The 72,089-nt window shown below is 38.1% G+C and overlaps 1 protein-coding gene across 1 annotated transcript; it reads left to right on the top strand.

Annotated features, from left to right (window-relative positions):
* The first annotated feature begins 27,209 nt into the window (after positions 1-27,209).
* Positions 27,210-60,843, top strand: PHF6 (PHD finger protein 6). Its single transcript, XM_036740040.1, has 11 exons — positions 27,210-27,412; positions 31,633-31,816; positions 32,005-32,106; positions 43,879-44,012; positions 44,277-44,320; positions 51,388-51,557; positions 51,718-51,861; positions 52,574-52,678; positions 55,059-55,192; positions 57,209-57,338; positions 57,635-60,843. The coding sequence occupies exons 2-10, from the start codon at positions 31,679-31,681 to the stop codon at positions 57,336-57,338; spliced, it is 1,101 nt and encodes a 366-aa protein (XP_036595935.1). The 5' UTR covers positions 27,210-27,412; positions 31,633-31,678; the 3' UTR covers positions 57,635-60,843.
* Positions 60,844-72,089: the final 11,246 nt, after the last annotated feature.

Below are 72,089 nucleotides of genomic sequence, written 5' to 3'. Positions count from 1 at the left end.
AAGTCAAGAATATCAAAGCAATCAATGGGAAAAAAATGTGAAAGAAGGTGGTCTAGAAGTACCAAATCTCAAACTGTATTACAAAGTGATAATCATGAAAATAATCTGGTACTGGCTAAGAAACAGAGTGGTAGATCAGTAGAATAGATTAGGTACATAATACTCAGTAGTAAATGATAAAAGTAATCTAGTGTTTGATAAACCCAAAGATCCAAGCTTTGAGGACAAGAACTCACTATTTGACAAAAACTGCTGGGAAAACTGGAAAACAGTTTGGCAAAAACTAAGTATAGAACAACATCTCACACTATGTACCAAGATAAGGTGAAAATTGATACATGATTTAGATGTAAAGGGTGATATCATAAGCAAATTAGGGGAACAAGGAGAATTTTACCTGTCATATCTATGGATAAGAGAAGAATTTATAACCAAAGAAGATATAGAGTGGATCATGGGATATAAAATAGATAATTTTGATTACATTAGATTAAAAAGGGTTTGCACAGATAAAACCAATGCAACCAAGATTAGAAGAAAGGCAGGAAACTGCACTTAAATTGTACAGTAAATATCTCTGATAAAGGCCTCATTTCTCAAATATATAGAGAACTGAGTCATTATAAGAATATGAGTCATTCATCAATTGATAAATGATCAAAGGATATGAAGACAGATTTCAAATGAAAAAATCAAAGCTATCTATAGAGCAAAAAATGCTCTAAATCACTATTGATTAAAAAAGTACAAATTAAAACAACTCTGAGTTACCATCTATCAAATTGGCTAATTTGACAGAAAAGGAAAATGACAAATGTTAAAGGGGATGTGGAAAAACCACAACACTAATGCACTGTTGGTGGAGTTTTGAACTGATCTGAACCATTCTAGAGAGCAATTTGGGACTATGTCCAAAAGGCTATAAAATCACACATACCTTTTGACCCAGCAATACCACTATTATGTCTATATCCCAAAAAAATCAAAGGAAAAGGACGTTTATATAACAGCTCTTTTTGTGGTGGAAAAGAATTGGAACCTAGGGAATGGCTGAACAAGTGACGGTAATGAAATACTATTGTACTATAAGAAATGATGAGCAGGATGATTTCAGAAGAACCTGGAAAGACGTACAGGAAGTGATGCAAAGTGAAGTGAGCGGAACCAGGAGAACGTTGTATGCAGTAACAGCAATACTGTATGATGAACAACTGTGAATGACTTAGCTATTCTCAGCAATATAATGATCCAAGAAAATTCTAAAGGACTCATGATGAAAAATGCTATCCACCTCCAAAGAAAGAACTGGTGGAGTCTGAATGCTGATCAAAGCACACTATTTTTCATATTTTTGTCTATGTCTTCTTTCACAACATGACCAATATGGAAATATGTTTACATATATAATCTATAGCAATTTGCTTACCATATCAGGGAGTAGGGAGGAAAGAGAGGGAAGGAAAACATTTAGAGCTCAAAATTTTTAAAAATAAATGTTCAAAATTGTTTTTACATGCAAATGGGAAAAATAAAATATCATTTAAAAAATAACGAGCAGCATGGTTTCAGAAAAATCTGGGAAGACTTACATGAACCCATGCAAAGCGAAGTGAGCAGAATCGAAAGAACTCTGTACACAGTAACAGGAATATTGTACAATAATCAATACAATGATCCAAGACAATTCCAAAGGATGTATGGTGAAAAATGCTATTCACCTCCTAAGAAAGAACTGATGGAATCTGAATGCAGATTGAAGTGTCATTATTTTTACTTTATTTTTCTTGCTTTCTGTCAACATGGCCAATATGGAAATATGTTTTGCATGTATAATTGGTATCACATTTCTTGTTTTTATAATGGAGAGGAGATGGTAGAAAGGGGGGAGAGAATTTGGAACTCAAAAATTTTTAAATAAATGTATAATAATAATAATAATAGATTTAAATATATGTGTATGTGCTTACAACCAAAATAACTTACCCCACAAAGCTGAGTTTAATCCCACTGGAGGGAAAACGGACTTTTCATGGAATAGAGGCAGGGGTACATTGTTAAGTATTTAACAACTGACTTTCCAAGGGGAAAAAAATTTATTTACAACACACTTTTAAGTTTAATCTGCATTATTAACATTTTCCTATAACTTTCTTAAGTCTAGACAATCACCAAAACAATAAATCAAGCCTTGATTTGTAGCATTTGTAGATTTTTGAGGTATAAATGCTCACACTGAAAGTTTAACAATAGCCTATTGAGAGCCAGTTTGAGCTGGCTCCAGCACAGTACTGTATTATCACCTAAATTTGTGTCATTTGAAATGCAATCTATGCTCTTATCTAAGGCATAAAGGTCAAATGTCAGAGGCCTTAACCAGACCCCTGAAGCATTCCACTAGAAATCTCCTTCCACAGTGACAATGAACCATTAATATAGGTCCACCTCTTCAACTCAACTCTCAATTTTGTCTACAAGAATAGAAGACTTTCTCAAATATTTTACTAAAACCTAGGCAAGCTATATATCTACAGCATTTCCCTGATATACCAGCTTAAATGGTTTATTTTTGTTTTGTTTTGTTTTAAATGAGAGCTGTGTTTTCATTGGTGTAGAAAGCTCCCAATGGGACATTCCCCTACCTATGCAGGTCAATGCCTTCTTGAGAACTCAGTCTTAAAGAGTTACTTCAAGCCCAGAGAGATTAAATGATTTACCCAGAGTCATCCCAGGAATATGTATCAGAGGCAGATCTTGGAACCCAGGTGTTCCTGACTCTGAGGGCAGTTCTCTATCCATTATGCCAAGAAGCCTGTCATCAGTTTAGTAACCCTATCAAAAAAAAGGTAATGAAGTTAATTTGACATGACCTGGTTTTTTTATTGATTTTTTTCTGTCGGCAAAAATCCACCTTCTCTTCCTCTTACCCCACACCATTAAAAAAATATATATTGCACAAGTTTTTGGACTTTTTCTATGTATTAGTCAGTTGGACTGATTTTTTCCCTCTAAAAAATGTTGCTTTTATACGGGATGACTCTCTGGGAGGGAGAGGAGGAGGGATACTTGGGAAAACTATGATGATAAAAGAAATTTAAAAATCAACAAAAACTTATTTAAAAAAAAGAAAAAAAAACATAACTCCTATCATAAGCATGCATAATAAAGCAAAATAAATCTCCTCTTTGGCAATATTTAAAAAATGTCTCATTCTGCACTCTGAGTCTTTCACCTCTCTATCAGGAGATGGGTAGCATGTTTCACCATTAGTTTTCTGGAATAGTGATTAGTCATTATGCTGATCAGAGTTCCTAAGTCTTTCAAAATTGTTTATCTTTACAAAATTATCATCATATAAATTGTTCTCCTGATTCTGCTCATTGTATTCTATATCAGTTCCCATAATTCTTCCCATGTTTCTCTGAAATGACCCCCTCCATCATTTCTTATACCGCAGTGGTATTCCATCACATTCATATACCATAATGTTCAGCCATTTCACAATTGATGAGTACCCCCTCAGTTTCCAATTCTTTGCCACCACAAAAAAAGGCTATAAATATTCTGTACATCCTTATTTAAAGTTTATTTTGCTTAGGACTAATCCCTCCCTTAATCTAGCCTCCCTCTAATTCCTCCTTCTTTCTCCCTTCCCCTATTTCTCTGTTTATTGAAGTGTATTTCTGTACCCAACTTTGAGTGAGTATATTTGTCCTTCCTTTGACCACTTCAGATGAGAGTGTGGTTCAAGTGTCATTACTTCCTCCATGCCTTCCTCCTTGTTTGTATAGACTTCTACTTGCATACACCAATTATTTTCACTAACCTTCCTCTCCCTTTCTTCCACTAATATAGTCTTCTTTCCCTCCCTTTCTTTTAAGATCATGGAAATATAATCAAACCATTCTGAGTCCTTCTATCTAATGAGACTACCTCTATTACCCCTGATAGTCATAGGGTTCAGAGGGAATACATGTATCATCTCCCCATATTAGAATGTAAATAATTGGGGCAGCTAGGTGGCCCAGTGAATAGAGTACCGGCCCTGGAATCAGGAGGACCTGAGTTCAAATCCGGCCTCATATACTTGACACACTAGCTGTGTGACCTTGGGCAAGTCAATTAACCCCAATTGCCCTGTCTTCCCCCCTTCGAAAAAAACAAAACAAACAAAAAAAGAGAATGTAAACAATTTATCCTTATTTAATCCCTTTTTCAAGTTTGCCTTTCTTTGTTTCTCTTGTCTTCTGTGTTTGCACTTGAGAGCTGCTATGAAACTCTGGTCTTTTCATCAGAAATTCTTGTAAGTCCTGTATATTATTAAAGGTCCATGTTTCCCTTGTAAGAGCATACTCAGTTTTTCCAGATAAACTACTCTTGGCTGTGAACCTAAATCCTTTGCCTCCTGGAATATCATACTCCAAGGTCTCCACTCCTTTCTAGTAGTACTGCTAAAGCATGTATGAGCCTGATTGTGTCTCCTCAATACTTGAATTCTTTCTTTCTGGCTCCTTGCTGTATTTTTTCTTTGATCTGGAAGTTCTGGATTCTGGCTTTGATGGTCCTGGGAGTTTTCCTCTGGGGGCTTCTTTCAGGCAGTGACCACTGGATTCTTTCTATTTCTACTTTGCCTTCTGGTTCTAAGAAATCTGGGGAGTTTTCTTTTAAGATTTATTGAATTGGATGTAGAGGGGTTTTTTTGGTTATGGTTTTCAGGTAGTTCAATGATTCTTAAATTTTTTTCTCCTCTACTTTCCAGGTCAGTTGTTTTGCTATGAGATACCTTACATTTTCTTTCAATTTTTTAGCCTTTTGACTTTGTTTTAATATTTCTTATTATCTCAGGGATTCATTAGCTTCTATTAGGTCCATTCTAATTTTCAGGGAGACTGTTACTTAGGCAAGGTTTTTGTACCTCGAGCAAAGTTAATTTCCCTTCTAATTCTTTCTTCAATATCTCTCATTTCTTTTCCAATTTTATCCTCTAGTGCTCTCATTTCATTCAACTCTTGCTTCATCTCTTCCATGAATTCTGGTTGGACTTGTTCCCAAGTTGTTATTTTTTCTTTGAGGTTTTGCTTGTAGATATTCTGAAGCCATTTCCTTCTGGGATCATGTCTTTAGTGTCCCCATCTTCATAATAGCTTTTTATAATGGGATTCTCTTTTTTTTGGTTTTCTAGTCCATTTCCTGACTGCAAACTTTATATTAGGTCCAAGCTCTGGGCATGTCTGGATGGAATGTATGGATTGGTCCTGCTGTTACTTTCTTGGGGTATTGAATGCTGTGTTATTTTCAGGATCTCAGGGACAACTCAAGCCAGGGACCTGCAAGTTCTCAGTACTCCCACAATGTCTGATCCAGGGCAAAGTCTTATCACTGCCCCCTTGGTCTTAGCTCTGCATTTGGTTCTAAGCATAGATTTTTGGGTTTGCCCATTTGGAATTTCAGTAGACTGTTTCTAGGCTCAACCACTATCAGCCAGCTAGAAAGTTCTGCTGGTTCAATGATAGAACTCAAGCTCCCTTTGGTCTGGGATTCCTGCCTTGATTGTTTTCTCTTCAGGTTTCAAGTTGGGCTAGAGGCTGAACCTGAGGTTCTGCTTTGCTCCTGAGGTTCAAGTTACATTTTGCTGCTTGCTTCTGAACTTGCTCCTTGCTTGCCACATAGCTTAGGATTTGTGACTGATCCTCACCCTATTACATCATCCCGAAGTGAAGGTTCCCTCCTCAGTCTTCCCTAGATCAGTGACAAAGGACTGGGTAGCAAGTAATAGAGCTGCCAATTGACACCTCTTCCTGCATCCTACAAAAGTTTAGACTGGAGGGCAGAGCCAAGATGGCAGCTGGAAAGTAAGGACTAGCGTGAGCTCCCCGCCGAGTCCCTCCAAAAACCTATACAAAATGGCTCTGAACCAATCCTAGAACTGCAGAACCCACAAAATAGCAGAGGGAAGCAGGGCTCCAGTCCAGGACAGCCTGGATGGTCTCTGGGTGAGGTCTATCCCGCACGGAGCTGGGAGCGGAGGGGAGTGGAGTGGAGCAGAGCCCGGAGTGGAGCAGAGCCCAGAGTGGGCAGCACAGACCAACCAGACCAGGAGCCAGGCGGAGCGTGCCCTAGCGCCCTGAATCAGTGAACTGCAGCAGTTACCAGACTTCTCAACCCACAAACACCAAAAACAACAGAGAAGGTTAGTGGGAAAAGCTGCAAGAGTGGAAGGAGTTCATGGTTCGGCTACTGCCCTGGGGGCAGCAGGGGGAGGTGCAGCTACAGACCTAGAGCTGCAGTTGCTTCCAGCCCCAGGCCCACCTGGTGGGAGGAATTAAGTGGAGGATCAGAGCAGGAGTGAAGAGGCTGCTGAAGATCTAAGTCCAGTTGGGGTTGGGGGTTCTTGGGGAAGGAGGAGTGCTGGTGTGGCAGAGCTGGCACATCCCCCCAAGCTTGGAACATAGTTCTCTTAACTCTACAAGCAGTCATACCCCACTGAAAAACTCAAGGGTCAAGTTAGTTGGCTGGGAACATGGCCAGGCAGCAAAAATGCACCCAGATTCAGTCTCAGACTTTGGAATCTTTCTTTGGTGACAAAGAAGACCAAAACATACAGCCAGAAGAAGTCAACAAAGTCAAAGAGCCTACAACAAAAGCCTCCAAGAAAAACATGAACTGGTCTCAGGCCATGGAAGAGCTCAAAAAGGATTTGGAAAAGCAAGTTAGAGAAGTAGAGGAAAAATTGAGAAGAGAAATGAGAAGGATGCGAGAAAACCATGAAAAACAAGTCAATGACTTGCTAAAGGAGACCCAAAAAAATACTGAAAAATACACTAAAGAAAACAACACCTTAAAAAATAGACTAACTCAAATGGCAAAAGAGCTCCAAAAAGCCAATGAGGAGAAGAATGCCTTGAAAGGCAGAATTAGTCAAACGGAAAAGGAGGTCCAAAAGACCACTGAAGAAAATACTACCTTAAAAATTAGATTGGAGCAAGTGGAAGCTAGTGACTTGATGAGAAATCAAGATAATATAAAGCAGAACCAAAGGAATGAAAAAATGGAAGACAATGTAAAATATCTCATTAGAAAAACCACTGACCTGGAAAATAGATCCAGGAGAGATAATTTAAAAATTATTGGACTACCTGAAAGCCATGATCAAAAAAAGAGCCTAGATAGCATCTTTCAAGAAATTATCAAGGAGAACTGCCCTGATATTCTAGAGCCACAGGGCAAAATAAAAATTGAAAGAATCCACCGATCGCCTCCTCAAATAGATCCCCCAAAAGAAATCTCCTAGGAATATTGTTGCCAAATTCCAGAGCTCCCAGATCAAGGAGAAAATACTGCAAGCAGCCAGAAAGAAACAATTTGAGTATTGTGGAAACCCAATCAGAATAATCCAAGATCTGGCAGCTTCTACATTAAGAGATCAAAGGGCTTGGAATGCAATATTCCGGAGGTCAATGGAGCTAGGATTAAAACCTAGAATCACCTACCCAGCAAAACTGAGTATCATGTTCCAAGGCAAAATATGGAGTTTCAATAAAATAGAGGACTTTCAAGCTTTCTCAGTGAAAAGACCAGAACTGAATAGAAAATTTGACTTTCAAACACAAGAATCAAAAGAAGCATGAAAAGGTAATCAAGAAACGGAAATTGCAAGGGACTTACTAAAGTTGAACTGTTTTGTTTACATTCCTACATGGAAAGATGATGAGTATGATTCATGAGACCTCAGTATTAGGGTAGTTGAAGGGAATATGCATATATATATATATATGTATATATATATGTTTATGTATATATATATAAGTGAATGTGTATGTATGTATATATCTATGTGTATATGTATGTACGTGTATGTATGTGTGTGTATATATATATGTGTGTGTTTATATATATATATGTAAAAGAGAAGGAGCAGACACAGGGTGAGTTGAAGATGAAGGGAAGATATCTAAAAGAAATAAAATGAAATTAGGGGATGAGAGAGCAACATACTGAGAGAGGGAGATAGGGAGAGATAGAATGGGGTGGATTATCTCGCATAAAGGTGGCAAGAGGAAGCAGTTCTATGGGAGGAGGGGAGAGGGCAGGTGAGGGAGGAATGAGTGAACTTTGCTCTCATCAGATTTGGCCTGAAGGGAAATACCATACATACTCAGTTGGGTATCTTACCCCACAGGAAAGAAGAGGGAGGAAGATAAAAAAAAAAATAAAAGGGGGGGGGATGATGGAGGGGAGGGCAGATGGGGGTGGAGGTAATCAAAACAAACACTTTGGAAAGGGGACAGGGTCAAGGGAGAAAATTCAATAAAGCGGGATGGGTTGGGAAGGAGCAAAATGTAGTTAGCCTTTCACAACATGAGTATTGTGGAAGGGTTATACATAATAATACATGTGTGGCCTAGATTGAATTGCTCGGCTTCTTAGGGAGGGTGGCTGGGAAGGGAAGAGGGAAGAGAATTTGAAACTCAAAGTTTTAAAATCAGATGTTCAAAAACAAAAAAAGTTTTTGTATGCAACTAAAAAATAAGATACACAGGCAATGGGGCGTAGAAATTTATCTTGCCCTACAAGAAAGGAAGGGAAAAGGGGATGAGAGGGGAGGGGGGTGATAGAGGGGAGGGCTGACTGGGGAACAGGGCAACCAGAATATAAGCCATCTTGGAGTGGGGGGGAGGGTAGAAATGGGGAGAAAATTTGTAATTCAAACTGTTGTGAAAATCAATGCTGAAAACCAAATATGTTAAATAAATAAATTTAAATTAAAAAAAAAAGTATGTAACAAGTTCAACCCATTGTTTTCAAAATTCTCCTGCCTGTTTATGCTTTCTTCTAAACTGCTTTCTGTATTCTTTTTGAATAAAAAAAAGTTCCATTGGTCAAAAAAAAAAACTAACCAAAAAACCAACCTTTTTGTTGTACTTCGCTTCCTCCCCTAGCTCAGCTCATTCTGAACTGCTATACTAGTAACCATAAAATATTAAAGTTCTAAAGTAAATCTCCTAATAAAGGTGGAGACACACACAGAGGGACAGAGATAGAGCATTTATTGAACATTTTGTGTCAGACACTGTGCTAGGCACTAGAGATACAATTGTACACAAGCAAATAAGGCAGGCACTGCCCGCAAGGATTTCACATACTAATGTGAGAAGACAACACCAAAAGGGAAGCTGTAAAGGAGAGGTGGGGTACTCATATGATGGGAGTTGTGGAGATTGCCTGGAAATGCCTGGTTCCAGCAAGATAAGGCAAAAATTCTTCTATCTGAATCCAGCCACTCAGGAACCAGAATCCAAGATTTGGGGGTGAAGGGTGGGGAGGAGAGTCAGAAGACAGGAAGGACTTTCATAAGACGAAAATTGTGAAAGGGTTGCCATTTGTATCAGTGGAGGGAGTATCCATACTGTGGAGAACAAGGATCTATTAAAGAACATAATTGTAATTATTTCCATTTCTATTTCCCTTTTTGCCATTTTGCAGGTGACAAAAGCTTAGTTATCCAAGCTTTCACATTTCACTCTCCTATTAACCCCTTGTAACATGACCTCCACTCCACTCACTCAACTGAAACTGTTCTTAAAGGCCATCAGCACCCTGCTCCTTACTATCAAATTTATTGGTGTTTTTTTTCAACTCCCATCTTCCTTGAGCCTTATGTCATATTTGGCGCTGGTGACCCCCTCCTACTGGATATTCTCTTTTCCCTTGAATCCAAAATCACCATACTCTTTTGCTTCTTCCTTATCCTCTTTCTGATCACTTATGGTAGCTGCACCCTTAATATCTGTCATTGACCTTCCTTCTCTATACTCTTCCTTGGCAACTACTTAACACCTCTAAATCTCTAGCATCATCTCCGACCTCTCACTTAAACCTCAGACTCACATTTTCTACTACCTATAGGACAACTCAACATGTTCAAAATTGAGTCTATTCTCTTTCCTCCTAATCCTGCTCTTTCTTCTGACTTCATTAATGCTATTTCTACCTTATCCTCCGATATTTGAAACTTTGATGCCATCTCTGATTATTCCCTTTCCTTCACCTCTTCTCTCCAATCATTTACATGTTACATGAATTCTATGTCCATGACATTGGGTTCTGTTCCCTTCTTTCTATTTCCATTACCTTTGTTGCCTGCACTCTAGTATATCCCTCATTACTAACCCATTGGGATTATTCCTAACAAAACTTCCCACCACTATTTTCCCCCTATTCCAATCCATTCTTCATAACACTACCAGACTAATCTTTCTTGTGCATATATCTCACTGTGTCCGGTCTCTTCTTGAAAATCTTCATTGGCTCCCTATTAACTAAAATATAAAATTAAAACTCCTTTACCTGATATTCAAAGTACTCCAAAATTTGGCACCAGCCTATCTTTTCAGCTTGTTCACATGCTGCCCATTCCATGTAACTAAGAGTTCAGCTAAAATATATTACTCTGTGCTTCCTGAATATGTCCTATACTTTCCCACCTCCATACCTTTGCTCATTCTCTGCCCTCTAACTAATGTATCCTACCCTCCCTTCTTATCCTGAAGCCATCCTTTGAAATTCAGCTCAAATGCAAACTGCTTCACAAAGTTTTCCCTGATAATGGGGCAACTAGGTGGCATAGTGGATAGAGTGCTAGGCCTGAAGTCAGGAAGACTCACCTTCCTAAGTTCAAATCTGGCTTCTGAAACTTACTAGTTGTGTGACCCTGGGCAAGTCATTTAACCCTGTTTGCCTCAGTTTCCTCATCTGTAAAATGAGCTGGAGAAAAAAATGGCAAACCACTCCTGTATCTTTGCCAAGAAAACTCCAAATGGGGTCATGAAGAGTTAGGCAGACTGAAAACAACTGAACAACATTTTCTGTTGAACCTCACATAGAACTAGGTTTGCACCTCCCTAATGCATTTATCCATGTAATGTGTATTACTGACATCTCTGTTTCTGTCTTTGTGCTCCTACTAGACTGTGATCTCCATGGGGATAGGGGCTGTGTCTAGTGATGTACACAATATGGGCTTAATAAATGTGTGTCAAATTGAATTGCTGAATTATCCAAATTTCTCCTATTTTTCATTATTTATGGTAATATACATACATACTAATCTGTTCAGCCACTCCCCAACAATTGGACATGTCCTATGTTTGCAGTTTCATGCAAAAACCACAATTATAAATATCTTTGTCCAGGTAATTATTTTTCTTCCCTCTTGATTTATTTTCTGGGGGTATATTCCCAATAGTCAAATGACAGGCTAAAAATATGTAAATAGTTTTATGACTCTTGTGCTGTCCAATTTCTCTCCGGAAAGACTGCTCCAGTTTGCAAATCCAGCAGCACTGTATAAATATACCTTTCTCAACAATGCTAAGTTTTGGAGTTTTTAAAATTTCTTTTCTTTGGTTACTAGTGAAGCTGAATTTTTTTCAAATATACTTTTAAAGTTTTTGATTCCTTTTTTGTGAACTGTTCAAATACTTTGACCATCTGTCCTACAAAATAATATGTTTAAAGAGCTTTACAAATTGTAAAGAGTTATATGAATGTTAGCCATCATTATTATTTTTATTGTTAAGCATAGACATGTATCAGTTCTCTGTAAATTCTGGATATCAGGCTTTTCTCTGACATATTTACCATGAAAAAAATCCCCAATCAGTTACTTTTCTTTTTATATTATAGTGGTTTTTACTTTTTACAAAATTTTAATATAATTAAATCTATCCATCAAAGGTACCTTTTAAAACTTTTTAAAAGTCATAGGTATAGATGGAAGGCTAGAAATCATTTGGTTGAACTCACTCATTTGATAAATGAGGAAACTGAACCCAGAAAGAAAAGGCAAAATGATTTGCTCATAGCTTGGTTAGGACACCTAGGACTTGAGTCCAGTTTGGGGTGGGGGGATAGTAAAGAGGGGACAGAAGGCAGGGATAACTAGAAGCACGATATGTTTATTAACTGTTTGGATATAGGATGTAGTGGGATTTTAAAACTCTAGTCAGAAATGTATGAAGTAATATGATTTGAATAGTGTATACACGTCATGTAGCAACAATCATAACATCTACAAAGCAACTTAGTTTATAAAGTGCTTTAATACACACAGTATCATAGATTTACAGATAGAAAGAAACTTAAGAGGCCATCTAATCCAATTGCTTCATTTTACAGATGAGGAAATTGAGGCACAAAGCGACAAATGATTTGCTCATAGCCCGATACATAGTAAATAATAAAGGTAACATTTGGCTTGGAAACCAAGTGCTCTGATTCCAAAGCCAGTTCTCTGTCCATTATCGCATAATATAAGTACTACATTACATTTGATTCTCTTCATTCCATAAAGAAAAGGGCAGGAATTATTAACCCTATTTTAGAGATGAGGAAACTGAGGCTCAAGTGGTTGAGTGACTCATCTAAGGTTCCATTGGCAGTAAGTGGTAGAGTTCAGACTAAAAAAACAGGTCATCTAACTCCTAGCCCAGTGTCCTTTCTGTTTTGTGATTGGTTTATGGATACTTCTTTTTTTACTATATCATCATTTCCCAGTAAACCACCAACACTGAACCCTCCAAAGGCACAAAGAAAAATGGTCAAAACCATGCAATAAAGTAACTGTGTCTGACAGTGTGTGCAGCATTCCATACCTGCAGTCCCCCACCTCTGTACAGAGAGGAGGAAAGAGTCTCATCAACTGCTGAACCCAGAATCCTCTGACTCCTTGTCCAGCACCCTTTACACTAGACCACAGTGCCTTCCATTTGTTATTCTCAGGCTGAAGGGGAAGCAAGCACTTTGTTTCAACAGGAGCCTCCCTAAACTTCAGTGGGATCCAGAAACCAAATCAATCATCACCCACGGCAGTCTTGGACAATTTGCCCTTAGGCATGAAACTACTTTTGTAGGTAAAGATGGAGGAAAACCCCATTTGTTCCCACAAAAAGTTTCTTTCCAGTTTGTAACCCAGGCTCCCTTGGATTTTCAGTTTCTTTGGTATAGGTAATCCCTCCCCTGAAGCAGATCACAATCCCTCTGTACTTTACAATTCTGGGCTATAATTTACATCTAAAGAGTATAAAATAACCCAAAGACACTGAAGTCATCCCAAAACAAATGCTTTGATTTTGAAGTCTAGTTTACCTGGTTTAATAAAGAACAACATTTAATTAAAAATGTGGAAGTGGGGCTTTATATGTTTGTGGTAAATTTGTGACCCCTGTGAGTCTGCCTCCCATTCAGACCACACAATTGTGGCTCTCTATGACAAGGAGAGAAGAAAGGACAGAGAAGATTCAGAGCTTGGATCTCTAGGCAACGGGAGAGAATGCGTAGGTCAGGAGAACTAAAAGCCAATTGCTCCCAGTGCTTAACAGGGAGGCTTTAAGAATGAAATTAACAAGCTGTATAAGTAAAAATCTAATAAAGGGGTCCAGACTTGAGTTGGAAAGAAGATAAATAAGAAATGCTTAGAGCAGTGAGGCACCTGCCCTTATGTGGAAGGGCCCTAGGAGGGGAAGGAATTGTCTATCATTAATCCCTATGTATTCAAAGAATCTTTCTTTTTTCTTTTGTGAACCTGAATTCTATAAAACCACTCCACTAGAGTGAGGGCAGTGGGAGGATATTGCAGACAAGGAAGATTTGATGCTATGGCAGCAGCACTCTTTGTGGTAGCAAAAAACAACTGGAAACGAATTGGATAGCCATTGATCAGGGAAAGGCTGTACAAACCGTGATGTGTGCTACATAACCAAAAGATATGGGGAACATGAGGAATTCAGAGGAGGATGAGAAATCTTCTTCCAGAAGGAGAAAAACAAAACCAAGAGAGTACCACACTCAATGATTGTCATGATGTGGAGGACAGTGACATGAAAAAGAATCCTAATGAGCAATAGGTAGAAATGATGGATGGGGAGTGAGGTATATATTAGAAGATGTGGCTCCTGTGTCAGTTGGTTTTGCTTAAATCTGACCCCAAAGTGGGGAAAGCTCAGGAGAATCTTTGTTTTGTTATCAACAATGTCCTTCAGACAGAAATCCAATGTGGTTCAAGGGATATGCAAATTCCGTCATTTTTCTTGCCTAATTCCATATTTTGAACCAAAACAGTTGGACCAATTCATGGATGTTACCACCAGTGACTTACTAGTGTAGCTATTTCCCCTTATCACACCCAAACATGAATTTTTTCCATCTTTTTATTACCATCTTTGTCAAATCGGTGGGTGCAAGATGGAGCCTCAGAGTAGTTTTAACTTGCATTTATCTAATCATTATCAATTTTGAGCACTAAGATAATTTTTGACAATTTGTGGGTTTTTTCCCCCAAATCACAGAATTTTAGAGTTGGAAGTGACCTTAGCATCCATCAATTACCACACATACCTGAGAGTTCCCACTGCTACACATCTGATAAGTGACCATCTTGTCTCTGAGTGAAGACTTCCACTGAGGGGGAATTGACCAGTCTCAAGGCAGTCCACCCCCTTTGGCACAGCTCTAATTGTTAGGAAGCTTTTCCTGACACCAAGTCTACATTTGCTTCTTTTCAACTTCCACCCATAGCTCCTGCTTCTGTCATCTGAGGCCAAACAAAACAAATCTAAACCCTTTTCCACATGATGGCTTTCCAAGCAGTGGAAGACAACAATACTGTCCTTCCTGCTTCTCCTCTTCTCCTGGCTGAACATTCCAGTTACCTTCAGCTGTCTCTTACATGGTATTGATTCAAGGCCCCTCCGCATCTTAATTGACGTCTTCTGTATACTCTTCAGTTCATCAATGTCCTTTCTAAACTATGACACCCAAACCTGAACAAAATGCTCTCCATGTGGTCTGATCAGGGCAGTGCACAGTGGGATTGTCATCTCCTTATTTCCAAAAACTCCCTCAAGAAGTGTACATTAGGGGCAGCTAGGTGGCTCAGTGAGTAGAGCACTGGCCCTGGAGTCAGGAGGACGTGAGTTCAAATCCAGCCTCTGACATTTGATATGCTTACTAGCTGTGTGACCTTGGGTAAGTCACTCAACCCTAATTGCCCTGCTCTCCCCCCTCAAAAAAAATGTATACACTAGCTTTTAGGTCTGCCACATCACACTAGTGACCCATCCTGAGTTTGCAGTCCATTAAAACTTCCAGATCTTTTTCAGATAATTTGCTGCCTTATCATGCCTCCCCCATTTTGTATTTTGTAAGTCCATTTTCGAACCCAAGTATATTTTATATTTGTCACTATTGAACCTCATCCTTTTAGATTTAGCCCCAATGTTACAACCTATCAAGAGCCATTTGATCCTATCTTTTGACAACTTATCTATTATAGAATGGAGTTGAACTTCATAGATTTGTGTCAATTCCCTATAGAGTTTACATGTAATACTTTTATCAGAGATGTATTGTACAAAAATGTTTTCATAGTCTATATCTTTTTTAACTTTTTCTAGCTATATTTATTCCCTTTGTACAAAATATTTTTATTTTTGTAAAATCATAATCTATTTTGTCTTTTCTGATATCTTCTATATCATGGATACTTACAAATTCATCCTGTATTCAGAATTCTGAGAGATATAGCTTTCCATTTCCCTCTCACTTTTTACTAGTGTGATTTTTTTTTTATTCTAGCTCATTTATCCAGTTGGAATTAGGAGGAGAGAATGAGGCTGGAAACTTTGATCAGCTCTGCCTCACCTAAATCCAATTCACACGGAAGTCAAGGCACCCCCCTCATGATGTCATTGGTCTTCTTTGGAGAATGAAGGATGAAGAACAACAACAAATATGATATATGGTGTAAGATGCTACTGGTCTAACCCTGTTTTCCACCAAACTGCTCGCAAGTTTTCCCAGACATCCTTGTTTAGTAAATAGTTATTTCCCTGTTCATCCTTGGAGTTATCAAAGACTAGACTGTTATGTTTCCATCTCTAAATCTTGCTTATATAATCAGTTCCATTGATCAATTTTGCCATATTTCATCCAGTACCCAATAGTTCTGATATCTACTGCTTTATAAGTATGAAATACCAAATACCCTTCATTTTTACTTTTTTGTCTTTATTTCTCAATATGTTATTGACCTTTTGTACATCTGTGTAAATTTTGTCATTACTTTCATTAATTCTTTGAAATAGCCTCTTAGTAATTTCATTGATATAATATTTAATCTATAAATTAATTTGGATAACACCATCATTTTTACTAGATCATCATGAACTAGCCATTTATATTGAATCTCTTTGTTTAGGTCTTTTTAGCTCTTCTTCCAAGTGTTTTTTCCTTCATATACAAAAATGCTGATGATTTTTTTTGTGGATTTATTTTGTATCTGTTATTTGCCAAAGCAAAAAAAAAGCACTTAATTTGAGTGAGCTCTTTAGGATTCTATAAGTGAGCAAGTAGAGATAACTTTTCATCTTCCTTTTCAATTGTCATTCCCTTAATTTCTTTTCCAATAGAATGTATTTTCCTTTTTGACAGGGAATGTTTCATGTTTGTCCTTTAACACCTTGCACAATTCCTGGTATACAGCTGTCACTTAATAAGTGCTTAGTGAAGTGAGTTTAAGTGAATTGAATTGAGTTAATATCATATTGCTATAACTAGCAATTGTAGTGCTGTTTCAAATAATAATGGAAACAATGGACATCCTTCTTTTACTCCTTATTGAGAAATCTTCTAGTGTTTCTTCATTACAAATAATGCTTGTTCTTGGTTTCAGATAAATGCACTTAGTCACTTTAAGGAAAGATCTTTTCAGTTCTGGCTATCTTGTATTTTTTTTACTGTCATTTTATTAATGGTTTTTTCTATGTCATTGTTATCAATATGTGGTTTTTGTTGGGTTTGTCATTTATATGATTTATTATGATAATTGTTTTCCTAATGATAAGCCATCTTTGTATACTATAAATCCAGCTTATTCCTAATGAATATACTTTGGATATACTGCTGCAATATTTTTGTCAGGTTTTTATTTAACAATTTTGCATCAATACTCATGGTCTATGTTTCGTTTCTTGTTTGGGAATCAGAATGGTGTTTTTCTCATTAAAAAGTTTTAAAAGAAAAAAAAAGTTTTAAAAGAAACTTCTTTCTCTATATTTGAAAACAATATGTAATTCAAAGATTTTTTTAAATGTTTATAGAATGAATTGTCCATATACAAACACACATTTATTAGGACTAAGCTCAAAATCAATATGAAACTAGAAGAATAAAGACGAGAAAATCTGGCACAAAATTGAAACGATAACCTAATTCACTTAAACTTTTTATGCCAAAAATGAGAATAGATACAAGAATAAATATTATAATGGATAATTAGCATTTTCAAGGAAGCTTAACTAAGTTATATCAATTTCTACCTGAGTAGACCAAGTACACCAAGGAATCTAGAAATAGCTTAGTCAGAAAACACTTGAACTCTTTGCCAGGTAGAAAGTTATGACAGCCAAGGGCAACATCAGTTTCCAGCATAAACTAATTTGTAAGACAGTACAGAAGAGGGTGGTAGAATATCACAAGTAATATAACATCATAAAATGTCAAGAATTGGTGGAGGGAAAAACAAATTTGCAGAAACCTTAATGGAAGAACTGAACAAAGTCATTCCAAAGGCCTTTAAGGATGAAACTAGAAGAAGCACATCAATCAGATGAAAAGTGTAAAAAATCTGTAACAATTTTTATAACACACCTTTTTTATTCCATTATAGTGGAGCAACACATCACATCCCCCATGTGTTATAGGAGAAAGTAAAAATGGAACTAAAGAAAATGATGGTGGAAAGAACAGCTGAACTAAACCAAGTGCATACCAAGGAGGTATGCAGTTTTGAGGGAATTGAGGAATTGATTTTCAAGGAATCTGAAAGAGGGAAAAATACCAAAGAGGTGACTGAGATAGTATTAATCACTACTGTACCATATGCCTACTCTAACATCTCTACAAATTGTTTTATGGGAATAATCTATATGTGTATCCAGGACATCCTTGACAAAGATATAAGAAGAGAACAAGAAGACTTTCACAAATAATATTCTATAACAGAACACATCTTTACAATCACCCAAATGAATGAAAGACATAGAGTACACAGGAAGCTACTGAGATTATTGGGTGTTTGTCTATAAAAAAGCATTTGATTCAGTAGAACAAAACACCACCTCAGAGACTTGAGGCCAAAGAGATGTCTCCCGTAGATGTGTAAAAATTAACCAAAATTCCTTGAAATACGGAACAACAGAGAGAATTTCATTTGACTCTCTGATTATTAATAAAAAGCAAGGATTATACAGGGAGAAGTATGCTGGCCAAATGTGTTTATCACTATCTTAGAGAATGTACGGTGCAGACTCCAAAGGGAAAAGGAATTTCTTATTGATAGGTCTTCCAGATGCTCCTGTTTGTAAATGACATTTTGGAAGACAATAGACTCTCCTAAATGAGATTTATAATCACTCAGAAGGATGGATGGAGTTCCTACATACAACCTTGACTTGATGTTTCATTATTTATGAGGCCTTTAATCATAATGTGGTTTTTCTATCCATTTCTCTTAATTTTATCTCCTCACTACGGCCTTAAACCTCATGAAATCATGAAGGGAAAGGAAGAGGAAGGGAATAAATATTTATATAATGCTTCCTACATGCAAGGCCCTGTGCTAAGAGCTTCATTTTTATAAATATTATCTCATTTGATCCTCACAACAACCTTGTGAGGGAGATGTAATTATAATCCTCATTTTACGGTTTAGAAAAGTGAGGCACACAAAGGATCACACAGCTAGTAAATATGTCTGAAACTGGATTTGAATTCAGGTCTTCCTGACTCCAGACCCAGTGCTCTAGCCATTGTGCCACCAGATGCCTCTCCAAATGTTTTTTTGATTCAGTTAAAGTATTACAGATTTTAAAAGATTCTGTCCCACCATATTCTTTGAATCTGTATGAGTATAAATTCCTAAGTTTTTTTCTTTTTAACAAATAACTTTTTATGTATGTATATTACCATAATTTTCCCCAGTATTCCTCCCAATCCCCCCTCAAGAGCTAACCCCTATAACAAATAGCAAAATTCCTCTATAATATGGAGTATTTGAATGGGGAATAATATGAGTTAAGACTGGAAAGATATATGAAATCAGATTGTAGAGGACCTTTAATACAAAGCTAAGGATTTTGTATTTTTACAGAAGATTTCTAAGCATTATAGGATGGAGGAGGGAGCAGGGAGGGGTAACCTTGATCATATATATGATTTAGAAATATAAATTTTTCAGTTTTGTGTAGAATGGAATGGATGTGGGAGTGGAAGCAGAGAGACCAAATAGTACTGTTAGAATAATCTAAGAAGCAATGAGGGCCTGAACTAGGACAAAGGCTGTGTGAGTGAACAGAAGGGAACTGAGGTTAGTGAATCCTAGAAAGTTGACAGAATTAGCTATAACATAAGAAACAGGGACATTGTACATGGTGGCAGGTAAGATTGGCAGTAGAAAACAAGCACAGAGTTCCAGACTGGCAGTTAGCATCAAGAATGTATAGCAGCTGGAACATGGGGAACATAGTCATGTTAACTATGGCTTGGAGCCAGGACTACAGAGGGCAAAGCAGAATTTCAGATCCAGAGGAATTAGAATATCAGGCAAAGATTTAGGCCCAAGGTGACAAGCCAGGGTCTTAGTTATCAGGTAAACGGTTGATCATCCTCCATTCTTTGTAATTTCTCAGTATCATTGCTCACACTCCTGATATCACAAATGTCAGAGCTGGACACTCTGTTCAAAGATAACTTTGAAATCATCTAATCCAACTGACTTATTTTACAAAACTGAGTCCCAAAGACCTCTTTCCCTGGTCATAAGAAGGACTATTCTATCTCTAATCCTCACTGAAGCTCATCTTCTTCCTATGCCCTTTATCCCATTTCCTCTGACCTCCTCCTACATTTTACTCCAGCAATCATCCCCTTTATCTCATACATTGTAATATCCCTTTCTCAAATGGTTCTTTACCATCTGTTTACAAACACGTTCAGCTCTCCCAAACCCTGAAGAAGCCCATCTAGTGACATGTTATCTCTCTTTTCTCCCTTATTCCTACATATAAACCTATTAAAAAATATCTACAACCAGTTGCCAGTCTTTTACGTTCAACAGTGTCTACTGTAATTGTTCTCTAATAACTGTTTCACTAATAACCAATTGTCATATTCAGTGGGCTTTTTTCAGTCCTCATCCTTCCTGAAGAATATAACTCAGATTTTGGGGGAGGGGAAAGGTTTTTTTGTACTGTTCGCTCTTTTTAAAATTTTTTAAAATTAAATTGTGTTTTATTTTCAGTTTTTCTCTTCTTCCTCCTCCCCTCATTAAGAAAGAAACACAAATACATATAGTCAAGCAAAACAAATTCCTACATTGGCCATTTACCATCTGTTCTTACTATGTCATCTTAATAAATAACTTGGTTAAAAAGCTCCCTGAATCAATAGCCACATGAAAAATGCTCCAAAATATTATTAGTTGAAGAAATTCGAATTAAAACAATTCTGTGGTTCCACCTCACATTCATCAGATTGGCAAAGATGACAAAAAAAGAAAATGATAATTGTTGGAGGGGCTGTGGGAAGACAGGCACCTTATTGCACTGCTGGTAGAGCTGGGAATTAATCCAGCCATTCTGAATGGCAATTTGGAACTAGGCCCCAAAAGTCACTAAACTATGCATCCCCTTTGATCCAGCTATACTACTGAGACCTATGCTCTTAAAAAAACCCCAAAGAGGTAAGGAACCCATATGTACAAATATATATATATATATATATATATATATATATATATATATATATATATATATATATATATAGTGGCTTTTTTGTTATAGCAACAGGGAAAATGTCCATCATATAGGGATGGCTGCATAAGTTATGATATATGAATTTAATATAATAGTAATGCGACATTAGAAATAATGAAAGAAATTGTTTCAAAGAAAACTAGATAGACTTTATGAACTGATGCAGAGGGAAGTGAACATGACAAGGAGAACAATTTATACAGTAATAACAGCATTGGAAAAAACAACAATTGGGACAAGCTGAATAAACAACCAACCATGATTCCAGAAGAATGAAGATGAAAGCATGCTTCTCACCTCTTGGTGAAGAGATGATGGACATGAGGTACAGAATTGATATAAAATTTTGCACATGGATAATATGTGGATTTATTTTGCTTTACTATCCTTTACATTGTGTTTTCCCCATCATATTAGCGGGAGGACTTGTGAAGGGAGGTAGTTATTGAAAATATCGCCCCCCAAAAAAAATGAAGACAAAAAGAAATAAAAGAGGGTCACTGGAGCATCCTTAAAAATGCACAGAAGGGAACACAAGGAAGTTCAGAGGGAAACAGGAAAGCTCAGGAAATAATATATTAAATGTATATTTATATATTTGTATATATATATTTTAAGGAAGCTGTGCTTAATAGATTCACAGTTTCATATATAAGACTTTTTGTTCTACTTTGTATATTGAAATGTTTGCTTTTGTGCTCATTAAATTTAGAATGAAAATAAAATTAAATTACTTTTTAAAAACTCATGGAGTTAATAGGAAACACCAGTTGGGGGCTTGTGAATGACAGAACTAGAAAACCAGTTTCTCATGATTACCCCACTAGAACCATAAGAGAGAATAGTCTCCACCACTCTAAGTCCTCAACCTTCCAATGCAAGGGTGACTTTTGATGGAGGAGTACAAAGTGGGTATTATACTGTGGGGACTTCATCTGGGGTAATTTGGGAGCCTTTTACATTTCCCCTGGAGAGATTCTCTCTCTCTCGTTCATAGGGAAACACTGGAAAAAATTGGTGGTGGGAAGGTTCCTCTTCTTTGTTTTAGACCAGGGCTGTTGAACCTTAAGTTTTTACTGAGACAACAGACAATATATTTTGATGTGCCATTTTAGTAAGAGTTCAGCGGTAACTGGGCTTCTTTACTAAAGCATTTATGTAAATTTCTATGCTTGTAGGCGGGCCACATAAATCCCACGCTGGCCGCATGGGGCCCTTGGGCCGCATTTTGGACAGCCCTGTTTTAGACTATAATTAATTGAACAGTAAGTTTTCTGATGTTTCCCCTACAAGTCAGAGCAGTTGTAATGAATTTGACAGCTAAGTGGAGGACAGACTGAATGTGGAGAGACTGATGGCAGAGAAACCAACCAACAATCTGTGGTAATAGACCAATAGTCCTGATGAGAGCCTATACCAACATGGTGGCAATGTAAAGATGGAAAGGGGTATATGAGAGATATTAAGAAGGTAAAATCGACAGGACTTGGCAATAAGAGGGATGAGAATGAGGAGTCAAGGATGCCACCCAGGTTTTGAGCCTGGATGATTGAGAAGATGGTGGTGCCCTCAATAGTATTAGGGAAGTTATAAAGAGGCAAAGGTTTTGGGGAAAAGAAAATGAGTTCGTTTTTTGACATGCTGAGTTTAAGATGTCTGTGGGACATCAAGTGTGAGATGTCCAATAAGCAACTGGAGATTCAAGACTGGAGGTCAGCAGAGAGGTTAGGGCTGGACAAGTAGATTTGAGAATCTACATAGAGATAATTAAATCCATGGGAACTGATGAGATCACCAAGTGAAATAGTAGAGATAGAAAAGTCCCATAGTCTTTAGGGTACATTTTATGTAATGTATTTTATGTAATTTCCACTGATAAAAGCATATCAGTTTTGGATGTTGATCTATTTGACAAGGCCAAGCACTTTGGTGGCAAAAACTTTATTTTCAGGGTTTTTAGTAACTGTAGCTGTAGCAACTGCAGGAACAGTCCCCAGGCTGTATTTCCCCAGGGTTTGCTTCCCAGTATGGTGGCTGAGGGCGCTGGGCCGGAAGCATTGTTATTACCAAGGCCCTTGGATGCAGGGTCTCAAGCTGTCTCCATTAGGATCTGAGGGGAGATGGTAGTCAAGATGGTGAGAATGGTAGTCTGAGTTGCCTGGCTCATGCTGCCTCTTCTTCAAGATGCCCTGCTGCTTCAGCTAGGCTATTTTGTTTGAGATGTACGTGTGTGTGTGTGGCAGCTGGTGGGGATGGCTGGCCCCTTCTCCACAGGAATTGCTTCTGCAGATGACAGTTACAAAGACTGGGCTGGAATCTGGACTGGTGGTCTGTGAGGTGCCGCCACTTCTAGAGCTCCTGTTTATTGGTGGCAATTGATCAGCAGTTGTTGCTGGTGCTGAGGAGAAAGGTGGTATGAAGAAGGTAACAGGGTTAGGTCCTGCAGTGAGGGATACAAAGTATCGAAAGAAGAAAGAGCCTGAAAACGCCACAAGTATTTAACACATTCAATAGTATATCATGCATTGTTAAGGGCACCACCAGCCTAGGTTAGCACAATGTGACTACTTTTAGTGGGACCTAAATGATGATAGTTGGGTTTATAAACTTCTAATAGAGCAATGGGAAAACTATTGAATGTGCTGGAGAACAGACAATGAAACTTACCTCCCTCCTCTTTCAAGAGAGAGAGAGAGAGAATTGTTAGCATAGGTTGTGGTATACGTTATAGGATACAGTCTCTGTATTGAATGTTTTTCCTTAATTTTTTTCTTCATCATAAGGAAGGGTTCAGTGGGAGGAGGGAAGATAATTGTGATGTAAAGACAAAAGGCATTAAGAAACTATATTTTAAAAGAGTACTACTATTAATAAGTAACACTTTCCTCAGCATGACGATTTGGAAATTTTGATCACTAGAGTTATGCCTTAAGCATTTAGCTCTAGCCCAATACTTTCTGGATATTTGAACCCTTTGCTTAACCCAAAGAAATTTTTTGTTATGATGGTTGTATCACACTACCAAGTGCTGATAAAGCTTTAGAGAAGAGAAGGGACACCTCTCAATCTGAAGCAAAAGAAACAGGATAAGAAGAGAAATGCTAAGACAGTTATGTTTATGACAGCCCTAGGAAGATAGCCTTGATCTTCTCGGTGTGAGGTATGAGGTAACAGGTTTGGGTCCTGTTGGTGAGGGATAGAAAATGTGGAATGGGACCTTTAAGAAAAAAATAAAACCTCTTGGGAACCAATAAGAAATTAACACATTCAAAATTATATCACGCCTTGTTAGTTACCACCATGCCATGTTAGCACAATGTGACTACTTTTGGTGGCATCTAAATGATGACAATTGGGTTAATAAACATAACTTGAAGTTAAATAGCATTTGATTCAGATCTGAAAACAAAGTGGATTTATTGATCTTCCCCCTCCCCTCAACTCCTACAGCACTAGGTTATACTTCTCTTATGGGATTCTACTGTAGTTTGTAGCGATTTGTATCCCTGTCAGCTACCAAGTAGGCATACACAATAAACACCTGTTTTCGGGGGTTTTGTCTACATCTGAGAATTTACCAATGTAGAAGAACTCTCTGGTGTAGAAGCAACCTCCAGTGATACAGATTGGCAACTCCTTCGAAACTAACAATCTTAGAGAGTTGCCTAGGGCACCAAAAGGCAAAGTGACTTTCCTATGATCATACAGCTTGTATATGACAGAGACAGCTAGACATTGAAGTGGATGGAGCACTGAGCGTGGAGTAAGGAAGACAAGCTCAAATAAACCTCAGAGAGTTATTATTAACTGTGTTACTCTGGACAAGTCACTAAACCTCTGTTTACCTCAGTTAGCTCAACTGGTAAACGGGTAAAGTAACACTATCTACCCCCCAGAATTGTTGTGAGGATAAAATAAGACAGTATTTGTAAAGTGCCTGGTATGTAATAGATGTTTAATCAATGCTTCTTTCCTTCCTTCTGGACTTCAAGTTTGGTTCTCTATGCAATACTGGCTCACACTGCATAACAAAAGAATGAATAAAAGTAGTCAAGCTATAAGCAAACAAAAATTTTATAGAAATCAAAAAGGTGATTCATTGCATAGGTACTATAGCTCTTCAGGCACTCTGCCATCACTACCACAAAATTGGCACATGGGTGAAAACTTGGTGGAAATTGCCACTTAAGGACAGATATTTTGAATCTGTTTTCAAATGTACTGTTTTCAAATGTTTTTCAAAATGTACATAGACATGTTCTAGTCTATGTTTTGAACATACACATGTTCTAGTCTTTTTATTAAAGACTTTGCAGCTTTACTTGCTATACTAGGCCTGCATATAAGAGCTGGTATACCCCAAAACAGTCTTATAATTCAGGTTTGATCTCACTACCAAAAAGCAGAGAGAGAACAGTGTCTGGATAACCCAGAGAGGAAAGAGTATCTAGGAGGAGAAGATGGTCAGCAGTGCCAAATGCTACAAAGAGGTCAAAAAGGATAAAGATTTGAGAAAAGGCCATCATATCTGGCAGTTATGATCACTGGTAATTTAGGAAAGAGAAGTTTCATCTGGTGATGAGGTTAGAAGCCAGATTACAAAGGATGGGGAAGTGAATGAGAGAAGCGGAGGTAAGGAGAGGAGACAGCTAGGAATTTGGCTGTGACAGGGAAGAAAGATATATGCCAATAATTTGAGAGAATGGTAGGGTCAAGTGAGCATTTCTTAAGGATGGGGGAGACCTGAGATTGTTTGTAAGGCTCAAGGAAAGAACCAGTAAAATAGGAAGGCACTGAAGATTAGAGAGAGGGGCAATTTGCTGAAAATTTCTGGAGGGGAGGTAATCAAAAGTATTTAAAGGAATTTGTTGTGTTAAGAGCTGCCTCTTCATCAAAGACTGGAGAAAAGGAGAGGATGGGGGATGATGTCAAAGGGTTTTGAGATATAGAAGAGGGAAGAAGGAAGAGGGAAGAAGCATGATCTAATAATGAATGGCCTGTATTTTCTCCATAAAGTGTAAGGTGAAGTCTTCAACTGGACTGGTGGTAGGAGGTCCGAGGTGAAGATGTTTTCGAATAGCCACAGCACGGAGTGTGATAAAGACCCAATTAGGGAAGAGAAAAAGGATTGCTTTTTTGTAGTAAAGTTCCAGTTAAGATTAGACAACATGAATTTGTAGTGGAACCTGTCAGTAGAGTTGTTTGACTTCTTCCAGCTCTTTTAAGCAGTATGTGTATTTGGATTCTGGAGGTCCGAATTCAAATCCTGACTGTGCCACTTATTACTTAATGTGTGACTTGGCAAGTCACTTAAACTTCAAGCCTGTGTAAAATGAAGTGATTGTTCTAGATGGCCTTCGAGGTTCCTTTCTTATCCAAATCTATGACCCCATGAGTCTCCTTCTTTGCCTCCCAGTTCCCTCCTTTAAAGCTCTCTGAAGGACGGGGGCTGTTTCACTTTTGTTTTTGCATCCCTACCATCCCAGTGACTCGCACATAGTAGGACCTTAATTAATACTTGTTAATCAGCAGATCTCTAGAGTTCTTTCCAGTTCTCAAATCTTAAAATCCTAAACCCCTGTTGCTACTTAATCTAATCTCAGGTACTGTACAACATGATTTAAAGGGTATGGATCTCCTCTTCTGGGAGTTTATTCTTAAACATCAAACTGGAAAATAAAGAAAATATTGAACAGATACACAAGATGATACCAGGGCAAAACCATCCTTGTACTACTAGGAAATCAAACCAACCCCCCAAAACCTCAAAGCCTTTTCCTTCCTGCCATCTTTAGTGACACAAGACATTGTGGGGCTTTCTCTGGCTTGAAGTCTCAACCTGTGGGGCCCCGGGGCTGATCCCTGAAGCAATGGGGCCTACGGGGAGACTGGGCCACCTGGGTTCTGCCCTCAGCTGTGGGATAGCCCGAAGCAAGACGATTTCCCCAGCGGGAGGCGGCCCCAAAAAGGAGGCCCCGCAGAGATGCTGTGTGAGGAGAAGGACAAAATGGAAGAGAAAGTGCTTTGAATTCTAGGGCCCGCCTCCGCCCCACACGGTTTACAGCCCCAACCCTGGCTTTCTTCCCCCACCTCCCGCCGCCAATGAGGACGGGCTAGCTTTCCCTCCCTTTCTCCCCTCTCTTCCCGGGCCCCATCTCAAAGCAACGCCCCCGGGCCCAGGCAAGGCGCCGCGGCGGCAGTCGAGCGGCAGAGAAGGGGGTGCGAGCCCTGCCTCCGCCCGAGCCGCGCCTCCCGCGCATGCGCCGCCGCGCCACTCGGCCCCAGAGGAGGTGCCTCGGCGACCAATCGGGGCTCCCGGCGCGCCGGGAACGTGCCTACGCTACTCGGGGTCGGCTGCGTGCGAGGGGAGGGGGGCGACGTCAGGGTGCTCGGCTCGAGCCCCATCTCTCCTCGAATGAAAGGAAACAACCTCCGGCGGATTCCAACTGCTCCCGAACCGCCGCCGCAGGAGCCCAGCCGCCTGAGCCCGCTCCCGCTCGCTTCCGCGCGCTCCGCCGGCCCTGACTCGGTCCTGGGCCCAGTCGGTGAGTTGCCCGCTCCCCTGCCCCCCGGCCCGCCCGCGCGCCGGCAGTGCCTACCCCGAGGCCCCAAGTCCCGCTCCCGGGAGTTGGAGGAGGAGGAGGACGAGGATGGCGGCCGCCGCCCCTGCCCCTGCTGCGGGGGGACTCTCAGTGGGCTCCACCGCATTGTGCAGGACCCCGGGACCGAGCCTTAGCGGCCTCTTACAGGAGGGGCCCAGCCGGGGGGACTGGGAGCCGAGAAGGGGGCGTTTCGGGGGGTGGGGAGGACGGGTGCCCAGGTAGAGGGCTGCTCGCCCTTTTGGAGGGAGAACCTGGGGGGCTCTGGGCGCTTGGGAAGGGGAGGGTCCTAGTCTGCGGGGAGTGCGCGGGGAGGGGGGGGGTAGGGGGACGTGTGGGGGAGGGGCCAGCGGGGGGGGGAGGAGAGATGAAAAGAAACTATTGGGGGGAAGGTCTAGTTTCATGGGTGAGTCGGGGAGGTCCTGACTTTTGCGAAGAGTTCGGGGATCATCCCAGGTTTTAGGGGAGTTAGAGGGAAGCTAGGGGGAAGGGGGGAACTGGAGTAGGGTCCTGGGGGAGGGGGATCCTTCTGTGAGGGTTCACAGCAAGTCTTCGAGAGTTCCTCGAGGCCCTAATGTGGGGAGAGGTGTCTTTAGTGAAAGGGGCCGCTATCCAGGTAAGTAGCATCGAGTGAAAGGCGCCTGATTTGGGATCCTTGTGCGTTTGAACGTCTCTTTTTGTCCAGGAGTGGACCAGCCGGGCAAAAAATAAGTATCGAACGCCTGCTCTGTGTGAAACATTGTCTCCTCCGAAAAATCACACACGCACACACACACCCCTTTTTGGTGGTCTTACTGCCTCGAGAGTTACTCAGTCATGCATTTGGGGCTGCTGCGGGCTCTCTTTGTATTTCTGGGTTCCTAACTGGAAAATCCTCTCACTTGTCCTCTGAGCAGCTGCAGAAGACAGTAAAGAAAAATCTGATACTAACCAGCCCTCCAAATTCAAAGGCCCTTCCGGTACATTTTATTCATTTAGCACATTTTTTTCGAACCCACAAGTTTTCTCCGAATTCAGCTTCTCCGTAGTTGCAGATCTTACAATCACGTTTACATGTTGCTTTTACCTATCTGCCCTACAGCTTTGTTTTTCATGAGACTTCTAATTCGTCTGGATCCAAAAAATCATATGGTAAAAGTCCAATAAATGTTTGTTGAATTTCACTGAAAATAAAAATTAGACTGAATGTGATTCTCGGGCACTGAATGAACTGATTCTGTGCTCTTGAAGCTGGTGCTGTGCTCCTGAATGCTCTCCTTGATGTTTGGTTTACTTGCGGAACCAGGGTGCTACACAATGACCTAGGGAAATCACAAAAGCATTGATTTGCTACAATCTAACTGATCTAGCTCTTGTGTTCCGGACATTTAAATGATGTTTTGCAGTAAACAGTTGTAAGGCAAACAGTTAAAAGGACATTGAAGAACAAAACTTTTGAGGAAAAAGGCTCAGTTTCAGGGTGAGAGCATCCAACTTTGAGCTTTATATGCACACATACACAAAAGCTTTTTGGACTAAAAATAAATTCCCATCTGGCTATGAACCCCTTAATATAGGTTCTTGGCAAACCCCCAAATCTTCCTAGGTAGAGATCACAAATGTAGTGTTATGAGCTCAAAATCTGTATTTTATGACATATTGCTGGGGAGTCATTGTTTCCTCAATAAACTCCTTTTCAGGTTTTACAAGGTGGCTACAAAAATTTTAATGAAGTCTGTACATACAAGCTTTCAAGTTAGTGTGGAAAATCCCATTTTTTCCATATTTCAGGAAAATAACTTGATTAGTTTGATCCATACTTTGCCTATTTTTCTCCATATGAATCTAAACTAGTTTTGTGCTTTTTTTAATCTATAAATATTTTTATGTCAGTTGAATTTATGCCATCAGTTTATTCTTTCAGACTTTGTAGTCTGTGATACAAAGAGCAGCAGACTACCTAAATTATGAGGAAATTGACCCTTTCATAAGCTTAGAGGATTTAAAGACTAGATACCTTCTTTCAGAATAAAAAGTATTCACTTGTTTCTGGTTCCAGATCTTCTTCCTCGCAACCCAAAATAATTCTTTATTTGTCATAGGCCATTTTATGGCCAATGATGGGAATTTATAGAAACTACTTTAGAAATTAAATTCAACAAAAATGTCTATTATACAGATTGTCTATAATGTAGCATTCTTTCTTTGGGAGGGGAATATGGAGAATACAGGATGGTGGTTTTAGAATGATTGCTTGGGATCAAAAAAAAAATTTAGAATGTGACCATTAGATGGAAAATCTTGGGGTAATTTTTAAATTTTGATGTTTTTCATATTTATCCATGATAGATAATTTAAAGATTTTGGCAACTATACATAAACAGGGTAAAGCAGCTGTACACATACTTGCATGAACAAATGTGCAAATAGTTCTTTGGTTTTTCTTTTTTAGGGTTGATTTCTATCGGTTTCAAAGTATATCATGGTACCATGAATAAAGCATTTTTATCAATCATTAGGAATGCCATTTTAAAAATTGTGGTGACAGTAAGTTAGATTCAAAGCTCTTAAAACAGAAACTATTAGTTCCTTTTAAGTTTTAAATGTAAAGAAAACTACTAATAAATCAAGAAAAGAAAATATGTTTCTTTCTGGCATACTTTAACATTTGATATAATATTTTATATTGATGGGAAATGCTGCAAAGTTTATTAAAGTAAATTTGCCACACACACACCCCCCCCAAAAAATCCAACTGTCTTGTAATCATAGGTGGACAAGTACCCTTCAATAAAAGATAAGATATAGTGATGGTGATTATTTTAAAAACAAAATTCTTGAATGAAGTTACGTAGGATATGCTATATATTCAGAAAGCTGTGGACCCTGAACTGTTTAGTTAAATGTAAAATTTTACATTCTGTTGGATTTGAAATTGTAAAAAATTAATGTAATTGAAAGTCAAGACTTATCTTGAATGCTTTCTGCACAATGAAGTTGTGGCTCTAAATGGGATATTTTTCCCCTCTTTCCTTTGTTTCTAAGTATGCCATTTACTATCATTATTTTCCTTTAATTAAAATTAAGGTTCATTTGGAAAATTTTTCCACTTATTACTGTTGAAGTTTCTTCATTTAGGTCACTGTCATATTTTATCCCTAAGGCCTACCTAATTAACAATAAAGCTGTGAGTCACTGAAAGAGATTACAGTATTAATGTTTAAATCAGCAAGTTCTAAAATCCTAAATTTTTTTAGTGTGGTATTATTAACTTAAATTGTCCTTTACCATAGAAAAAGAAATACAGTGGAGTAAAAGTACTTCACAAAATAAACATTCAAGATATTTCTTTAGAATTGAAAATTTGAGTTATTAACAAAATAATTGCAGGAAAGTTGTTATGATTAGCAACCATGTAATAATCATAGCATAATGAGGGCCCTTTTTGGGAAAAGGAGTAATGAGATGTTTACCATTAATCTCTTTTTCACAGTATGATCATAAGTGAAGGCTCTGCTGGTCTCTCTGCCTTTAAATTATAGATCTGTATCCTTGTACCATTTCACGTCACACCTTTTAAAAATAGTTTCTAATTAATGTTACTGTGACTTGCTTCCTTATCTCTGAAAGCCTATATAAAGAAAAGATAAATTTATTTCACTTTCATTGTTTTATTGAGACATGAAGCTTAACTGTCTTCTGACTATTGTGAGTATAGAATGTTAGTCAATTATACTTTTTTTGGTTGTCATTGTATACTATGACCTGTAATTCTTTTTTTCCCTCCAGGAGCACCTAAATTTGCTTTTTAAAAAAATTACTATTTCTGTCAAAAGACACTGACTTTTTTTTATATCATATACATATAGGTCAAGTAGAGATGTTGTACACATAATTATAATATTTTCCCTTTTCCTTTGGGCTAAGTGATAGGTCCTCTTCCAGATTTTAAGATTCTAGAATTGTAGTTCAGGAGCTATTTCTATAAACTTTATCTGCGAGGTGTTCATTTGTGGTGCTCTTTGATTGTGGTCGCATCTTGTGCTTCAATATGAATTTATGTATATATTAGACAGATTTCTCAAAATGAGCGTCTTTTTTAATTATATGGCAAATACAAAAGAATTTAGACAAGGGGGCAATTTTAAGATGAAATGAACAGTTGTTGCCTTTTTTATTCTCTGTAGCATTTTTTGAGACTTAAAGTGGCATTCTAAAGGCAATTTAAAAATCATGTCAAGCTCAGTTGGACAGAAAAAAGGGTCTACAAGACAGCGCAAATGTGGCTTTTGTAAATCTAATAGAGACAAAGAATGTGGACAGTTATTGATATCTGAAAACCAGAAGGTGGCAGCACATCACAAATGTATGGTAAGTACAGTAAAAACACAAAAAGAAGTCATTCATTAGACTAGGAAAATATTAATTAGTGTTAAAATCGCAACTAACTCATATATGACTGACAACACACTGTTTTGATTAGAAATGTTCCCGTGTTGGGTTTTACTGTAATGTCTTGATAAAAGCTTTTAAAATGTTGTCTTTTGTATAACTTATAGCTTTTTTCGTCTGCATTGGTGACCTCACACTCTGATAATGAGAGTCTTGGTGGATTTTCTATTGAAGATGTTCAAAAGGAAATAAAAAGAGGCACTAAGCTGGTAAGTCAGTATGGACTGCCAAAGGTGAAATTTACTCATTTCATCATGTATGAAATTATTTGCTTGTTATGGTGTACCCTTTAAAAATTTAGCCTTTTTGTGGGCCATTGAAACCCAAGGTATGATAAATAACATAGACCAAATGTGGTGCAAAAGAGCTTTGAATATATATTTATATGTACATATGTTTATATATGTATATATGGCTTATTCAGATGTGTATAGTGTTCCTGTTTTCACAGAAAGAATAAGAATTTGGGGATAGACTAAGTATAATTAAAATTAGCCGATTAGTTAGTTTGGTGTAACGTGCAAAATTTTTTACACTAAACAAGTGGTCCGTCTGTGATTTCTTTTTCCCCATCATGAAATGCTGGTATATTTTGATCTCATAAAATTATTGTGACCAATGCAAATGAGAAAGATAATATAATTTTACTAAGAAGATGTTTATCATTGAATAAAAAACTTAATTTTCTGGCGATAGAGGATATCAAGTAATATTTGTGAAGTTAGCTATTTGAGATTTGAATAACTTCTGGGGAACTTTGTGGAAATTTCACTGGAGCCATACTAGTATAATAAACTAGCAGTTCTGCCATCTGTAAGATGACTGGGAAGTTGCTGTTGCCCATTGTTGTAGGAAAGTAGTGTTATCTCATTTAAAATTTCTGAAATGATGAAACGTTTCTAAGTCATTTCTCTTGTAATCTTGAAAATTTTACTCAAAAAATCTTTCTCACATTTGAGTATTTCTTGGTTTAGTCTCTTTATTAAAATAGGTTTTTGAAAGTAAAATGATTGATTGAATGTGCCTTTCCAGTGTCCCTCTCTAGTCCATCTTACACACAGCTGCCAAATTGGTGTTCCTGAAGCTCCCATCTGCCCATGGCACTCCCCTGCTCCAGAAGCTTCAGTGGTTTCCTGTTGCCTTTAGGATAAAACACCAGATCCTCTGACATTTAAAGCCCTTCATGGGCTGGCTCCAGCCTTCCTTTCCAGCCTGATTTCACATTACTCCCCCTTACACACCCTGGGTTCCAACCAGACTGGCCTGTTGCTATTTCCTGTACATGACATTCCATCTTCCCCACTCTGGTGCCTTTGCACAGGCTGGTCCTCCTTTTTGGAATGCTTCTCCCCCTTGGCCTTTTGGGATCCTTGGCTCCCTTCGGGGCTTACATCCAGTGCCACCTCTTACCCAAGGCCTTTCTGAGTCTCCCTAGTTGTTATCTCCCACCCTGTGACATTGCCTTACATTCATTTATCTGTACATGTTTTGTTCTCCAGTAGAATGTGAGCTCCTTGAGGGCAGTTTCATCTTGTTCTTTGTATCTTCGTTCTTTTCTGCTCATTGAATTATTGAAGGCACTTCTCTAGCTTACTGTCATATCACTGTTTTAAAGACAGAGTTAGCTCCAAAGAAGAGTGGTCTAGTTTGTCATCTAAGATCTGTTTCAGAATCTAAACAAATAGGCAGGCAATGAAATGGTGATGGGAGGAGGGAGATAATCATGATGTTGATCAGACAGGTATTTTGATGAGGCACGAAAAATACCATATCGAGGGATTAGGAAAAAGCAATTTTAGGAAATGTAGTCAAAGAAAGTTACTTTTGGTGGAGAGAAGGGTGGTAGGTCTTTTCTCCTTAGTCCCTCCTGTTAGGATCAGAATACAAATACTAATAGTCCTAAGTATTCAAAAAGCAAAACGTTTTCTATAATCTGATTTCATTTTTGAAAATAGAGAACGTTAAAAGACTTAAGTTTCTCTCATGCCCCTCTGAACTTTAGAGATCGTTGGAAAGTCCCATATTTAGGTTTTTTTTTTTTAAAATGACCTTCACTACAAGTTAGCTTAAAGAAAGGGAAGGTTTGCTGAAATATAGCAGCACTCTTTATCCTTTAGTCACATTCAGCTACAGTACAGCAGTGCTGTTTACTTGAACTCGTTTGAACCTTGAATGACATTACCTCTGTGTGTCTTTGTTACCACTGTACATGTTACTGAAATGTGAACATAAATACTGACTTGGGATGACTTACTCTCCATTGGCAGGACTAAGAAGCCACAACTTTATTTTAACTTCAGGAACCCTTAAGTCACTGCAGTAGGCATTGTATTCCTATTGTTAATTGAGGCACCACATATTTCACTTAAGATAAGTTTGATGAGAATTTTAGCTACTTGGGCCTCTCTTTGTGAAGGGTACATAAGAGGATCTTAAAGACAACATAGCCACAGTCTTGTAAATGGTGTGAATCAGTATAAGGGTCTTGACATTATACCATAAAAAATTATTGGTGGAAGGGAGGCTCCTAGTGGAGTGGGCCATAAAATCATTTTTTAAATCTCTTTATCTTTTCATGAGATAAGAGGAAAAAAATCAAACTTAGCTTCTTGACTTTGGGGATGTGGTGTCACAGGCTAAGGAAAACCTTGTTCTGTACGTTCTTCAAGAGGTCTGGGTTCTAATATTAGCTCAGTTCCTGACTCACTTTGTAACCTTGTATAAGTCATTGAACTTCTAAGTTTTAGGGGTAAATTGAGGATAATATTAACCATGTCACACTCTCCTACTCAATAAACTTCAGGGGCTCCCTGTTCCCTCCAGGAGGAAATATAAAATCCTCTTGTTTTTTAAAGCTCTTCATTACCTGGCCTTTTCCTCTCTTTCCAGTCTTTATTCCCTTCCACGTACCCTGCAGTCTGGTGACACTGGTCTCTTTGCTGTTCCTTGCACAATAACACACTCCATTTCCTGACTCCCAGCATGTTGCTTATGCCTGCCAACTCTCTCGTTCCTCATCTCTGCCTCCTGGCTTCCTTCAAGTCTCAGCTAAAATCACACCTTCCACAAGACCTCCTTTAATGCTAGCGCCTTTGCTCTGAGATTATTTCTAATTTATCATGAAAATATTTTTTGTACATAGTTTTCATGTTGTCTTCCTCCATTAGACTGTGAGCTCCTTGGGAGCAGGGACTATCTGCCTTTCTTTGTATTTCCAGTGCTTAGTGCAGTACCTAGCACACAGTAAGTGCTTAATAAATGTTTGTTGACTGACTGACCACTGCCTACTAAACAAGTATATTCCTGTGGAGATGAAACACTGCTTGTACTTTCAGACTTAACTAATATATTAATTAAATTTACTGGCCTGAAAAAAACCAAGTATATTGTGATGCTGAATAATTTGGTGCTGCATAAAAGGCAAAGTATTACCTTTTAAAGGCTATTCTGGTCTTTATATCTTCTTGATTCTACTCCTACAATATCTCTGGCATTCACCCATTTCTCTCCACTTACACAGCCACCACCGTAGCCCAGGCCTTCATCTCCTCTCGTCTAGACTGTTAAAATAGTCTCCTGCCTCTAAGCTCTTCCCTCTTTAATCCATTCTCCACAAAAATGATATTCCTGAAGCAAAGGCCTGATTGCCCCACTCAGAAAACTCCAGTGACTCCCTATTGCCTCCAGGGTCAAATGTGAATTCCTTTGTTTGGCATTTAAAGCCCTTCCAGTCCAGTTCTCCTCTAGCTTTCCAGTCTTATTACTCCTTTTATTCACTCTATAATCCAGCCACTTTCCCTGGATTGTGGAGCCACTGGAGTTTTCTTTGAACACCACACTCAATTTCCCACATATTTCTGTGCCTTTGCCTAGGTATCCCCCTTGCCCAGGATGCATTCCCTCCTCACCTCTGCCTCTTAGAATCTCTCACTAGCTTCCTTCAAAGCTCAACTCAAATAACACCTCCTAAGGCCTTTCTTGATTTCTACCTATTCCCCCCTCTAGCTGCTAATCCCTCCTATCTCAGTTACCTGGTATTTACTGAATTGTACTTGTTTCCTCTGAGTGAATGGAAGCTTCTTAAGGGCAGGGACTATTTGGTTTTTGTCTTTGCAACTTTAGACCCTAACAGTGTCTGGCATTAGTAGGTACTTAATAAATGCTTGTTGGTTGATTTTTATATCTTACCACTAGTAGCTACTGGATATCACTGAGAATACTGTTGAGCCTATGTGTGGTAAGAATAAAATATTGCTCACACACACACACACACACACACACCACCCCTTCCCATAGTAACTAGATAGAATAGTCATTTCTCAAGCATCTTTTATAATAAGGAACCAGGGGATAGCCCAGACAAATAAAATCCACATATAATTTAAAGTCTCTTTACTTCCACCAAACCTTGAAGTGCTAGCAAGTAGCAAAATTGACAAACTACAGTTGCTTTATCTTCAGTGAGCAATAAAAAGGCCAAAATCAGTCAGAAGGACAGAGCATCTGTGTAATTGATCCACTGGATAAACAGTGGCTTCCTCTCCCCCAGCCCCCCAAGTTGACTTTTTTTGTGTGTGAGACATTTCACCGTGTGAGCATGTCTATTGTCAGCACAGCAGGCTGCCTGTTCATCTGTGTTTCTAGGCGCATGGGTGCCAGTTGAAAGCAATTACCTCTGGAAAAGAACAAAGGCTTTTGAGCTTAGCTGCTTTCTAAAATGGCCTGCACCTGGTATTGCTCAGGCACCTTTGGGAAAGGAAAAAGATAGATGGGTACCCAGAGTGGAGAAAGTGGCTGGAGCTTAAGAGGAGCAGAGCTCCTGACTTGCATCTGCCCCTTAAGAATGGATGGCCCCATAATAACTTCCCTTCCTTCTCAGCTGCTGATATTTGGGATGTCCTCATTTTCCTTCTTTGTTATTCCAAACCCTGCTTCTTAGGATTATAGATTTATAGCTGGAAGGGACCTTAGAGTTCACCTAGCCAACCCCCTTATTTTCCAGATGACAGGTTAAATTGCTTCATTGTGGTCACAAAAGTAGTAAGTGGCAGAAGCCAAATTTGAATACTGGTCCTCTGACTCCAAATCCAGCTCTCCTTCCAGTACACTGTGGTATCTGGTACAGGTTGGGGTCTTCGGGACAAGCAAAGGGGAAAGAATAAATGATGAGGCAAGGTTTCTCTACTCTGCCTTCTTGTTCTGAAGCGCCAATGTCACTGGCAGAGCCTAGGGGTGATCTCTTAGGGAGCAACCATAGAGTAAAAAGATTGCTAGACTAGGATTTGACAGGCCTTGCTTTTAGCCCCATCTCAGTCACTGTGTGGCCTTGTGAAAATTGTCTCACTTCTGAAGGCCTCAGTTTCCTGATCTATATGAAATGAGGGGTTTGGACTAGATCGGGGGTTCTGAACTTTTGTATGTGTCATGGACCCCTTTGGCAGTCTTCTGAAGCCTAGAGACTCCTCAGAAGGTTTTTAAATGCATGAAATAAAACACATAGGATAACAAAGGGAACCAATTATATTGAAACATAGTTACCAAGATATTAATAAAACAAGTTCATAGAGTCCAAGTTAACCTGTAGACTAGGTGATTTCCTAAGGTCCTTTCTAGAGCTAGGATTCTTTCTCATGACTGTTACTTAATATCCCCAGCTTCCCTAGGGAACCCTCTGAATTTGTTAGTATCTTGAAAATGTAGGTGATCTTTTGTCTATTCAAAGATATACATCACCTCAGTATACCTCTGACAGTAGAAAGCAAACGGGCCAATCCCCAAGGCCCTCAGAATAAAAAGTGCTGGTAGAGTTAGTCCAAGATAGATTTACAGCAGGAACCCCACTTCTTTACTGTATTCTCCCCTTCCACACTGCCCCATCTGAGGGGTCTGACCCAGGCCATGGATTCTGCCAGCAGTTATTTGGAGCTGGAGATAAGGGAAGAAGGGAATAAGAATTTATTAATTGCCTACTATGTGCCAGGCACTGTGCTTAGTAGCTTATTAATATTATCTCATTTGATCCTCATAACAACCCTGGGGAGGTCAGTGGTGTTATCATGCCCATAGGTAAGTGGCTTGCCCAGGGTCTTCCTGACTCCAGACCCAGTGCTCTGGCCACTTAGCTGCCTCAGGATAGTGCCTCATCTTACTGCCTAGGAGAAGGGGGCAAGGGGAGATGGGTGGTCAAATAAAGTCACTGAGTTCCTGAAAAATAAAAATGGTGAGCTGTTATCATTATCTTTCTGCAAGGGCTTATTAGGGATGAAAAATATGTTTTTGAACCACACTGGCTGGAGAGCTCCTGGGCAATTAATTTAACCTCTCAGTGTTCAGGAGAACTCTGAGGCTCAAAGTTACCCATATGTTGTTATTGGTATCACTGAAAGCATTTTCCACACCAGACGTTGCACATACAAGTGAAATCACAGGTCCAGACTTCTTCAAAATATATTAGATGCTCTCAGATAAGTGGACTTCGTGAGCTAGTCTGGGAACCTTACCTTACCTTACCAACATTGTTTTGCTGGGGAAATTCATTCTAAGTTCCAAACAATGGACTTAGAAACTTTCAGAATGCAACTTGTTGGTAAATTGGGCATTCTTCATATTATGCTCTAGCTGTAGTGGCAGTCGCCTAGAAACATTGAATAGGGTTTTTTGCTTAGACGTTGACCCTGGCTAAGAAATGTGGCTTCCAGAGAAAGATAGTAAAACATTCTGTATTAATGCTATCTTTACTTTTTTGAGGTGGTTGGGAAGCAGACCCTGCTTCAGCAGTATGTCGGAAGTACATTTTTCCCTAGATGAAGCTAAGTGATAGGATCATTATTATGTCTGCCTTATATAAATGACAAACCGGTTATCAAGATGAGAAAAAGCACAGAACCTTAGAATCCAAGAATAAAAAAGTAGCTGAGAAGTTGATTCAATTCTGCCCCCTTGCCTCTAGGCATAAATTGGATTGATCAAATCTAGATAAAATTATTGTCTGTGGCATTCTTAAATATTTCTGGGAAGTGAGATTGTTATTTTCCCAAGATAATAATATTCTTCATTATATAGAAGTTTCGTGTTATGTATAACCTAAATAACTTTTTCTCTCTGTAATTTATAGCTGTTTGCTGAGTATTAAGCATCTTCTATGTGCACTGGATTGTGCTGGCCACTAGGATTGCAAAGATGAAACCAGGCATAGGCCCTTTGCTGACAGACCTTAGAGTCTAATTGGGATGAGGGAATGGGGGAAAGGAATAAGACAAACATGCAAATTATGAACACTAGTTAATACATAAGAAGTGCATAAAAGGACAAATAGATTGTCATGAGAGGTTTGAGAAGTGAGCGATCACTTAGAGCTAGAAGTGACCTGGGAAGAATTTATGGAAGAGGTGATACCTGAGATGGGCCTTGAGAGAAAGACGAAATATGGGAGATAGGCCATTCTAGGCATGGACACAGCATGACCAAGTTACAGAGGCAAGAAAGGAAAGAATGAGATGAGGGAACTGATGAGTAGCCTTGTTTGGCTGAAACATAGATTACATGCTGAGGAGTCTGCAATTAAGTCTGGAACGTAGGTTGGGAGTCGTATAATGAGGGACTCTGAATGCCAATATTAGAATAACTAAAGGTTTCGAGCAAAGGTGCGATATGATCAGACCCCCATGTGTTGGGAAGATTATTCTGGCATCTATGTGAAGGATGTGTTGAAGATAGGAGAAGACTAGAGGCAGGAAAACCAATCAGTTGGGGCCACAGTGAGGATGCTTCCTCTTGAAAAGCTAGGATGGAAATTGAGACATAGGGGAAGAGATGAGCTGGGTGGATAGAGTAGTAGTACTGCGCTCTGGTTAACTGAAGGTTCAGCGCAGACCCTTTTGTGTTTTAACCCTGTTGCAAGTTTGAGAAATATTTGTCTGTATTCCTACCCTATAAGTATATTGCAGTGAACTTTTCACCTTTGGTTGGGAATCATGAAGTACCTTGGCCTCATCATTTTTAACATTACATCTCATTGCTATTACTATAGCTTCAGTCATACGAGGTATAGGAAATTGACCTGAATATATCCACTGTATATTCTGGAAATCAGTTTTCCTAGTAATTTTTCCCCTTTTTACCATCAACACCTACAGCTAACTGAAGATTCTGATTAGTCCAAATTTTGCTATAGGTTACTTGCTTGAGAAATTTGAAAGAAAAGCAATGTAAGTGGAAGGAGCAATTGAGGGGGAAAAGACATTTTTGAGAGCCCAGTGTTAGAAACCAAAGCGTTTGATGGTTTCTTCAGCCTTTCCTCATCTAGCTGTCTGTCATTTTGGGAAATACTGCAGCAGTTAGGTGCCATGTAAAGTAAATAACTGAACTCATCCCATGTTCATTCAGTAAGCATTCACCTCCCTTTTTTACACAGAAAGTCATTTAGAAGTCCCTCTGGTCCCTCTTACAAACTCTTTGATTGTTGTTTTGGACTATATATTTTTTAAGTTAACTAACTAGGTCTTTAAAAGTCCATTATAGAGTGAGTTTTTAGGGTAGGCATAATTTATGATCAGTTTACTTAGTTTAAAATATATAGCATCAAATGGAGCTTTTCTTATTTTGATTTTAACATACATTTTTAATGCAGATGTTTTGCTTATCTACTTATGCTAAAAGATACATTACTTTATGATTTCTGAAGATAATTTAGAAGGAATAGCTAGGAAGGCAGAGACAAGAGCTTTGAGAGGTCCAATGAGATTAAAAACTGGGCCATTGATTATTACTGGCTAACTTATTTTTTAAAAATCATAAATATTTTCTAAATTACCTTTTCAAAAAATCTTACAACTCATATGATTACACACTTAAGAGCTTTTGTTGTTTAGTCCTATCTGACTATTATGTGGCCCCTTTTAGAGTTTTCTTGGCAAAGATACTGGAGTAGTTTGCCATTCCCTTCTCTAGCTCATTTTACAGATGAGGAAACTGAGGATAAATGACTTGCCTGAGGTCACACACATAGTAAGTGACCAACCTAGGATGTGAACCTAGGGTATCTGACTCTTGGAATCTCATAGATAATTTTCACATGAAATTGATGACTTTTAGTTTTCAGTTATTTTGCTTAATGGAAGTCAACTCAATGGCATTTAGAATCCAAAAATAATAATAATTACCATTTACACTGCACAAATACTTCTTGGGAAGGAAAGTATGTTTCGCCAGGTGGGAGAGGAGGGTATGTCATTGAATATGGGTACGCCTGATGTATTTATTCTTAGACATTGCCATTGCCAGTCAGAGTGTAAAGTAGATTTGGGGCACAGTGAGTAGAGCAGTTGAGGTGGAGCACTGGTTTTTATTAGGTAAGTAGTAAGGGATGAGGACTTTGAATCTCCGGCTAACAAGTTAAGGCCTGATCTTGTCACAAATTACCATCACAACAGCTGAATTCAGACTTTTGAACAGGGTAAATGACTTACTGTCAATACATTTCTACAGATCTCAATAACTCTTCTGTAACACATTTGCAGCTATTTCGGCAGATGTGAATTGAAAATTTAAATTTCTTTTCCTTTGGCTGTTTTGTTTCTTTCAAACAGCTGTGGGTAGGCTGGATAGTTTAGAAAATTGTTGGTATGCTCTCAGTTTCTTCACGCTCTTGAATTGACTGTGGATACTGCATGAAACCAGTGCTCCCGAACGCTGGTTAAATAACATGTCTATGTAGATACATACCAGTCCTTTCAACAAAATCATTATCATCCTCACCCCAGAAGATAAACTGATAGCAAATAAAAGCAACAAAATTTTCCATTCACTTGCTTCAAGTAATTTAAACCATTTAATTGTGGCAAGTTTAGCTGCATAACCATGCCTGAAATCTTTTAGCACATTTTAGACTTTCTCTCTTTGTTATTATTTTCAACAGAGATGAGTACTCAAAAGTATTTGCCATGTTTCACCCATTTTATGTTGCTCTCCCTATTTTTGCATGTCAACAAAATAATTTATTTTTTCAAAATGATTATACCTCAATACATCACATTATTTGTATGGGCAACAGCAGTAGCTCTGCTATTACTGCCTTTGAGCAAGTCATTTATACTCAGTGGGCCTCAGTTTCCCCCTCTCTAAAATGCATCTTTAGACTGGATGACCTTGAAGGTCACTGCTAGCTCTTAATTCTATGATCCTCCAAGACAGCATGACTAGACCAATTCGAATGACTCAGTCACAAGCTGCCTACTGAAGAAACCATCAAGAATTACATTATAGTGGCTTTTTTTCCCTATGGGAATTCCAGAAGTAACACTGAGGTTCCTGTAGTATTTTGGCAAATAGAGCATTTGGCCTAATATAACATTAATATAGTAGCTCCCAAATGTCCAAGATTCACCTATAATAAGGAGTTGTTTTATTATAACATATATTAACACATTAATGTGTTTTAAAATGATAGATTGGATAATAGTTGGAAGATTGGAAAACAAGCTTTACTGAATGCATAATCATCTCTAGTTCACAAGAGTGTCTTAAGGGAATAGTTTTTTGAAATACAATAGCTAACATTTATATAGTGCTTACTATGTGCCAGGCACTGAGCCAAGCACTTTACAATTATCTCATTTGATCTTCACAACCACCCTGGGAGGCACCCATTCTTATTTTACAGTTAAGAAAACTGTGGCAAGCAAAGGTTAAGTGACTTGCCCAGGGTCACACAGCTAATTATTGTCTGAGGGTGGATTTGAACTCAGGTCTTCCTGACTCCAGGTCTAGTGCTTTATCCATTGTGCCACCTAGCTGCCAAATATTAACGGGTACGTTCTTTATATTAGAATTAATGAAAAGGAATGTTACCATCAAAGACAAGGACAAGGGAAGTGTTCACAAGTTCATTTAATGGCTTATAATCTCATCTAGTTAAAAAAATCCTCAGTAAAATAAAACAAAGTTCCAAAATACTTAATTGTAATGAATTTTTTTTACTCTTTAAAAACAACACACTTTTTAAAAAGTAGGGCAGTTAAGAGTTAACTATTCATGGGAGCAGTCGGAAGATGAGGTGTTATTAACCATGTAAACTTATGTGCATTTGACCTTAAGATATGATGTGACCATTAAGTATTGTAGACTGTTGAAATTGAAGAAGTTTCATTATATATGTAGCTAGCTAAACTTCAAATATCTTTGAGGTATTAAATATTAAACCAACTCCCCTACAGCCACCCCTGAAAAATGGATAGCTTACTAGGTTTCCATATCCTTTATGATGTCTTTTTCTGAAAAGTCCCCAACTTTAGTGCTAGTTTTTGCCCAAAGATAGGATTGAGTTTGTGTTCTTCTATGAGAAAAGTTATTTTTATGATAAAGGGTAGTTTTCCTTGCATGTCGTTTTGTGTAGTTTTGTTCATCTGGCGAGGTTCTTCACCTAGGACCTTGGAACTTGTGTAATTTTTAAAAATACTTCGCTAATTGTATTTCAGAGTAATTGGTTTCCTTTGTATAAAATAATCCTATGTATTTTATCTTATACATTTAAAAACATTATTCTGAGGAGAGTTCCATGAACTTTATGAGCCTCCTAAAGGGGTCCATGGCACAAAAAAAGGTTAACTCTTAATCTAAATGAATCCTTGCTTGTAGAACAGTGGGGGGCAGGGGGCGGGGAAGGGTCATAAACCCCTTTTGTAATCATTATTATTCTGGCTACATAGCTTTCTATATGAAGCTTCACAGTAACAGCGTAGACTTTGTCACTTGTTGACCAGAAAGCAGAAAATGACTTTACAATTGACATTAATTGGAAATTATTTCCAGGAGGGAAGGACCAAGAAAGGAAATAACATTGTTAGTTTGAATATTGCATTGACTCACCTGTTTTCCTTTATGGAAATTGATGTGCCTCTAGTTTAATCATGTCATGGTCTAAACAAATTCTTACATACTAATAATATTCATGGGGGGGGTGTTTTTTGTGTGTTTTGCTCTAGATGTGCTCTTTATGCCATTGTCCAGGAGCAACAATTGGCTGTGATGTGAAAACGTGTCGCAGAACATATCATTACCACTGCGCATTGCATGACAAAGCTCAAATACGAGAGAAACCTTCACAAGGAATTTACATGTAATCATTTTTTTATATTTACTCTCTGTAAAGAAATCTCCAAAAATCTGCAAGTCTTCTCTATATAGCCAAACATATCCTCTGGAGGTCCTTTAACTATATGGAATTCACTGCACAGAGGAAAACTGTAGGAATTTTAATACTTAGCTCTTAACCTAACTCTCTCATGGTTGTGAAGAGTACAACATCTTGCTAGTTTTATTAATTGAAAATGAGCTTAATATCATTTGCTTACTTGATAATTTTAACCTCTTCATTTTACAGGGTTTATTGCCGAAAACACAAGAAAACTCCACATAACTCTGAAGGTAAAACTGTCCAACCATTTTCTAGTTTCAAGAAGATGCATTAATTGAGTGAATTGGATTGAACTAATACATATTGTTAAGATATGTTTGAAAATCCTAAATGGAGTTGGAAGAATTAAGTAAAGCGTTAGGATAAATTTAATATACAGAGTGAAATGATGAGAATTCTTGAGTAAACATCTGTCCTAAGGTTCTTGTTGAAGGTGATATGCTATTCTTTAGGAAGAAAGTTTTTGGTGGATGATTTATATGTGCAGGTAAGTGAATTGGTAGATTTTTAAAGTAGTAATTAGGATTACTGTTGACCATAATATTTCAATTATTGTAAAATATGTTGAGATTCAGAAGATCAATAGTTTCTAAGATTGTCAAACCCATTAAGTTAAAAATCACATTATGATACTTTTTTTTTTAAAAAAAGCATTCTAACCAGCGGCATGATCCAGCAGAATATGAGTAAACTTATGGTATATACTGATTTTCCCTTTTAAGTTTATATAAAACTGGATAGTCGGGTTTCTGTGTGCTTAAGCAAATTGCACATGATTTTTGGAAAGCATGGAAAGCAACAGCTTTGATTTATTCTATATTGTCAATATAAAATGCTCTTAAGTTTAATCAGGAATTGTATTTAATTTTATTCTTACCACCTAGATTTTGGGGGTTCCAGACTTGTGATATCATTGGTATGGAGAAACTCCTTTGATTAATGCAGACCAGCAATTTATCTGTAATTTCTAGTCTCAAAGAGTTGCCCACGAGCATCAAGAGGTTTGATAACTTAGCCATGGTCGGTCATATAACAAGTATGTGTCTGAGGCAAGATATGACCCCAGGACTACCTGATTCTATGGTCAGCCCCTTAGCACCACATCACTTTTCCTCCCACAATTTAGGTCAGTGATATAAACAATTGATAGTTCTCTTTCGTAGCCCCAAATACAAATCAAAATGATTTAAGTACTCTTATCTCTTTGGAATTTTTGTCTTTTATAAATGACTTACTGTCCATTTGTGACTATAGTACAACTATGCCAGTTAAATTAGAAGTCTCATTTGATTTAGAATAACTTTAACTTTTATGGATATAAGGAAGTATGTTGACTGGTGACCTAGATGTCCAGAGGTATTGATTATCAAGATTACCAGAATTAACTGTTCCCTGCAAGGTAGATTGTAGGTAAGTGATTGGCACAGAGTACTTTTGTAGCATAAATGAATTTAGATTTATAAACTTTTCTGAATTTTAATTTAAAATGAGAATTGGAATTTAAAACTTTTTGTTATGACTATAGAGAATACCCATTTTTGCTGCTGCTGTGAATTTTATCAGTCTGTTTATTCAAAAACATTGCCTAATAGAGACTGGTTCCTTTTTACCTTGGGGAGGGGGTTATTTCTTGGTTTGCTGGTGTGGGATATTGTCATCATATGATAAAGAAAAGAAGGAACTGTTTTTGTTCTGTTTTACTGTTTTGAGAAAACAAATTTAAGGTCTGAGGAATGATTTTGAATACCTCTCTATGCAGCAGGAATATTTATCCAAGAGTAAAGGAAAGAATGTGTTCAAACTTCCCTGAACAGCCTTTTTTAGTAGGAGAAGTCCTAAGCCATCCTTCTCATCCTCCCCAAAGTCTATCTTATTTCCACGAAAGCAAGAAAAACTGTTTTTAGTTAAATGCTTACTGTATTTTATAGTAAGATTGTTCGGTTTGATACAGCAATAGATATATATATATTTTAGCTAGGTACAGTATAGGCCCAGCCTACCTTGGTTTGGAGAGAAAGACAAGTCACCAGGTTGGCCATAGGGTAATGGATTTTTTCAGTCACAGCAACTCTTGAAGAGAATCCCCTTTATCTTAGAGAAACTTTGATCTGTATTAGCGGAAGGAGTATTCATACTGATGAAATCACAGATCCTTGAGGTAGTGAAATAAGAAGGTAGTCTATATATACTGCAGAAGACAAACACAAAAGAGGAGCTATGGTTAAGTTTATTTTACAAGACTCGGAGGTTAATTTTATTCTCTCTTTGGCCTAAATATAGACCGTACTCCTAAAGTAAGATCTTTGAAAGGAAAAGGGACTAAGGTGAATCCTAAAAATGAACAAGGCTAAGCTGCAGTAAGGTTGATAAAGGTATATCTTGACTTTAGCTTTGTTTCCATGACCATGACACAACATTTGTTTATATGAGAAAACAGAATCTACTTTGTGGTCTGGTTTCCAGGGATCTGTTGCATGAATGAACAAGTATTCTTTATAATAGGAATGCACTAGAGCCTTGTGTGCTAGCTTCATAACCATGTACTCTGTTGGATAGATAGACACTTTGCCAATACTTAAAATGGCTCATGTGTAGGCTATTTCAGCTTATTATATCAGGTCAGTTTGATATGAGATGATGTTAATTTTCCCACTTAATATAATAGAATTTTAAAAGTTAAACCTTGTAATTATATCACCAAGAGTCATGTGTTTAAGAACTTTTTAAAGTAATCTTTTTCTCAGTTACAAAGCTAGAAGAGTGGAAATAGTTTTGAGCTACCATTCTAGAATACTAGTCCTTGACATTTTACGAAGCTAAGCTTAGAAACTAAATGTATGTGACTCACTTGCTTGGTCTCCTGTTAGTTTGTTTTGTCAATACCTGTTCATAGGGACAGCCTGCTATGTAGATGACTTCCAATATGGCCCGTCTTGAAGAAGACATCATTACCTTTCCCCCTTCTCCATTTCTACTCACTGGCCTGTGCAAGCCAGCAAGAAATCAAGGCCTTTCTGGATTGGGCATTGGACAGAGAGCTGGGGGGTGGAGGGGCACAGAGAGAAAACCAGGGAAGAGGGAAACTTAGGCCTGAATGAGATGCCACAGTTAGGGGCCCTGGGTAACGAGGCGTTAGGGAGATAATCATGAAGGACACACTTGTATCTATCAGTTCAGTAAACATTAAGTGCTTACAAGACACTAGTGATACAAAGACCAAAATGTGAGGTCATCCTTACCCGCACTTCACAGTTTCCCCAAAGGCCTACCTAGCCTGTTGTTAGAACTAATACATACCATTGAAAATGAGCAGTGGTAATCAAAAGTATGTACTGTTCCACTAACATTATTTAGATCAAGGTGCTATTCAGGCTAGTTGTATCACTTCTTTTTCTCATCATTTTATGCTTTTTTTGTCTAGAACATTTAAGCATAATCATAGTGGTTTGGGGGCTTTGGGTTTTTGGTTTTTTCTGCCAGTGTTATCCTATTATTTTGGCAATAACTCAATCTTATTGTCAGGTTTCTTTTTAATTAGTGCTTTATTAATATTAAAGTGCTAAAAACCATTGCACATTAATTGAGCAACTACAGAGAACCTGACTCTGTAACGAGTACATTGAACTGTGTCAGTTGTTAGATAGCCACTCTTTTTTCATTTTCTACCACTCACCATAAGAATTACAGGCTTTTACGCTAGTGATTAAAGGGAGATTTAGCACGTCATGAATTTCTCATCTCTGATGGTGAGTGCTGTAATTCCTGTGTTGAGGCAGAAAAAAAAAAGTCACCCATTGTAAAGATACTCTTCTTTAAACTACCCACCCTAAGGATTTGTAGCAGATCATGATCACAAGTTCTACTTTAAACTGTCTTAACTCTAACTCTTCTGTAACACCATTTAAGACCTCCATTACTGACAGTAGCTTTAGAGAATTTCAAAAGTCCCATTTTATCACTACTGATCTCTGTATGGCCTGCATTGAAAAGTAATAGGCAGAATTTAAATTGCATATATGTGATTTTGTAATGTTTTAATAAAGTTAGGACATTTTATATCATCCTAGCAATGTGAGCAACTATGACACACTTGAATCCACTTAGTTAAATTCACCTTCAGTATCACATTAGGTTATTTAGTTATTGCACATACCCACAGAAAAATTGTCAGCCCACTCATTGGGCATTGACAAAATGTAAGGCCACTTGATAAAGGGCCCCCAGTGAAAACTAACATATGCCTTTTTCACTCATTTTCATTTTAAGGAAGCCAGGAATAACAAGACTCAGGGAAATTATTAGGAAGAGATGAAAGTATTGGGTTGGTCCCAGAATTTTCCCTCCTTGCCCATGTAACAAGGCTCAGTTTATTAAGAACTGCAGCAGCGTAAAGAGGCAGTATTTAGGAATTCTGAATTAAATACTGTATAGCCATTTGGACGAATGATTGAATTATCTCTTCTAGTTATCTAAATCTTGTGGAGGTAAATACAGATTCTGTTTGCAGTGTAGCTCCAGAGAGCCAGGCAGACTAGTTCAATAGGAAAAACTATGAGGCTCTATACTGAGCACTAAGAAAAATGTTAGCTGAGACTCAGCAGTCTGACTCAGGGAAGTTAGAGTATGATCTGTATGTCTTTGTGGCCATGCTGAAAGAGGAAAAACTAAGCTTTCCACCCAATTATTTCAATTTTCTCCCCTATTCCCTTTTAACTGTCCTTAATTGTTATAACTGCTATTATTCTGAGTGTCGCTTAAGTCCTAACTCAGATGCTTGCTAGCTAGGCAAGTCATTTTACTAACTCTATGAGCCTCAGTTTCCTCATCTGTAAAATGCATTTGATATTTGCACTACAATTACCTCACGTGACCACTGTGAAAAAAAAAAAGCCCTTTGTAAACCTTCAAGTCTCGGGTGAATGTGAGCTGCTGCATCTGCCCATGACATTTAGAAGTATGTAGGTCATTTCTGCCTGTGTATAGATTTCTTATGGCTTAATTCTCCCATTATTTATTTCCCTTTTATGATTCCCCTCTCTGCATGCTGGAATGTGAAGTGTGAGATCAGTGTTCATTGATTACTAGAGACAGTGCCTTCATGTAAAGGAGCTAGAACACTCACTGCTCTTTGCCAGTGGGAGGAGAGGAAAGGGTGCTGCTTCCTCCCAAACTGCTATTGTCATTGGAATAGTGATGGCGGCAGCAGGAGAAAAGAAGGCCATAAATAAATGGCCATTTGTACTTGGCCTTGTAACCGGTGGTGTCGAGAACAGTTTAGATACTTGTATAACCACCCCTTGTTTGTATGCTTTCCTAGTCACTAGTTAAGAATTTTTACACTGAGCTGGTGATTAGGAATTTGGAGTCTGGCTTCTCTGGAGGGGTACCCTGGGATATGCCAAGCCCTCAGGAATGGGTCTTCTCACAGCAGCTGCTGGGCTAGCTCCTGCCGCTGCTTCAAAAGGCCAAGGCACCCACCCTGCTAGAGTTGTTCAGGTCGTTTCCACTAATAAGAAAGCAGTCATAACTGCTACTACTTTGGGGAGTACTTCTAGTGACCCTTGGAAAATCCGTAGAATTGGTAGCCATGGCTACTGAGGTTTTGCCTGGAGCAACAGTTGCTGAAATGTTTCAGGCCCGAGGAGATCTTTCTTCAATTGATAGGAATCCTACACACAGAAAAGGTAAGTAATGGAAGAATTTGGTTCAAAATTTAAACACAATAATCTTAATATCTCATGTTTCTTACAGTTTAAAAAAACCATACTGCACTGGTCCTTCTTGAACCATGAAACAGATATTGTTAGCTATTGAAAAATATCTGGCAAAAAAAATGTTTTTAAAAAAAAACATCTGAGAGAGGTTGAGATAGTGAAAATATATGCATTTGGAAGATCATTGAGCTTCCTTTGTTTTCTAGAAGGCAAGATGAATTCTTTTGAACTCAATATTTTCATCTGTTTCTGTGAAGAATGAATAGTTACTGCTACAGTAAAGTATAGAAATATAGTCTCTTAGACAAATCCTGTTGTATGTAGCATCTCAGACCTCTCTCTTGACACATAATACCTTTTAAATATTTGGAAAGGAATTAACATCTGCAAGAATAGGGATCACTGCACTTTCTTAGTAAGAAATTAGTCAGTCAAATGGTAAGACAGGAGATTAGCAGTAACCTGTGGAAAAGAAAACAGGAAGGTAAGAAAAAGATTTCAGGAACAGTATTCTCAAATTTTCCTTTTTCTTTATTTCTTTTTTTGATATTTAAATGATCAGCTGCTTAGGTTCTTTTTTTTAAAAAGCATTTTCTATAGGCCAAGTATTAGGCAAGTGAGCATTCAGTTACCATGTTAGTTTTCTGCAAGCATAGTGCTTTGCACATAGTAAGTGGCTGATAAGTGTTTTTGTGTCTATCAAGATTTTTCAGTATAATTTAACATCTAACTTATGCTAGATACATAAATATATGAATGAATAGATATATTTCTTAGCTATCCAAGTCCAAGAAGGGAAATCCAAAATTGTGAAATATTGAAAAACTACCTAGGAAAACAGTCGTTGATTCCTTACCCTATGCCTAATGTGATAAAAGTTACATATGTAATTTTTTTAAGTTTTTCTAATTGGTTAATATGTATAGAGGTCATTGCTAACTGAGATTTTCTACCACTTGTTCCCTTTTCAGAGTGGGTCAGGAATGCATGTAGTATGTAAACAGCTGGCTTGATATGACTGATCAAAAGAGAGCCTTCAAGCTTTAAAAAAAGCAACCTAGTTGGCTAAATTCAGTCACATGACTTCCTTGGCAGACATAAGTTTATTTTATAGATAAAGTAATATCAATACTTATGTTTGCCTCATCTCAATTATGTAGTTCTTTTCATGTAAATTAGTATCTAGGCAAGTATGCAGTTATGATTGAAGGCATCTAATTTCATAAATAAAAAACAATATGAAGTAAAGCTTTCTAGGAACCTAAAATAACTAGAAATTTATATATGATCTTTTTTAAAAAATCTTAACTGGAGTAGAATTTGAAAAATATTCTATATTCAGTTCTATGTTTAAGTCACAAGAGTATAAATGCATATTTTCTATCTAGTATGTCTGGAGGAGGGTGTGGTGAAAGTTCTTTCACATTTGTTAAATGCCTCTGGCATGTTTGATGCTTTTAAATATATCAAAATTAGTCCCTCTCCTAGAAAGTAACTTGCATGCTAAGGAAAAACTTTAACTCTAAGGACAAATAGTCATTATTGCTAGGTTGATTTATATATACTTTTTCTTAAATTTTAAGCCACTGACGTAGAAGAGAGTATCAATGAACATGAACTGGAGCCTTCATCACCCATGGGAAAAAAGAAAAGTCGCAAAGGAAGGCCGAGAAAAATGATTTTAAAGGGGCAATCAGAAGATAATAGATCTACATCCTCTCATGGCACAGATGAAATAGAGAGCAGTTCCTATGTAAGTAGAATGGAAGTACATCCTTATTCATTTCATCACTTTTAATATTATGGTTTATTAATTGAAAAGATGTTCTAATATGAAATAATAAAAGCTTGAGTCACTGACATGGATTTTCTAAAAATTGATATTTTCTTTTGGGGTGGGGGTTAACTTTCAGAGAGAGAGGTCCCCACACAGAAGCAGTCCCAGTGATACCAGGCCTAAATGTGGATTTTGTCATGTAGGTGAAGAAGAGAATGAAGCAAGAGGAAAGCTTCATATATTTAATGCCAAAAAGGCAGCTGCACATTATAAGTGCATGGTAAGAATGGTTTCTTATGTGTGGTTTGTAAATATATCCTTGAAATGTTTAATAAATGTATCTTTTGGCTAAGGGAAAATAATTCTTACTGGAATTAGCACTTTCTATCAAATAAATTGAATTAATTGCTATGAAATTTTATGTTCAGGGGATTCTGATAAAATTTGCAAGTAACTTTTTGGTGAGTTGCCAGATGTAGGAATTTTTCCTATTATGCTTTTTTTCTTTTTTAAACCAGCTATTCTGTAGCATGGAGTCTTGCCGAAATAAAATGGTCTCTAAGCTCATGAGTGTATTTCTCTTTATTTTGCTTAGTCAGAATTTACAGTAATCATTCTCTAGCACCTCTCCCAAAAGTTCTACGGCTTAGTGAGTGTTACAGTGACCAAAGATCATGACTTGGCTCATGGTCATAAATCCTACATTTTTCAAGCTACAAGCAGTATTTATGCTGAGAGTTTTATCATTTAGGCAAGCCTTTCAAGTGTGGAGAAAAGATGAAGCAACATGGCTGTTACCCTCAGACCTAAAAATATTTCCAAATCAAAATATTCCTTATTGCCAAAATGAGCCTTAGTGTTTATGTTCTTGATCTTCCTTTTGGCAGGCCTGCCTGTGAGAATACTGAAATGCTTGTATTTTATACCTCTTCCTTACCCTTCATCAAAAAGAGATTCTGGATCTTAATGTCCTTGGATTTCTCTTTCCCTAGTTGTTCTCTTCTGGCACAGTTCAACTCACAACAACATCAAGAGCAGAATTTGGTGATTTTGATATTAAAACTGTCCTTCAAGAGATTAAGCGTGGAAAAAGAATGGTATGTTCTTTTCTATCCCTCTTTAGATACCAGGAGTGTATTGCTGTTTATCTTTCTGCTGTATATTTAGAACATATTTCAGATTCATCCAGGCATTGAAAAACCTAAAGATGAAGCTGCTGTACTATCATGACAAAGTACATTTTTGTAGATAGACGATATTGACCTGTTTGGAGAATTGATAAGTGGATGGTGTTGACCACTTCTTTTCACCATAAATCCTATACTAAACAGTGTCATTAAAAGAACTGTGACTGATTGATTGCTGGTTATTTTGTGAGCAACAGACATGAACTAACACATTGAGTGATGCAATATCAAGTGTTTCTAACTGTTATTTAAGCAGAAAGGGTTGTTTTTCAGATAGGTAAAACAAGCTTAGTGACCCCTAGTGAGGCATCCTTTGTAAGTACACATATATAGCCTAATTTCTCATATATCCATCTTTACCTTGTCATTATGTTTGGGAAATATGCCTTCACATGTTTTAAAAAATATAATGAATTCCTAATATGCTGGATGTGTTTACTTGCTTACTCTTATCTGTAACTTCTGTATATTTATGAATTACTAGCTCCACTGGTGCTTATACGTACTCTGAATTATAGAAGATACACAAACTTTTTTTCAGACTAATACTTGTCTTTAAAAATGTTGTGGTATTGATGGTTTAGATCAGGGGTTCTTAACCAGGGATCCTTTAACTCTTTTTAAAAATTTTTTGTTTCCTTTGTAATCCTGTGTATTTTATTTTATGCATTTAAAAACATGATTCTGAGAAGGGGGCCATCAGCTTCACCAGGTTGTCTGCCAGGGGGCAGACAACACAAACAAAGTTAAAAACTCCTGCTGTAGATGCTATTTTGAACATGTAGAAAAAGAGAAACTGAAAGACATTAAATGGCCCAGTTGATTTGGGAAGTGGGAGGGGAGGTGGTTTGGATTGGCAATTTCATTGGTGTAGAAAAGTCACTCTACAGATGCTGATTGGTAACATATCTGTAACTTAAAGAATTCTTTGGGACCCTGAGAGCTTGTGCCTTTCCTGTGATGGCACTGCCAGTATCTGTCATTGGCAGGACTTAAACCCAGGTTTCGTTTGACTCCAAGGCTGACTGACCTATCACTTATACCAGGCTGCCCCTGACCAAATAGTAACCTTCCATAAATAAAAGTAGACTTTCTGTGAGAATTATTGACTTATCAACTGATCTTCTGGATTTGAACCTCCTTTATGATGAAGTAGTCTCTTTCTCTATATGATATAGATTAGTATTCTTTTGGACATATAGCATGATACCTTATATTATTTATTTTTCCTGTGTGCCATTGAGTGACATATGTTAAGGGGACGGATCTTCAGAATAACAGTATTCCTAGAAGAAATTAATGCAAACTGGCTTTTTGGTAAATGTTTCATTATCAGAACTGTCAGTGGAGAATTTAAAGTGTTGGTGACATTTATCAAAATGAAATATGGCTTAAAATTGTAGTAATAATAGTAGGGAGAACTGCTCCTAGAATTTTTATTGGTGTAAGAAATTCTCCGGTAAGGACACTCTTCTCTGCCAATGAAGGTCAACACCTTCTCTGCAACTTCCTAGTCAAGTTACCTAGAGCACAGAGCTGCGAAGGGACTTGCCCACAGACAGTGCATATTAGGGACAGGGCTGAAGGGCACAAGGAGGAAGTTGACCTATCCATGGTCAGATCTTTCCACTACGCCACACTGCCTCAACTTCTATTTCTGTTTCATGTCACAGCTAATGGAAATGCATTTGTGCAGCACATGGTTTAAAATGTGCTCCATACTCATTTGTACAAAAAGTGAGATGCCAGCTGTATATTAAAATTACATGTTTGAGTCTGAAAACCATGGCATACTCTTTCTAAAAAGAGCATATGAACCTTTAAATTTTGCCTTTAGCTTGTAGTTTTATTTATTACAAAGTTAGTTTTAATGAACATTAAACTACTGACATCACTCCCAGTTCTCCCACTCTCTTTACAGTTATGTAAGAAAGGATGTTTATTGAATAAGTGTATGTGCTGCTTTTGTGTTCCACATTGACATAGTTTGCCTGTCAGGTAGGGGACCACCCCTAAAGTGATACCTTTGAAAGGAAAAAGGCATATAGATATACATCAGAAAATGACAGTGAATAGAAATAAGACCATACTCTTTTGTTTTATAGAAGCCAATTTTCCAAAAGTATCTAATGACATCTTAAAGTTGAGTAAGTCTGGATTCCTTTAGTTGCGAGTGAGTTCTCCTTTTTTTCCCACATGGTAATTTATTATCTGTATTTGTTTTATGTGTAAACTGTGGAGTGAACTGTCAAGCCTACTCATGGGTACTCCTCTCTGTCCCTGGTAACAGAAGTGTACGCTTTGTAGCCAGCCTGGTGCTACTATCGGATGTGAAATAAAAGCTTGTGTCAAGACTTACCATTACCACTGTGGCGTGCAAGACAAAGCTAAATATATTGAAAATATGTCACGAGGGATTTACAAGTAAGAAACTACAGTTCTTGATTTTTCTTTTAGACATAAACAGTTAATTGTTTCAAAAGAGCACCTCACCTTATGCTACTAGCAGTGTTCCCCATAACTTTACTAGCACAAGTCAGAGGTGGCTGCACAGGCCATTTCTACTCTGGCTCTATATGCCTGGGGAGAGAGTTCCATCTGGGCACAATATTAGCTTGTTTTCTCTGGGTCTACTGACATTGCTGGACCTATGCACTGGTGGTGGGTTTCCATGTTGGAGCAGCATTGCCACCTACCTGTTCCATCAGATTTGTGTGCAACTGCTTTGCCCACAGAGAGAGAAAAGTGGGCATTCATTCATTGCCCTGACTTCTCCCCTGCCCTATCCAAGGTAGAGTTAGCTGTCATCTTTTCATTGACCAAACTGGTTGATGGTTTGCTTCTGAAAAACACTAAGTATGTTCTTACTTGCAAAGGCTTGGCTTATAACTATCCTGTTTATTCAGTAATGACAGCCTAGGTAACAAGATATTCAGATAAGCAGGTTGTTAGGGGTCACCATGCAGGGTCTAATTCTTGCTCACAAAATTGATCTGTTTACATAATGTTAGATGCTAACATGGAAACTTAGAATATACTGGGTATTTTTATTCCTTAGAAGAAGATAATCTCTGTTTATGTAATCTACTAGAATTACTGATGAAAATAAGTGTCCCACCTACATCGGTTCCTCTGGATTGATTGGCCAAACTTATTTCAGTTTGACTTCTAAACTGGGCACTAGGAATTGCGATTTGCCTGTCCCCTCTTTGGTCCTCCATTCAGACTGGGTTTACTTCAGATGCACTCTGAATTCTGTTTTTCACAGAAAATACTTAGATCCCAAAAGAGAACCAAGATACAAGAGGAGTTTTGTAGGACAGGATGAAGGGTGGATGTTATCCAGGTTTAAGTAGGGCAGATGACATTAAGTATCTTAAGAATGAAACAGTGTCTTGAGATAGCTCCTAAGGTGAAACTCTTGTCCTTAATCCATTTTAAGATTTGGAGGGTTTTCTCATTCCCAAGGTACAGTGGGCATGGTTTCTTAGTGGCTATTTTCTATACATACGTACACACACACACACACACACACACACACGCATGCATGCTTGCATGCATCTATATACATATACACACCTATATACACATGTGTGTATATGCATATATGTGTGTGCATGTATATGTGTGTGTATATATAAAATGTTATGTGCATATGTATATTTTTAAAGAAAAAAGTGTTGTAATGAGTTGAACTTGTAAAATCAGATCCTCCCTTTATCTCCTTGAATTATGAGGAAATTTGACTTATGTTTGATTTAACATAAGTAACTTCTAAGTTCTACTCCCTGCAGAGCAGTTTGGTTTGTGGAATCTTTTTTTCCATTTTCCTTCTCTTCTGTCTCCCTACTAAGACTTTATGTTTATGAGCTTATCATATTTGATCATCCCTTATCTTGGGTCATAACCGCAAGAGGGCATTCTGTGAACTGTGTAATAGCACCACCTTGAAGGATTCATATACCTTTTTATGCTCCTTTGTGCAATTGGCCCTAAAGACTTCACTCAGACCATCCCTATACCTTTTTGGGATGGAAGGATATTAATTGGAATGAGTAATCGTCTCATCAGGGGTACATGAGAGGCAGGCCAGATCACCTTAGCAATTATTTTCAATAAGATAATTATTCAAATTAGCTTCAGAACTAATTGCCATACTGATATCTGAAGAATGAAATTAAGTTCTGTCAAATGGTAAACTGCTGAGTATAATGGAAATAGCTCATTTATTACTATCTAAAAGGCATATAAGCACCCCTGGAATTGATGCATCCCATTTATAAGTATACCTACCCTCAACAGTGTAAAAGAGCAGGCCAGTTTCACCCACTTAATACTAACATATCATGGGTTCTCAACAGTAGATTTCACATGTCATCTACCATTTCATCTAACTTTTGTTTCCTGATGAATTTCCCCTTGTTGCTTTCTTTGCTCTAGACTATACTGTAAAAACCATAGTGGAAATGATGAGCGAGATGAAGAAGATGAAGAACGAGAAAGCAAAAGCCGGGGAAAAATAGGAAGTGATCCTAGTGGCTTCCCTCAGCAGCAACTCAATGGAAACTAGGTATGGAAGTTATTCCTGATACAGAGATGCCCGTCATTCAGTGTGTTACTGACATGACTAAATGCAGGTAGATTCAAAAATACTAATGTGTTTAGTTGACAGCATGTTGTTAGAGAACCCCGTAGACCCAAGGAAGTTTCTGTAACCTTAGCTGATTTTGTAACAATTTTAAAAGAGAGCAAGTGAGCCATTTTATCAATAAATGTAGCTGTAATGTCAAATTTGTAAGATACTCTTTTATTTTTCCTGTTTTCTCTATTTTAAATTTACAATTGTTTTCATCATCTTTTGAACAGGTTCAAGGGACAGAGAGTTAGAAAACTGGGAATGAATAAGACATCCATAACTACTATTCTTTTTCACTGTTTTCTAAAATCAGAAAGGGTTAGGAACTTTCTACTGCCTGACGCTATTAGATCCTTCATTGAGCTGCCTGAGATGTTCATGTGTGTGAGCCTTCAATAAGTGGCAGAGTTTTACTTGTTGATATTATGTAGTTTGTAGTCTGCAGTGTCTGGAAAAAAATAGAAACACTCAATGATATGTACAGTGTCAAAAGTTAAGGCAGACATCGAAATGAACTAAGCTCTATTTCTGGACTGAATAAAATTCTAAGATCTGGAATGTGTAAAATGTTTAGTGGATTCAGTATCAAGGAAAAGTTGAAGCCAGTTGTACTTCACATTGCAGACGTGGCCAGGGTGACAGCACAGTTAATTATAAGTTTTGTGATTTCTCTACACGCAAACAATCGAGGCTACAAAGGAAGATGGCCTCTTGTTCTTCCTCTCTTTGCTTGGAAAGCACATGCATAAAAGAATTTTTCTTTACCACAAAGTGTGCTAAATAAAGATTTTTCAGTTTGTTCCAGTTGAAGTTGTTCCCACTTACCAGCATGGACTCCAAGCAACTGGTGAGCTCCAGTGCTTACGCCAAAGGGCTGTGTGTATTTTCTTTTTCTAACTCCCCTTGCCTCCCTGCCTTGCCCATATACCTTTCCTCTTTCCAAAATATACTAAGAGCTTTGGGCAAAAATGGTTGAAGTCTTTATACTAACATATGGAAGCAGCAAATTAAACCTCCTTGAAATTTAGAGGGTCATTATTCACTGAGGAATTTAGCCACCGTGTCTGAAACCCACACCTCTCAAGTGCCCTGTTGTATGGAACACTTCGCATATTGGTCCCAAGTATGAAAGTAGGTCTTGTGTGCTATAGGAATAAAAAAGACTCTTTTCATAAAGCAGCAGTATTTCTTTTGAGTATGTGACCACTATTTTAGAAACCGTATTTAACATTTTTGACTTTTTTGAGTCATTGCTTTGATTTTTTGCCCTACTGTTATCTTGTGTGTGTAGGGCTGGCTCCATGTGCTTCTGATTGGTGGTTCCTTAGATTGGGGTTATTCAGTGGCTAACTGCTCAGTTCTCTTAAAAGAGTATTTTTCCACTGGCCTTTCTAGTGAGTGATAAGGATAGTTTCTTGGATTTACTTATTGAAGCACATGAGTACATTTCTTTCTAATAAAACCAAAAAACCTTTGTGGTCTGCCTGATACTACCATAGCACCTCAGTAGCAAGGTAGGAATTCTGATTTTCTACATTTGAAGCAAATCGACAAGCAAGACACATTGACAACCTGACTGTACATTGAGAAGATTATTCTGCAGCTGATATAAACAGTTCTTTTTTTATGTAACAGGTGAAAACTTACACTGTGCTTAAGATTTTGTTGCTTTTTTACTGTTAGTATTTTAAAGCCACGTTTGTCAAATATATTTTCACGCATATACTTAAAACAAGGGACCCAATTATAGCTATAGTCAAACTTTTTCTTTTTTTCTTTTTTCTTTTTTTTGTTCTAGAAGGATAATGTAGTTTTAGTAGGAGCTTGTCCTGTAGGTTATAAATGTTTCCTTTTTGTTCTAAATATGCCATTGATTTTTTTTGTAAATATGATTTTCAAAATTAAACATGACTTGAATTGCAATGACAGATCTCTAGATAATTGTTTACCAAGGTATGTGACTTTTCCCCTAAAAGATCTGTACTTCAGTTTCTTACAACAGCTTGAAAATGGATTAGTCTAAATCTTGAAATCACTGTGTCTAGATCACTTTTTTATATTGTGTGCCACAGGCATGGCTTACCCATGGAACAGAACACCTTCATTTCTGGACAACTACTGTATTGCTTTGAATTAAGGAAAATGCAAGGTGTTTTGGGTATTATGGCCAGTCTAATATAATTATTGTATAAACAAGGACTTTCAATGCTCTAGGTGTCAATTGCTGGATTTGGTCTTTAGTAAAATTTAAGTGTGTCTGGGTTTCTTCAATCCATTCTGTGCCACTAGCAACCAGAATAGCACTTTACCTTTGGTTGACAGAACAAGTGGCTGGCTACCTATTCTTTCACTGTGGTGTGATGATTTGGCTAAATGATTTTTCACTCGTAATAAGATGTAAACTAAAGTCACATGAAAAATCACTTTGGGTCATAAACCTACAATATTCTGATTCTCTTCATATTTTTGTCATATGCTGAGTCAAAGTGCCTTACAATGTAAAAATTGTACAGTACTTATGTTCCCAATATCATCTTCTGGGTAGTAATTACATTGTGGTGTCAATATTTAGAAAAATGTACCTCAGCAGTGTATTTACTATACATCTCCTATGTCCTTAACTGTACTTTTATTAAGCATGAAAATTATTTGATCAGTATACAGCATCAACATAATTTTAAAAGCAAACGATACTGCCATTACTGTCTTTTATGCGTATTTTAGCTTGGAATTTTAAAGAGTGTCTTTTTTTTTCCTTTTTTTTTTTTTTTTTTTTAAAAACAGTGTAATCTTTGCAAGCATATATTGAAGATTATTCTGGAGCATTTACTGCCTTACCAGAAATGTTAGTAAAGAAAGTTCTTTATAGTAGAAAGATAGACTTGAATTTCTGTACTTTTAATAAGATCTATTTGTTCCTGGAAAAGAAAACAATTTAATGGGTGTGTTTTACTTTCATTTCACAATTTTAAAGACTACAACTGAAAATAATTTATTTCCAAGATCTCTAATAATTTTAAGATTTCAGTCATTTCTTGCTCAGGAGTGCATCCTATTACTAGGCAAGTAATAATATAGATCTTCCATTGAGTCAAACCTTTGTATACATAAATAGATGCACATGAAATAATCATCAGCGAAATATCAATTTTATCTCAAAACAAACTAGAGAGGATCCTGGCGTGGTGCTTTTTGAAAAGCACTGAAGTTTGTTTAGACCACAGCCTGTAGCTTTTGCTCTCACGTACATCTACACTAAATACTAAGACAAGGAATGTGTTATGGGGTTTCAAACAAACAAACAAAAACATTCCTCTCAACTATGTTATGTATATTTTGTTCTTGTTCTGTTGGCTTTTATTTCCAAAATTGTAGTTTGCAGTATTAGTTTCTTTTTATTGGTATTCTTGCATATATTCAATAAATGAGTTAAAACTTTCTTATTGGCATGTGTCTTTTTTATGAGAGCATATGATAAGCTTATGGTTTAGCTCTATGAGCCATTATGTGTTGAATTCCTCTTAGGCTTGCATTATTTTGTGGTGAGATAACCACAGTTTAATAACTGGTTTCTAACCATTTGTGGGAGAGAGGAAAATGCAAAGGTTAAGAATGTAAAGCATCATTGAAAGATTGACTGCTTTTTCTCTATCCTTCAGTATTAGAATCATGTCATTTTGGACCAAATAAAATATTTTTTATTTCTTTCAAAAATTCTGTAAAAGTCCCCCTCCTTCATCTCTCCCCTGCCCCAACCTCCATTATGTCTTGGTCTATTAGTACATGAATTTAGATATACCTGAGTGTGAGTTCATGGGGACATTGCTCTTATAATTTTTATAATGCAGTAAAAATCTGATATTAACCAGGTTCTATGGTGGCTATTAGTCCAATCTTCCCAATGTTAAAAAAGGGGGGGGGGGCTTCACTCTTATCAATTCTAAATTTCCATTGATGCTAGGGCTGGCTTGACACTATGTGTAAAGGTTATGGACAAACAGGTTTTTTTAACCTACGAATGAGCCTACTGTCTAATTACCTGCCTCCTTCAGTGGACTTCTCTCTAGTCACTGATAATGTGCCTGAACTTATTCCTCAATAGTGTATTCTCACCCCATCATGTTTTTCTCATCCCAGTGATCCCAAACCCCACTAGTGGTCATTACATAAGCCCCATATTGTATCACCTACCCACTCCCTTATTCTTATCTCCCTCACTGACCCACTGAATATCTGCCTACCCCCACCACTGAAGCATCTATCTGCTTCATAGTTAGCAAACTTCTTTTCATCTTAAATCTTTTCCTTTCTTACTCCTCTCCTCTTCCAGCACTCAATGAGTTCTCATGCCCTCTTAATGACATAGCATCCCTGGCTATCCTTTCCAGTACCAATTCACTCATACCTATCAACTTACTGGGTTGTTGGTTTTTGTTTTATTTGGGGGTGGGGGTGGGGAGAGGTGTCAGAATACTCCATTGCCACTTTCAGATTCTCCCTCTACCGCCATCACTCAGCAACCTCTCTTCCTTTGAGATTCATTCAATCCATATTTATAACCCAATCAAGTTTCTAGTAGCTGTTACTTACTAAACCCTAGGACACTCTCTTTTCTTCCTCAGTGAGTTCAAGTGCCTTTCCCTCCCCCCAAACTCCTGTCCTCATACTAGGGGACTTCAACATATATAGTGATGCTCTATCAAACATCTTAATTTGCCAGCTATTCAACTTAATCATTTTCCATGACCACTCTTCTGCCTCACCTCAGCTACACACAGAGATGGTCATGCCCTTGATCTTTCCATTGCCCAAAAGTATTTCACTTACATGTTCATGAGCACTGGAATTCCTTTATCTGATCATAATCTGTTATCATTCCATACATATTTCTCTGTATCTTATAGCCCCTATGCTCTTTGTCCTCATCATTACCTCCAGTCCCTGCAACCCTCAATTTTCCCAGGCCATTACCCCTGGCACTGGTTACAATATCATCCCTTTCTTATCAGCCCCTTGGTGACCGTGTTCAACTCTACACTATCCTCTATACTCCCTTGCTCTAAACCTTGACTGATCATGCATTGCTAAGCCTCAGCCTTGGCTTATTCCCTCCAGCTGCCTTTGATTCCATTCCCACACTGCTGAATGGAGATAGAAAAAAATCATGAAACCATGCTGAGTCCACTACAAATTTGCTACATAATCTCAACTGGGACCTCACTGCAGCAAGACAATCCTTCACCTCCCTAGTTCACTATTCTACCCACTACAATGGCTTTACAAGACCTTTTCATCTTTCCTAAAGCCTCCCATGGCACCCCTTCCTTCAGCTAATAACTGATAGTTCATTTTTAAAATCGAGGCTATTCTTTGAGAGCTCCCTCTTCTCCCCTCTTCATCTCACATCACCCAGATGTCTTCTCCCACTCTCCTTCACCTATCTCAAATCTCCTCTGGCCTTTTTCACCTCCCAAACAGATCTACTGTCCTACTCACCACAGTAGCTTTTCCAAACTTTTTCATCCCAAAGAAGCCCCTCTTTATAAACCCTTAACCCAGTTCTATCTCATTTTCCCCAGCAGAGTGCCCCCTCTATCATTCCCACTCATTCATTTTTACTCTCCCTCAGTTACTGGCTGTTTCCCTTCTGACAACAAACATATCCAGTCTCTTTTACCCCTAAAAAAACTATTAATTCAACCATCCCCTCTAGCTTTTGTCCTGTATCTTTCTTCCCTTTCATTGCTAAATTCCTTGAGGAAGCTATCTACAATCAATGCCTCTAATACCTCCTAAACTCTTCAGCCTGACTTCTGAGATCATTTAACTGAAACTGCTTTTTCAAAATTATCATTGATCTGTCATAATTACAAAACAGCCTTTTCTCCCTCTGCATATTTCTTGACTTTTCTACAGCTTTTGGTATTACCACCCTTTTCTCACAGATATCTCTGAGTTTTTGTTAACACTGTATTCTTCTGATTCTCCTCCTGCCTGGCTGATCGCTCGCTCCTCAGTCTCTTACTATTTTGCATATTCATCCAGGTCCTACTCAGTAACCACGGGTGTCCTCTAAGACTCTCATCCTCTTATTCTGAACCCTCTTCTCCCTATATACTACCTTATTTGGTGATCTCATCAGCTCCTTTGGGTTGAATTATTATCCTTATAGATATTATTCCCAGATCTTCACATAAAACCCCATGTCTCTCCTGAGGTATGGTCCTGTATCATCAACTGCCCATTGGACATCACTGGATGTCAACATATACTTCTATCCATGTCCCATGCATGTCCCACAGACATCTTAAACTCAACATGTCCAAAGCTGAATTCATTATCTTTTCCCCACTAAACCCTTCCCTTTCCAAACTTCCCTTTTACTTTCTAGGGTACCACCATCCTCCCAGTCCCCCAGGCTTACAACCTAGGTGTTCTCAATTTCTCTCACTTGTACCCCATATCCAGTCTGTGCCATGCCCTATCAATTCCCCTTTCAAAACATCTCTCAAATATGCCCCACTTCTCTCTTCTGACACTGCTGCCACCATCACCCTGGTGCAGGCCCTCATCACCTTATAGCTAGACCAGGGCTGTCCAACCTTGGGTTATCTTAAGGCCACATTAAAATAAAATAATTATTTGAGGGCCACACCCAGAATAAAAAATACAGTACACTATTAGAAAGTGGGGCAATATGCGTCATCAATACAACAAGTGAAGGCGCGAAGCGCGAAAGCAAACACAAAACATCAAAGTGACAACACAACAGTATAAAGGTTGGTGCATACTGACTAGTCTGCATCGTACAGACAGAATGCATCCCACAGATTGAAAATTCTGTGCGATAATGTTCCGTCTGTAATACTGCTTAAAAACGCCAAAGAAAATTAACATCAATGAAATTATTTATTAATGATAGAATTAAAAAATCTAATACACATTCCATGCAAATTATTTTATTTTTTCACTTGTGAAAATTAAAACCCACAAGTGCATGAAATCGCACTGTGGGCCGCATGTAGCCCGTGGGCTGTATTTTGGACAGCCCTGACCTAGATTATTGTACTTGCCTGCTGGTTGATCTCACTGCCTCAAGTCTGTCTCCTTTAGTCCATCCTCCATTCAGCTGCCAAAGTGATCTTTCTAAAGCACAGGTCTGACCATGTCATTCTCTACCTACTGAATAAATTCCAGTGGTTCCCTATTACCTCCAGGATCATATATAAAATCCTGTTTGGCATTTAAATCTATTCATAACCTGGCTCCTTCCCACCTTTCCAATACTCATATTTTATTTCCTTCTTCCTACTCTGATCCAATGACATTGGCCCCCTTGTACCTTTCCTGACTGCATTTTTTACTGCCTGTCCCCTCCTTACCTTGAACGATGGCCTTCCTCATCTCTGCCTCAGCTTCACTGACTTTCTTCAAAACCTAGCCAAAATCTTACTTTCTGTAAGAGGTCTTTCCACATTTCCTTCAATGCTAATGCCTTTCCTCTATTGATTATCCCAAATTTGCCCTGTCTCTATCATATATACATAGTTATTTATATGTTGTTCCCCAATTATGTGAGCTCCTTGAGAGCAAGGACTTCCCCTCCACTTTTTTTCCTTTATTTTTTCTCTTTATTTTTCAGTTTCAGATTCTCTCCCTCCTCTTCTCTCTCACCCTCCCCTACCTAATGAGAAGGCAAAAAAGATAAAACTTATTGCAAATATGTGTAAACATGCAAAGCTAATTTCCAAATTAACCATGTTCAGAAAGAAAGCCCAAGAAAAAAATATGCCACAGTTTGCATTCTTGAGTCTATCAGTTCTCTGTCTAGAGGTAGATAGCATGCTTCATCATGAGTCCTTTGGAATTATGTTGGTCATTATGTTGATCAGAACTACTGAGTCTTTTAAAGTTGATTATCTTCGCAATATTGTTAATGTGTAGATTGTTCTGGTTCTACTCATTTCATTTTGCATTAGTTCATATGAGTTTTCCCAGGTTTCTCTGAAACCATTCCCTTCATCATTTCTTACAGCACAGTAGTATTTCTTCACATTCATATACCACCACTTGTTCAGCCATTCCCCTAATGATGGACATCTCCTCTTTTGCTACTTCAAATAGAACTGCTATAAATATTTTTGTACATATAGGTCATTTTCCCTTTCTTTGTTATCCTTGGGGTATAACCCAAATAATGGTATTGCTGGGTCAAAGGGATGCACAGTTTAATAACCCTTTCCAAATTTTTTTTTCTGGAATGGTTGGACAAATTCACAGCCCCACCAACAGTGCATTAGTGCGCCTGTTTTTCCATATTCCCTTCAGCATTTGTCATTTTCCATTTTTGTCATCTTAGCCTGATGGGTGTGAGGTGGTACCTCAGAGTTTTAATTTTCATTTCTCAAAATATTAATGATTTAGAGCATTTTTTCATGTGGATATTGCTAGCTTTGATTTCTTCCTCTGAAAACTGCATATTCATATCCTTTGACCATTTATCAATTAGGGAATGGCTCTTATTCTTGTACATTTGACTCAGTTCCCTGTATATTTTAGAAATGAGACCTTCATCAGAGAAGCTGACTACAAAGATTTTTCCCAAAATTTTCTGCTCTTCTTCTAACTTTTAACTTTAACTGCATTGGTTTTGTTAGTAGAAAAATTTTAAAATTTTATATAATCAAAATTATCCGTCTTATTTCCTGTACCCTTATCTTCCTCTTCTGTTATGAACTTTTCCCTAACCATAGAGCTTTCAGATAATTTCTATTGAGCAGGTACTGTTTTACCTTTCTTTTTATCTCTAGCAATTAGAACAGTGTTTGGCACATAGTAGGTACTTAATAAATGCTTGTCAATTTGACCTACCAGAAGCTCTGGTTTTCTTTAAAGTCATCTGTGCCCAATAAGGGGTATCCCAAAGCAAAAGCACAAAGCTAGAAGATACCTTAGAGCTCATCTACCCCTTTTCTCCTATCTTACAATCGATAAAAAGCCTGATGACACTTCCTAGAAAAGTTCTCAAAGTTGGTCCCTCTCTAATTGGGGAACAGCTTTTTCAGCGTGTCCAGTGTGCTGATTTGGCTTACCTTTTAGGTGACCCTATTTCAATGCCTCATCCTTGGGTTCTTTAAGTGTATGCCTGTGGAACACAAGCTCTAGTGAGTCCTACCAAACTGGACTGGATGAGCCCAGCCACAGGTAACATCTGTTGGTACAAAGACCCAGCCTAAGTAAATTCATCCCAGAGGTACAGTGGATAGAGCACTGGACCTGGAGTCAGGAAGACCTAAGTTCAAACAAATCTGGCCTCAGACATTTACTAGCTGTGTGACCCTGGGTAAGTCATTTCATCTTTGCTTCAGTTTTCTCATCTGTAAAGTGGGGATAATAACAATAGCACCTACCTTCCAGGGTTTTTGTGAAGATCAAATAAGATAATCATTAAAAGCACTTAGCACAGTGCCTGGCATATAGTAAACTCTATATAAATATTATTGTTATTACTATAACTATTATTTGAGAGGCTTGTCACCAGGTTGGCTACAAAGGGATGAATTTTTCAGCCATAGCATCTCTAAAGACCATACATTACATTTTTTGAGTTACCATCTACAAAGGTAGAGATTCCATCCATACTAATGAAATTCCAAAGCCTTTGGAAACATTGCCTACAATGGCCATGTGTACAACATGTAGCCTTTAGAGCTCTGCTTCAGAAGTTAGCAGCTTAATTCTGCTACTTATCTGTTATTACAACCCTGCCTACCATGCACTATAACAAAGGGAAATCACCTTCACTACTAAGGTATATAGGGGATTTTCTCTTTTTTCATTTAACCAAATACTGAAAAGAATAAACCCCATTTTTTCATAGTACTTAATTTTAAAAAAAACTTCAGTTCCAATAATGTGATCAGTACCCTGTAAATAGTTAGACTAGGGCAGGAGTTCTAGGTTCCAGGGGTCCACAGATAAATTTTAGGGGGTGCATGAACCTGGAAGTGGCAAAACTTAGATCTTTCTTTTCATTAACCTTTAACTGAAATTTAGCATCTCCTTTAATTATTGAAAAACATTATTCTGAGAAGTTCATAGGCTTCACCAGACTATCCCCAAAGAGGTGCAGGACACAAAAAAGGTTAAAATTCCCTGAAGTAGATGTTTTCTTTTGGGCCAAGCACATTAGGCTGCCTATAAAGTTTTTTAATGGTGACTGTGTTAGAGAAACAGTACCATAGAAGAGAGTCAGAATACTTGACTTCAAGGCCCAACTTGGCCATTTAACTACCTCTCCAAACCTCCTAAAATGAGGGGGAGAGGGTCATTAAATATGGACCACTTCCTCCCTCCTGCGATTGTGAGACAAGTGCCCTAGATATGCGAATAGCTATTTCAGAAAATCATTAAGAAACGGCAAAATATCACCAGATCTTGTGTCCTTTCCACTGGCATTGGCAAAATGGCGTTGCAAGGGGCTACTGTCTTGTAAAAAGCACTACAGCAAACTGATGGCATCCTAGATGCTCAATCTAAATTCTTTTAAGCTAAGTTTACTTAGCATGCATCTCAGAGTTGAATAGGCCTGTGCCCCTTTCTAGCTGTGTAACCTTGGGCATATCTGCTCTGGAAGTAGTGAACACAGTAGATGACATTTAGGATTCACAAAGAGCATTTGGCCAAACTCAATGAGATGAAGTTGCTTCCCTACTCTGATCCTCATTTTCCTCCTCTTTAAACAGGATTATAATGCTTGTATCCCCCACTTCAGGAATGAAAAAAAAAGGCTTCAAACCAGTCAGTGCTGTAGGAACTAGAGGACATTTTAAACTCTTGAAGCCCTAGTTTCTATCTATGAAAGAGTTAAGGTTAAAAGGTTTTCCCTCTTATTTATTATTAACGGTAATATTTTAAGGTTTGGCAGCAGGGAGCTACTGGAGCATTTCCCTTCCCCCTCACTTCTGAAGTGGAACAAATTGCCCAACAGCTGTTCCTTGAGCCCATATAGACTCTTTGCTCCATACGTGCGAAATTAAATGTGGTAGACTGTTCAGTACATTTGAAGTGTTATGTACTGTTCTAGTGGAAGGATCAAATGACCCTCCTCTGCAGGGTGATGTTCCTTATTCCTAAGGTTACAATTAGGTCTAACAACTGTTCAGTTTAAAAAATAATATGATTTTTAAAAAAAAATAGGTGGTTGATTAAATTTTTCACTTTTTAGCTGAAGATTTTTAGCAGAGACTTAACACAGAAAAAAAATGGATTTCCTATAAGTAGCATTTTCATTGATTTTCCTTTTTAAAAAAATTTCCTTTATTCATTTAGTTAGTTTTAGCTATATACTTAGAAAATAAGCAAATGATAATGCTACCTTCAATCAACAAGCATTTATTAAGCACTTACTATATTGCAGGCACTAGAAATACTAGTATATAGAATGAAATAATCCCTACTGGCAAGAGGCCTGCATTGTCAAGGAAGAGACAGCAAGTACATAGATAGAGTTAATAAATACACATCTATACAAACACAAAGTAGTTAGATACAAGGTAGTTTGGGAGGGGGCACTAGCAATTTGGGGGAATCAGGAAAGGCGTAATGCAAAAGGTGGTATCTGAGATGTGTCTTAAAGAAAAAAAGGGACTCTGAGTGCAGGTGATCCAGAACTGCATTCCAGGCATAAGGGATAGCCAGAGCAAATGCAGAGAGATGGGAGATGGAGTGTCATGCGTGAGGACTACAGAGGAGACCAGTTTGGCTGGAACATAGAGTGTGGGAGGGGGCATAATGCCCATTAAGGCTGGAAAGGCTTTAAAAGCTAAAGAGAGGCATTTATATTTATCCTAGAGGAAGAGTGGAGGAACCACATAGTTAAATCTGAGCTTAAGGAAAATACTTTGACAGCAATGTGTAGGATGTGATTGCAGTGGTTAAGAGACTTGAGTCAAAACTGAGTATAACACTCCAGGACAAAATATGGATTTTCAATAAAATAGAGGACTTCAATACTTTCTCGAAGAAAAGACATGAACTGAATAGAAAATCTGACTTTCAAATACAGGAATCAAGAGAAGCATGAAAAGGTAAACAGGAAAGAGAAATCATAAGGGACTTACTAAAGTTGAACTATTTTGGTTACATTCCTACATGGAAAGATATTTGTAACTCGTGAAACTTTTCTAAGTATAAGGGTAGTTGAAGGGAATCTTCATTAATACATATATATATATATATATGTCTATATATATGGACATATATAGACATATATAGACAAAGGGCACAGGGTGAGTTGAATATGAAGGTATGATATCTAAAAATAAATAAATAAATACAATTAAGGGGTGAGAGAGGAATATATTGAGAGAGGGAGAAAGAGAGAATAGGGTAAATTATGTCACATAAAAGTAGCAAGAAAAGCAGTTCTATTGGAAGGGAAGAGGGGGCAGGTGAAAAGGAATGAATGAATCTTGCTGTCATCAGATTTGACTTATAAGGGAATAACATACACACTCAATTGGGTATCTTACCCTACAGAAAAGTAGGGGGAAGGGGATAAGAGAGAGGGGATGATAGAAGGGAGGGCAGAGCGGAGAAGGAGGAAATCAAAAGCAAACACTTTTGAAAAGGGCCAGGGTCAAAGGGATAAAATTGAATAAAGGGGGACAGGATAGGAGGGAGGGAAATGTAGTCTTTCACAACATGACTATTATGGAGGTGTTTTGCATAATGATACATGTGTGGCCTACATTGAATTGCTTGCCTTCTCAAGGAGGGTGGGTGGGGAGGGAAGAAGGGAGAAAATCTGGAATTCAAAGTTCTAAAAGCAAATGCTCAAAAAAAAACTTGTTTTTTACATGCAACTGGGAAATAAGATATACAAGCAATGGGGTATAGAAATCTATCTTGCCCTACAAGAAAGTAAGGGGAAAGGGGATAAGGGTGGGGGGGGGGGAGTGGAGTGACAGAAGGGAGGACAAACTGGGGAAAAGGTCAATCAGAATATATGCCATGTTGGAATGGGGAGAGGGTAGAAATGGGAAGAAAATTTGTAACTCAAAATCTTGTGGGAATCAATGTTGAAAACTAAAAAATATTAAATAAAGAAGAATAAAAGAGAGGGACTTGAGGCAGAAAGCCCAAATAGGAGGTTGCTGCAATAATCTAGGTGAGAGATGATTTGGACCTGAATTACAGTGGTAGATGTATAATTGAAGAGAAAGGATTGGATTCAAGAGATGTCATGAAGGCAGAAATACCAAGATTTGGCAAATAAGTGAATATATGGGGTGAAAGAGAGTGGAAAGTCCAGGATGATGCCAAGATTAGAAGCCTAAGAAACTGAAAGGATGGTTGTGCTTTAGAAGTAGGGAAGGCTGGAAGAGGGGATGGTTTAGGAACACAGATAATGAGTATTTTAGACACACTGAGTTTAAGGTGTCTCCAGGACATCCAGTTTGAAATATCCAATTGTAATTGGTGACATAGGACTAAGGCTCAGGAGAGAGACTGGGGCTGAATATATAGAACTGAGAGTCCTCTACATAGAGATGATACTTAATCCCATGAGAGCTAATGAGTTTACTAAGAGAAAAGTATCAAGAGAAGAGAAGAGAGCCCAGGACAGAACCTTGGGGGACACCCACAATTAGAAGATGTAATGTGTGGATGATGAGCCAGAAAACAAAAGTGAGGCATGGTCAGACAGGTAGGAGGCAAACCAGCAAAGAGCAATGTAACCTCTCTCCTAGAGAGGAGAAAGTATCCAGGAAAAGAGAATCAACAATGTCAAATGCTGCAGGAAGGTCTCAATAAGGATTAGTTGTGAGAAAAGGCCGTCAGATTTGGAGATTAATTAATCATTGGTAACTTTGGAAAGAACATTTGCAGTTAAGTGATTGGATTAAAAGTCAGATTGGAAAGGGTTGAGGAGCCAGCAAGAAGAGAGGATGTAAAGGTAGTGAGTGTGGATAACTTTTCAAGGAGTTTGGATGAGAAAGAGAAGAGAGAGATAGGCTGATAGCTTGAGGAGTTGGAAGGTCCTAGTGAAGGTTGCTTTTTTTAAGGATGAGGGAAATAGGCATGTTTGAAGGCAGAGAAGGAACCAGTTGATAGAGGCTGAAGATTCAAGGAGGAGAGATGACTGAGGATACAATCATCTGGAGAAGATGGGTGGGAATGGGCCCAAGTTCACGTACAGAGGACAAGGGTTACCTTTTGTCAGCAACTGGGAGAAAGGAGAATGTCAAGGGATTTGAGATCAAGAAAATAGGCAAAGAGGGAGCTCACTGAATGGCCTGTTTTGGGAGGGGGTTCAATCGTGAGACAAAGAGCAAGGAGGAGATATGGGGGCTTCAAGAGGGAAGAAACTGTTTGGAACAGCTTCTGTAGAGAATGAATGAAATAGGTAGTCAAGGAATGCAGTGAGGGCCCAATTTTGCTTGGATAACATGAATTTCTGATGTATCCAGTCAACACGGTGGTGGGCTTTCCTCGAGCTTCATTCAGCAGCTCATGAGTGGAAGTGGAAGTGGTCAACAATGGGCATAACCTAGGGCCAAGATATGGCAAAGAGAGATAATAGGACAAAGGGGCAAGAGCAAAGCAGAGGGTAGAGTTGGAATAACAAACTACTAACCTAGTTTGGAGAGGGAAGTCAGAGCAGGGGCAATGGCCTGAGAA

This window comes from Trichosurus vulpecula, chromosome X (assembly GCF_011100635.1).
Source record: "Trichosurus vulpecula isolate mTriVul1 chromosome X, mTriVul1.pri, whole genome shotgun sequence".
Classification (NCBI taxonomy): domain Eukaryota; kingdom Metazoa; phylum Chordata; class Mammalia; order Diprotodontia; family Phalangeridae; genus Trichosurus; species Trichosurus vulpecula.
This window is presented reverse-complemented; position numbering and strand designations above follow the sequence as displayed.

Bases quoted from the DNA above. Each gene is read 5' to 3' on its own strand.
- PHF6 (XM_036740040.1), top strand. From the start codon at position 31,679: ATGTCAAGCTCAGTTGGACAGAAAAAAGGGTCTACAAGACAGCGCAAA. The intron at 51,558-51,717 runs GTAAGTAGAATG...GTTAACTTTCAG, and splicing joins AAATAGAGAGCAGTTCCTAT to AGAGAGAGGTCCCCACACAG. The intron at 55,193-57,208 runs GTAAGAAACTAC...TCTTTGCTCTAG, and splicing joins ATGTCACGAGGGATTTACAA to ACTATACTGTAAAAACCATA.